General features: G+C 42.9%; 1 protein-coding gene across 1 annotated transcript; it reads left to right on the top strand.

The window, feature by feature from the left end:
* Positions 1 to 12720: 12720 nt before the first annotated feature.
* Positions 12721 to 23741, top strand: LOC137422112 (brevican core protein-like). The gene is made up of 6 exons (XM_068108872.2): positions 12721 to 12825; positions 13449 to 13841; positions 14089 to 14263; positions 17622 to 17749; positions 19808 to 20101; positions 23084 to 23741. The coding sequence occupies exons 1-6, from the start codon at positions 12765 to 12767 to the stop codon at positions 23644 to 23646; spliced, it is 1614 nt and encodes a 537-aa protein (XP_067964973.2). The 5' UTR covers positions 12721 to 12764; the 3' UTR covers positions 23647 to 23741.
* The last annotated feature ends 48348 nt before the right edge of the window (positions 23742 to 72089 follow it).

Below are 72089 nucleotides of genomic sequence, written 5' to 3'. Positions count from 1 at the left end.
TATCTATTTTGGGTTGGTAGTTTTGTAATCTACTTTGGGTTGGTAGTTTTGTATCTATTTTGGGTTGGTAGTTTTGTAAACTACTTTGGGTTGGTAGTTTTGTATATCTACTTTGGGTTGGTAGTTTTGTATACTAATTTGCGTTGGTAGTTTTGTATCTATTTTGGGTTGGTAGTTTTGTATTCTATTTTGGGTTGGTAGTTTTGTATTCTACTTCGGGTTGGTAGTTTTGTGTTATACTTTGGGTTGGTAGTTTTGTATCTATTTTGGGTTGGTAGTTTTGTATTCTATTTTGGGTTGGTAGTTTTGTATTCTACTTCGGGTTGGTAGTTTTGTGTTATACTTTGGGTTGCTAGTTTTGTATACTCATTTGCGTTGGTAGTTTTGTCCTACTTTGGGTTGGTACTTTTGTAATGTACTTTGGGGTTGGTAGTTTTGTGTTATACTTTGCGTTGGTAGTTTTGTATATCTACTTTGGGTTGGTAGTTTTGTATACTAATTTGCGTTGGTAGTTTTGTATCTATTTTGGGTTGGTAGTTTTGTATTCTATTTTGGGTTGGTAGTTTTGTATTCTACACTCGGGTTGGTAGTTTTGTGTTATACTTTGGGTTGGTAGTTTTGTGTTATACTTTGGGTTGGTAGTTTTGTATACTCATTTGCGTTGGTAGTTTTGTCCTACTTTGGGTTGGTACTTTTCTAATGTACTTTGGGGTTGGTAGTTTTGTGTTATACTTTGCGTTGGTAGTTTTGTATTCTACTTTGGGTTGGTAGTTTTGTATACTAATTTGCGTTGGTAGTTTTGTATCTATTTTGGGTTGGTAGTTTTGTATTCTATTTTGGGTTGGTAGTTTTGTATCCTACTTTGGGTTGGTAGTTTTGTATTCTACTTTGGGTTGGTAGTTTTGTATTCTACTTTGGGTTGGTAGTTTTGTATTCTATTTTGGGTTGGTAGTTTTGTATTCTATTTTGGGTTGGTAGTTTTGTATCTATTTTGCGTTGGTAGTTTTGTATATATTTTGGGTTGGTAGTTTTGTATTCTACTTTGGGTTGGTAGTTTTGTAATCTATTTTGGGTTGGTAGTTTTGTATTCTACTTTGGGTTGGTAGTTTTGTATTCTATTTTGGGTTGGTAGTTTTGTAATCTATTTTGGGTTGGTAGTTTTGAAATCTACTTTGGGTTGGTAGTTTTGTATTCTATTTTGGGTTGGTAGTTTTGTATTCTACTTTGGGTTGGTAGTTTTGTAATCTATTTTGGGTTGGTAGTTTTGTATTCTACTTTGGGTTGGTAGTTTTGTATTCTACTTTGGGTTGGTAGTTTTGTATTCTATTTTGGGTTGGTAGTTTTGTAATCTATTTTGGGTTGGTAGTTTTGTAATCTACTTTGGGTTGGTAGTTTTGTATTCTACTTTGGGTTGGTAGTTTTGTATTCTATTTTGGGTTGGTAGTTTTGTAATCTATTTTGGGTTGGTAGTTTTGAAATCTACTTTGGGTTGGTAGTTTTGTAATCTACTTTGGGTTGGTAGTTTTGTAATCTATTTTGGGTTGGTAGTTTTGTATTCTACTTTGGGTTGGTAGTTTTGTATTCTATTTTGGGTTGGTAGTTTTGTATTCTATTTTGGGTTGGTAGTTTTGTAATCTACTTTGGGTTGGTAGTTTTGTATTCTACTTTGGGTTGGTAGTTTTGTATTCTATTTTGGGTTGGTAGTTTTGTAATCTATTTTGGGTTGGTAGTTTTGAATTCTACTTTGGGTTGGTAGTTTTGTAATCTATTTTGGGTTGGTAGTTTTGTAATCTATTTTGGGTTGGTAGTTTTGTATACTACTTTGGGTTGGTAGTTTTGTAATCTACTTTGGGTTGGTAGTTTTGTAATCTACTTTGGGTTGGTAGTTTTGTATCTATTTTGGGTTGGTAGTTTTGTATCTATTTTGGGTTGGTAGTTTTGTATCTATTTTGGGTTGGTAGTTTTGTATCTATTTTGGGTTGGTAGTTTTGTATTCGACTTTGGGTTGGTAGTTTTGTATTCTATTTTGGGTTGGTAGTTTTGTAATCTATTTTGGGTTGGTAGTTTTGTATTCTACTTTGGGTTGGTTGTTTTGTATTCTATTTTGGGTTGGTAGTTTTGTAATCTACTTTGGGTTGGTAGTTTTGTATACTAATTTGCGTTGGTAGTTTTGTATCTATTTTGGGTTGGTAGTTTTGTAAACTACTTTGGGTTGGTAGTTTTGTAATCTATTTTGGGTTGGTAGTTTTGTATCTATTTTGGGTTGGTAGTTTTGTATTCTATTTTGGGTTGGTAGTTTTGTATCTATTTTGGGTTGGTAGTTTTGTATCTATTTTGGGTTGGTAGTTTTGTATCTATTTTGGGTTGGTAGTTTTGTATCTATTTTGGGTTGGTAGTTTTGTATCTATTTTGGGTTGGTAGTTTTGTATCTATTTTGGGTTGGTAGTTTTGTATCGATTTTGGGTTGGTAGTTTTGTATCTATTTTGGGTTGGTAGTTTTGTATCTATTTTGGGTTGGTAGTTTTGTATCTATTTTGGGTTGGTAGTTTTGTATTCTATTTTGGGTTGGTAATTTTGTATTCTATTTTGGGTTGGTAGTTTTGTATCTATTTTGGGTTGGTAGTTTTGTATCTATTTTGGGTTGGTAGTTTTGTATCTATTTTGGGTTGGTAGTTTTGTATCTATTTTGGGTTGGTAGTTTTGTAATCTACTTTGGGTTGGTAGTTTTGTATCTATTTTGGGTTGGTAGTTTTGTATTCTACTTTGGGTTGGTAGTTTTGTATCTATTTTGGGTTGGTAGTTTTGTAATCTACTTTGGGTTGGTAGTTTTGTAGTCTACTTTGGGTTGGTAGTTTTGTAATCTACTTTGGGTTGGTAGTTTTGTAGGCTACTTTGGGTTGGTAGTTTTGTAATCTACTTTGGGTTGGTAGTTTTGTATTCTATTTTGGGTTGGTAGTTTTCTAATCTATTTTGGATTGATAGTTTTGTATACTAATTTGCGTTGGTTGTTTTGTATCTATTTTGGGTTGGTAGTTTTGTAATCTACTTCGGGTTGGTAGTTTTGTGTAATACTTTGGGTTGGTAGTTTTGTGTTATACTTTGGGTTGGTAGTTTTGTATACTCATTTGCGTTGGTAGTTTTGTCCTACTTTGGGTTGGTACTTTTGTAATGTACTTTGGGGTTGGTAGTTTTGTATCTACTTTGGGTTGGTAGTTTTGTATACTAATTTGCGTTGGTAGTTTTGTATCTATTTTGGGTTGGTAGTTTTGTATTCTATTTTGGGTTGGTAGTTTTCTAATCTATTTTGGGTTGGTAGTTTTGTATACTAATTTGCGTTGGTAGTTTTGTAAGCTACTTCGGGTTGGTAGTTTTGTGTTATACCTTGGGTTGGTAGTTTTGTATACTCATTTGCGTTGGTAGTTTTGTGTTATACTTTGGGTTGGTAGTTTTGTATCTACTTTGGGTTGGTAGTTTTGTATCTATTTTGGGTTGGTAGTTTTGTGTTATACTTTGGGTTGGTAGTTTTGTATCTATTTTGGGTTGGTAGTTTTGTGTTATACTTTGGGTTGGTAGTTTTGTAGCTACTTTGGGTTGGTAGTTTTGTATCTATTTTGCGTTGGTAGTTTTCTAATCTATTTTGGGTTGGTAGTTTTGTATACTAATTTGCGTTGGTAGTTTTGTAATCTACTTCGGGTTGGTAGTTTTGTGTTATACTTTGGGTTGGTAGTTTTGTATACTCATTTGCGTTGGTAATTTTGTGTTATACTTTGGATGGGTAGTTTTTACTACTTTTCTGGACTGAAAGTGAATGTTTTAATAGTCAATAAAAAAACAACTTTAATCTGCTTGATGACAAAAGGTCGTTCATGACTGTTACCTGTTTCAGTTAGTTACCTTTACGCATTTAAATTGATTCTCATCTGTCCAAAGAATATATCACGAAATGGTGAAATGTTTATCTCTGAAGGTCCTGGGTTCGATTCCCACGAATCTCTCGTTCCATCCGTTTAGGTTTCTCTGATGAATGGAGAAATCAGGACACCACATCCAAGGTGAGAATGTTTGTTTTGTTGTCGATTCGATTGTAATTTAACACGTAATTTCTAAATACATTTGTTCATCTTTACTTTGAAAAACAAACTGTTTTAATGGCATCGTTGCCTTGGAAAGGAAGGTCGGCTGTGATTTATGACGGGTCCATTTTTATCTGAGAAGCCCCGTGTAGTGAAAAATATAATCATTGGTAAGCAGCACCTGACTGCTGGTTGCATCATTTCTGTGCCACTGAGCAGGAATGTGTGCAAACCCACAGTGACAACAGGGAGTGAGTTCCCCCTCTAAGTACTGGAGCAGAAATTGGTCATTTGGGACTCTGTGGAAATTTATAACCAAAAGACTCCGTTGGATCTTTTTTTTACGCCAACTAATGCTTGTCAACCTGTCGGGAGGCTTCCAGGTACGCACACTCACCTGAAAGCTGTCTCGCCTGGGTTCGATTCTGGACCCGGCTCGAAACTATCATCCCACAGTTTCACAGGCAACATGATTTAACAATGTGTGTGTCCCTCGGATAGACGTTAAACTGGGTTACCTGTCTACAGGCATTAATTGGTGGATGTTAAAGATCCCACAGTGTGCTTCGCGAAGGCGACCTGTTGCCGATACCATGGTCATGGTGCAGTTCGGTTCAGTGTATATATACATACATGAGCAAATCCTCTGCATGGCTGGAGTTGTGATCCAAGAGCCGGCTAATGGTGCTCTGATTTCTGGAGCAAATGAGGCATTTACCTTCTCTCACTACCCCCCCCCCCCCTCCTCCACACTTCTCCTTTCCACCCCACACTCTCCCCCCCGCTTCCTCAACCTTCATTTCCCCAATCCCCAGTGGATACATGAGCTCGGAATTGGCACGCAAAGCAGAGCGCAACCATCCACCACTCATTACGCTCTTCTGCATTCTACACTGGCTTATGAACGTGTTGCTGGGGCTCCCATGAATATTTACTTACTAGCCGAAACCCGTGGAACATCCACGAAAGGGAGGATGTGTATGGATAGAGTGTACCATTATGGATGGCATAGGGGATTTGCTTGTCCGAGTAAGAGTTAGGAAGAAAGATGAGAATGAAGAGTGCGTATATGAACAACGATCGCCGACACCGGCACAAATGCATGCTCTGGATTGTCCACTCAGTGGACGGCTTGCTTTCGCCTTCGCCTGTCCAATCAGCGGACGGCTTGCTTCGCCTTCGCCCAGCAGACGCCAATACGATGGCGTCGTAAGATGGCGTCGTATCGGCAGTTAATCGGATGCTTTTGGGCCCCAACGTGGGCTAATTCAGATTTTTCGAGTATGGCTGTACGTGATAAACAAAGAGCGCGGTTCGTAGATCGTAAATCCATTAGTGCCGTGGGCATCGGGTCACTGGGTGCGGCGTAAAAGGGATAACAAAGTCGAGTCCTTACGCTATTATTATATAGATGAGTTTAGCACCCAAATCACAACTCGATTCAAACAACATGTGATGTGTAATTCCCCAAAGTGCACCGTTCGTATTCACCTCGTTCTTCATTTAGGGTTTCACCCCCTTCTTGCAATCCTTTCCTGCTGCCCCCCCCCCCCCCCCGCCCTCCCCATGATCTTTCATACTCTCTAACCGTACTCCCTTCTTTGGATCCCAGATTATGAAATCACTTCGGGGTTATTTGTACGAGGGTCACTCAAAATGTTTTTCCACCTTTTTTCACAACGAAAAATCTGATTTTTGTTGTAATGTCATCAGGAAACTCACGAAATACTTGAAAGAACGTGATCTTGGCACTGGATGGAAACTACATCGACAGGGACTTGTGCTGGGATTGGCTGGTAGACATCCCTTTTATAACACAACATCCCTTTCTTTTATAAGTCATTTGCATAATATAGTTTTATCGAATCCATTGGCAACAAAGTTGGACAGGGTGACGTTACACATTGGTCTAGAGTCAGGACTCTTCAAAAGATTCCATGCGACATTTAACATCCACAACCTTCTAAATTCCGATGAGACATCCGGTTTAGGTCGTATTATGTTCCCATTTGAAGGACTGCATGTCCTGACACGTGACACACCTTACCGGATTTATTCGACTCTACAGGGATACAAATCCAAAACCTGATAGCTCTCTCAACCTACAACACAGGGACTTCCATGGAGGTAATCCGACTACTAGCTAACCAACGTCGACTTTGCCTAGCTTCCAGAAGCTGACTTCCAGAAGCTGACTTCCAGGAGCTGACTTCCAGGAGCTGCCTTCCAGGAGCTGACTTCCAGGAGCTAACTTCCATGAGCTGACTTCCAGGAGCTGACTTCCAGGAGTTGACTTCCAGGACCTGACTTCCAGGAGCTGACTTCCAGGACCTGACTTCCAGGATCTGACTTCCAGAAGCTGACTTCCAGGAGCTGACTTCCAGGAGCTGACTTCCATGAGCTGACTTCCAGGAGCTGACTTCCAGGAGTTGACTTCCAGAAGCTGACTTCCATGAGCTGACTTCCAGGAGCTGGCTTCCAGGAGCTGACTTCCAGGAGTTGACTTCCAGAATCTGACTTCCAGGAGCTGACTTCCAGAAGCTGACTTCTACAAGGCTGACTTCCAGAAGTTGACTTCCAGGATCTGACTTCCAGAAGTTGACTTCCAGGATCTGACTTCCAAAGATTGACTTCCAGGATCTGACTTCCAGAAGGTGACTTCCAGGAGCTGGCTTCCAGGAGCTGACTTCCAGGAGCTGACTTCCAGGAGTTGACTTCCAGGAGCTGGCTTCCAGGAGCTGGCTTCCAGGAGCTGACTTCCAGGAGCTGACTTCCAGGAGTTGACTTCCAGGAGCTGACTTCCAGGAGTTGACTTCCAGGAGTTGACTTCCAGGAGCTGACTTCCAGGAGCTGACTTTCAGGAGTTGACTTCCAGGAGCATTCAAGTGGAGAAGTTGTAAAGTTTTTTTTTGGAAAAATGCAGTTCTTGATGAAGGAAGATGGTGCCACACGCCACACATCCAGAACCACGTCTGCCTTAAACAGACGGAATAATGGACTGCAGATTCCCATCGAACACGTCTGGGAATGTAAGGATTATCGGGAACTGTGGAAAATGCCATTTCTACCAAGTAATAAGCAAGATCTGCAACCAAATCGACTCCACATTTGGTAAAATCTGGATCTGGCTGTAACACAGGTAATCAATGGATTTCATACCTTCATGGGTTATCACCGTATGATACCAAATGTCAGGCTACCAGATACTAATACATGTAGTCCATTTGATTGTGTCGTATCACAGATTGTTAAGACAAAGCTTGTTTACAATCGGAAAATGTTCGTTTTAATGTGGTAGGGCACTGCAGTATCGGGTAGTCTGGAGGTTTGTCGTTTAACCGTTGTTTATAAGAAGAGAACTAGAACCGCACTCGGTAGAGCGCAAACCTGCGCCAGGCTGAAAAGTTTACGTTTTGTATCCCATTGATTGGATCTGGATCTGGATCTGAACTGAACCAAAATCTAATCGGATTGTTATTGACATCTACCCAACTCATCCGACAAGTTCCATCTGAATCCGTCCACAACTTTTTGAGATAACCTGCTATGTATCGTTTTTGGCCCTATCTCTCAATGATGGAGAATCACTTGGAAATTTATCCTGGTGTTGGCTTAGCGGTTCGGGTGCCGCCTTGGGATCCCAGGATCCTGAGTTCGCAATCCCGGTCGATCGTTGAATTAACGCCGGGGGGTTTGATACCCAGCCTGATCATCCTTCCAAGGTCGGCAAATTGAGTACCAGCTCACTGGTAATTGGGGCACTGCATCAGCGGCACAAACGCGTTTTCAGAAAAATGATGCAACCAGCAGCCACAGGCTGCATATGAAACAACAATAACAACTTAGGAATTAAAAATTCTCAGATCCAGTTCTTCCCCAAAATCGAATCAATTTGTCCTCGTCGCAGATCCAACGTCTCCACCAAGTTTCGTCCATAAACGTTTAATATATCGTGATATATATAATTTTTGGCCCTATCTCTCAATGGTGGAGAATCACTTCGAAATTTTAAATATCTCAGATCCAGATACGGATCTTCACCAAAATTGAATCAATTTGTCCATGTCACACACCCAACCTTTCCACCAAGTTTCGTCCGAATCAGTCCACAACTTTTTGAGATATCCTACTCACAGACAGACAGACAGACAAACAGGGGTGAAAACAACCCCCGTCCACTTTTTGTGGTGGACGAAAAAATAATCTCCACCTGAAAAGTTGATAAAATGTCCGAATTTTTTTCCCCAAAACAACCTTTGTTTAACGTGCATCAAAATACCTTGCTCGGACGACCTTACTTTTCGTCTCCATCTCCATTTTCGGTTTTCACATGTGACGTCATCACCCTCAAATGCGGAGCTTAAAGACTTTCCCCACTTTTATGGAGTCAGTTGATATCAGCTGCAATTTGAGAAGTGTTCCTGTGGAAGAATGAATTGAGATTGAAAAATTCCAACAGAGTTCCACAAACCACCTTTCAGGAGAAACATCATGAGGAAATACCGAATGAACTAGAACGGCACTCGGTGGAGAGCATACCTCCACCTGGTCGGCCATATCACTCAATGGTAAAGATTCACTTAAATAATTATACTACCTGGATCCGGATCCGGATCTTCATCAAAATTGAATCGATTCGTCCTTGTCACACACACAACCTGTCCACCAAGTTTCGTCCAAATCCATCCATAACTTTTTGAGATATCCTGCTATATGTTGGTTTTAGCCCTATCACTCAATGGTGACGAATCACTTAAAAATTAAATAATTCTCATATCCGAATTCATATTCAGATCTTCACTGAAATCTAATCGATTCTTCCTTGTCACACACACACCCGGTCCACCAAGTTTCGTCCAAATCCATGCATAACTTTGAGATATCCTGCTATGTATCGTTTTTAGCCCCATCTCACAATGGTAAAGAATCACAAATAAATTAAATAATTCTCATATCCGAATCCATATTCAGATCTTCACCAAAATGGAATCTATTTGTCCTCGTCACAAACGCAACCGATCCACCAAGTTTCGTCCCAATCCGTCCACAACCTTTTGAGATATCCTGCTACGTATCGTTTTTGGCCGTAACTCCCAATAGTGAAGAATTACTTCGAAAATTAAATAATTGTCATATCCGAATCCATATTCAGATCTTCACCAAAATGGAATCTATTTGTCCTCGTCACAAACGCAACCGGTCCACCAAGTTTCGTCCCAATCCGTCCACAACCTTTTGAGATATCCTGCTATGTATCGTTTTTGGCCCTATCTCCCAATGGTGAAGAATTACTTAGAAAATTAAATAATTCTCATATCCGAATCCATATTCAGATCTTCACCGAAATTTAATCGATTCTTCCTTGTCAGACACACAACCGGTCCACCACGTTTCGTCCAAATCCGTCCATAACTTTTTGAGATATCCTGCTACGTATCGTTTTTAGCCGTAACTCCCAATGGTGAAGAATCACTTAGAAAATTAAATAACTCTCATATCCGAATCCATATTCAGATCTTCACCGAAATTTAATGGATTCTTCCTTGTCAGACACACAACCGGTCCACCACGTTTCGTCCAAATCCGTCCATAACTTTTTGAGATATCCTGATATGTATCGTTTTTAGCCGTAACTCCCAATGGTGAAGAATTACTTAGAAAATTAAATAATTCTCATATCCGAATCCATATTCAGATCTTCACCAAAATGGAATCTATTTGTCCTCGTCACAAACGCAACCGGTCCACCAAGTTTCGTCCCAATCCGTCCACAACCTTTTGAGATATCCTGCTACGTATCGTTTTTGGCCGTAACTCCCAATAGTGAAGAATTACTTCGAAAATTAAATAATTCTCATATCCGAATCCATATTCAGATCTTCACCGAAATCTAATCGATTCTTCCTTGTCACACAGACACCCGGTCCACCAAGTTTCGTCCAAATCCATGCATAACTTTGAGATATCCTGCTTTGTATCGTTTTTAGCCCCATCTCACAATGGTAAAGAATCACAAAGAAATTAAATAATTCTCATATCCGAATCCATATTCAGATCTTCACCAAAATGGAATCTATTTGTCCTCGTCACAAACGCAACCGATCCACCAAGTTTCGTCCCAATCCGTCCACAACCTTTTGAGATATCCTGCTACGTATCGTTTTTGGCCGTAACTCCCAATAGTGAAGAATTACTTCGAAAATTAAATAATTGTCATATCCGAATCCATATTCAGATCTTCACCGAAATTTAATCGATTCTTCCTTGTCAGACACCCAACCTGTCCACCAAGTTTCGTCCCAATCCGTCCACAACCTTTTGAGATATCCTGCTACGTATCGTTTTTGGCCATAACTCCCAATAGTGAAGAATTACTTCGAAAATTAAATAATTGTCATATCCGAATCCATATTCAGATCTTCACCGAAATTTAATCGATTCTTCCTTGTCAGACACCCAACCTGTCCACCAAGTTTCGTCCCAATCCGTCCACAACCTTTTGAGATATCCTGCTATGTATAGTTTTTGGCCCTATCTCCCAATGGTGAAGAATTACTTAGAAAATTAAATAATTCTCATATCCGAATGCATATTCAGATCTTCACCGAAATTTAATCGATTCTTCCTTGTCAGACACACAACCGGTCCACCACGTTTCGTCCAAATCCGTCCATAACTTTTTGAGATATCCTGATATGTATCGTTTTTGGCCCTATCTCCTAATGGTGAAGAATTACTTAGAAAATTAAATAACTCTCATATCCGAATCCATATTCAGATCTTTACCGAAATTTAATCGATTCTTCCTTGTCAGACACACAACCTGTTCACCAAGTTTAGTCCAAATCCGTCCATAACTTTTTGAGATATCCTGATATGTATCGTTTTTGGCCCTATCTCCCAATGGTGAAGAATTACTTAGAAAATTAAATAACTCTCATATCCGAATCCATATTCAGATCTTCACCAAAATGGAATCTATTTGTCCTCGTCACAAACGCAACCGGTCCACCAAGTTTCGTCCCAATCCGTCCACAACCTTTTGAGATATCCTGCTATGTATCGTTTTTGGCCCTATCTCCCAATGGTGAAGAATTACTTAGAAAATTAAATAATTCTCATATCCGAATCCATATTCAGATCTTCACCGAAATTTAATCGATTCTTCCTTGTCAGACACACAACCGGTCCACCACGTTTCGTCCAAATCCGTCCATAACTTTTTGAGATATCCTGCTACGTATCGTTTTTAGCCGTAACTCCCAATGGTGAAGAATCACTTAGAAAATTAAATAACTCTCATATCCGAATCCATATTCAGATCTTCACCGAAATTTAATGGATTCTTCCTTGTCAGACACACAACCGGTCCACCACGTTTCGTCCAAATCCGTCCATAACTTTTTGAGATATCCTGATATGTATCGTTTTTAGCCGTAACTCCCAATGGTGAAGAATTACTTAGAAAATTAAATAACTCTCATATCCGAATCCATATTCAGATCTTCACCAAAATGGAATCTATTTGTCCTCGTCACAAACGCAACCGGTCCACCAAGTTTCGTCCCAATCCGTCCACAACCTTTTGAGATATCCTGCTACGTATCGTTTTTGGCCGTAACTCCCAATAGTGAAGAATTACTTCGAAAATTAAATAATTCTCATATCCGAATCCATATTCAGATCTTCACCGAAATTTAATCGATTCTTCCTTGTCAGACACCCAACCTGTCCACCAAGTTTCGTCCCAATCCGTCCACAACCTTTTGAGATATCCTGCTATGTATAGTTTTTGGCCCTATCTCCCAATGGTGAAGAATTACTTAGAAAATTAAATAATTCTCATATCCGAATCCATATTCAGATCTTCACCGAAATTTAATGGATTCTTCCTTGTCAGACACACAACCTGTTCACCAAGTTTAGTCCAAATCCGTCCATAACTTTTTGAGATATCCTGATATGTATCGTTTTTGGCCGTAACTCCCAATGGTGAAGAATTACTTAGAAAATTAAATAACTCTCATATCCGAATCCATATTCAGATCTTTACCGAAATTTAATCGATTCTTCCTTGTCAGACACCCAACCTGTCGACCAAGTTTGGTCCAATTCCGTCCATAACTTTTGAGATATCCTGATATGTATCGTTTTTGGCCCTATCTCCCAATGGTGAAGTATCACTTAAAAAATTCTACTAGCCGAATCCGAATCCTGATCTTCACCAAAATTTTACCATTTCGTCCTTGTCACATACACTACATGTCTGCAAAATTTCGTCCGAATCCTTCCACAACTTCTTGAGATATTTTGTTTACAGACAAACGGACAGACAAACAGACAGACAGGGTGAAAACATAACCTCCATCCACCTTTGGTGGCGGAGGGAATGAACTTTCCAACCTTAAGTGAAACCTGGCACCACATTCAGTTTGGCTCCTTAAGAGTGGCGACAGTAAGCCTTAATATTTAATGTGAAAGTTTAAAAAAAAAATTCAATAATCGAGAAAACGAAACGCTGAGTTCAAGCCCGGTGATGCGTTCGGTCCAGGAACTCGTGAATCCTGAGGTTTGGAATGTTTGCGAAATTGCAAAGCGCTCCCCTGCGCCTGTTTAGCAATAAAAGTGAAGTGTCCATGTTTCTCAGTGATCCAGGACTGTTTCTCACAGGTCTCATTGAAATTCCCGGCCATGTCCGCTGGACTCGCTCTGCTGCTCGCTGCGCTGGGTCTTTGGGTGTTGACAGCGGCTGGTGAGTTGATGGAACCCAAGGAACTCTCCAGATTAAGCAAACAACCTTCTGGAAGTACTTTGTGCTGTGAGCGATAGTCCAGATGAGAAGGCACATGAAAACGGTCCTGGTAACTCATCCTGATGTGTTAATAAACGAGCCTGTCTGGACAATGAGCTTGAAGGAAAATGATGTTTCTGTGCCGATGTTATGTTTATTTATAATTATGTTTCCCACATCCAAAACCTTCATCTTTTCTACCCCCATTAACTCACCCCAGATCCACTTTTTTGAAATACCGACTTCTTTCCTGGAAGTCCTAGCAGTGTCCATGTGTTTTGTTTTTTTTTTAACCTCCCCCCCCCACCCTTCCCATGTTTCCTCCCCCAAGCCCTCCCCCTCCCACAGATCTCCTGATGTCCCTGCTCTCCATCTTGTTCTCCCGCTCCCTTTATGTTATGTTTTATGTGTCAGTTTGTATTTTTTGTGATCAATGTTAGCTCTTACATGAGCCTCGACCTTGTATACCAAAAAAAAAATTCCCACGAGACTACGAGGATGATGGTAACTCTTGATGTGCCTCACGATATTACACATGGATATTACTCCATAGCTTTGTGGTTATAATTCTGGCATTTTCACAGCTAGTCGGCGCAAGGCCCACATTGGACTGGAGACCGCCGACGCCATGGTTCATGGTCACCTGGGAGCATCAGTGGTACTGCCATGCCGTTTCTCTCTCCGTACCACAAGTTCACCCGCTGAGCTCCAGGACGGCCCTTCCTTGCCTCGCATCAAGTGGGGTCATTGGGACGAGGAAAGCGGACGCTGGGCCACCGTCGTCGTTGCCCTTGGTCCGGCTCGACGACCAGGCCTCGGATTTTATGGCCGCGTCAGGATCCTTGGGAAAAGTCCGTTGGTGGGAGATTGTTCTCTGGAGTTGAGGAAACTGAATTTGGCGGATGCAGGAATTTATCGCTGTGAGGTGCTTGCGGCCTTGGAAGGCTCTCGGTCCATCGTTGAACTTCAAGTGAATGGTACGTGGTCGTGTTTTGTCGTTTACCTGTGTAGTTATGACGTCATTGTCTCACCGTTTTTGAGTAGCAGAGCGAGACGTTATCCTTTCTCCAAGACGTACCGGTAGGCAACCATAGACTCGAATTGTTGAGCTATTTCTTGGAAGGCCCCATGATAAGATTTCAGTTTGGCTTCCAAAAGGAGTGAATTCATTGGATTGGGTCACTTTGAAACGCCATCATAGGTATTTTTGTAACTTTTGTACAGGAGTGGTCTTTCATTACCGAGCCCAAGGGAAACGTTATTCCTTGGATTTTGCGGGCGCACAGCAGGCCTGCGTCCAAAATGGCGGGCGCTTAGCCACGCCCATCGAGCTTGAGGCAGCCTATTGGAGTGGTCTGGAGCAGTGTGATGCAGGCTGGTTGGCTGATCAAACCGTCAGGTAAAGGATACTTCAGATGCTTTCATTATGTGTTTGCCATTACGGATGTCACATGCACCGTCATTTGGCCCATGATCAAAGACTGTGGGCAATCGTATCAGACTCATGATGAGTGATACATCCAATTTTTAATCAGGTATAATGCCCTGTCGATAACACCTTGTTTATTACGAAGGTCGACCTGCACACAGGTGAGGTTAAAATATCCAACAGTCTCTTAAAAAGAAAGTTTTGGGCTTGCTGCCTTGGACAGGTAAACCCTGCCAGTTAAATATGGTATTGATATTAAATCTCTAAAATGATGGAGGTAGGCAAGTTAAAAGGTAGAATAATATAGTTAAATACATTTGGTCAAAAATGTAACTAGAAAACATCATTGTGTGCTTCACCTTCTCTCCCCATCTTGTTTTCCGCTCCCGCTTTTTATACATTTTGTTTGTCTGGTTGATTTGTTTGTGAAGTAAATGTTAGCTCTTTCACGAGCCTCGATTCAGTATACAAAAAAAAAAAAAAAAAAAAAAAATCTGAAAATGCAAAGCCTGTCCACATCCGTTTGTATTCAAATGTGTTCTTCTTCTTCCATATTCTCAAAATAACGAAAACGGGTAAAAAAAAGTAGAGCTTCCAGGGAAGCAGAACTCAACTGAACTGACTGGACAACTTTAAAGTTTGATCAAAAGCCATAAATATTTGTGGACGTTAAAGTCTTAACGTCGTTTCGGAGCTGAAAACAATATAGCGGCCTGTGGCGGCCATTTTGTGACGGATCGGGTTGGAATGCAATAGCAACATACCTTGTGTGGTAATGGTTAAACATTCTAAGTTTGATCAAAATCTGTTAATATTTGTGGACGCTAGAGTGTTAACATCGTTTTCATGACCAAAAACAAAATGGTCGCCTAAGTCCGCCATTTTTCAATGGATCGGGCTGAAATGTAATACCAACCTGGTCCTTGGGGTAAGGATGCTGCCTGTCAAGTTTGATCAGAATCGGTTGATATTTGTGGACGCTGGAGTGTTAACGTCGAAAAGTTAATGGACGACAGACGACAGACGACGGACCCCAGAGGGTTCAGTATGTGATGAACTCAACTGTATGGTAGTCCAGTTGAGTTAAAAACACAAAATGAACATTTTTTTTTTTTCATTTTTTTGATCTAAAAAAACCCCCAAAAACAATCGGCTTGTAGCTTTTGAAAGGTGAACCAATTCAGTGACCCAATATGCAAATTCTAAAATTTCAGGTCAATCAACTGAAAATTGACGATTTTATGTGACGCTGACCTTTGACCTCTTGATATAATTATTAATTTCCATTCTCCATATTATCATAATAAAGTTTTGGTGAAAATTTGATGACAAAACTCAAATGGTGAATTTAAATTTCAGGTCAATTGGATGAAAATTGACAATTTTATGTGACGCTGACCTTTGACCTTTTGATAGAATTATTAATTTGCATTCTCCACATTATCATAATAAAGCTTTGGTGAAAATTTGACAAAACTCAATTGGTGAATTTAAATTTCAGGTCAATTGGATGAAAATTGACAATTTTATGTGACGCTGACCTTTGACCTTTTGATATAATTATTAATTTGCATTCTCCACATTATCATAATAAAGCTTTGGTGAAAATTTGACAAAACTCAAATGGTGAATTTAAATTTCAGGTCAATTGGATGAAAATTGACAATTTTATGTGACGCTGACCTTTGACCTTTTGATATAATTATTAATTTGCATTCTCCATATTATCATAATAAAGCTTTGGTGAAAATTTGACAAAAGTCAAATGGTAAATTTAAATTTCAGGTCAATTGGATGAAAATTGACAATTTTATGTGACGCTGACCTTTGACCTTTTGATATAATTATTAATTTGCATTCTCCACATTATTATAATAAAGCTTTGGTGAAAATTTGACAAAACTCAAATGGTGAATTTAAATTTCAGGTCAATTGGATGAAAATTGACGATTTTATGTGACGCTGACCTTTGACCTTTTGATAGAATTATTAATTTGCATTCTCCACATTATCATAATAAAGCTTTGGTGAAAATTTGACAAAACTCAAATGGTAAATTTAAATTTCAGGTCAATTGGATGAAAATTGACGATTTTATGATGCTGACCTTTGACCTTTTGATAGAATTATTAATTTGCATTCTCCATATTATCATAATAAAGCTTTGGTGAAAATTTGACAAAACTCAAATGATAAATTTAAATTTCAGGTCAATTGGATGAAAATTGACAATTTTATGTGACGCTGACCTTTGACCTTTTGATAGAATTATTAATTTGCATTCTCCACATTATCATAATAAAGCTTTGGTGAAAATTTGACAAAACTCAAATGGTGAATTTAAATTTCAGGTCAATTGGATGAAAATTGACGATTTTATGTGACGCTGACCTTTGACCTTTTGATAGAATTATTAATTTGCATTCTCCACATTATCATAATTAAGCTTTGGTGAAAATTTGACAAAACTCAAATGGTAAATTAAAATTTCAGGTCAATTGGATGAAAATTGACGATTTTATGATGCTGACCTTTGACCTTTTGATAGAATTATTAATTTGCATTCTCCACATTATCATAATAAAGCTTTGGTGAAAATTTGACAAAACTCAAATGGTGAATTTAAATTTCAGGTCAATTGGATGAAAATTGACAATTTTATGTGATGCTGACCTTTGACCTTTTGATAGAATTATTAATTTGCATTCTCCACATTATCATAATTAAGCTTTGGTGAAAATTTGACAAAACTCAAATGGTGAATTTAAATTTCAGGTCAATTGGATGAAAAGTGATGATTTTATGTGACGCTGACCTTTGACCTCTTGATGTAATTATTAATTTGCATTCTCCACATTATCATAATAAAGCTTTGGTGAAAATTTGACAAAACTCAAATGGTGAATTTAAATTTCAGGTCAATTGGATGAAAATTGACAATTTTATGTGACGCTGACCTTTGACCTTTTGATAGAATTATTAATTTGCATTCTCCACATTATCATAATTAAGCTTTGGTGAAAATTTGACAAAACTCAAATGGTGAATTTAAATTTCAGGTCAATTGGATGAAAAGTGATGATTTTATGTGACGCTGACCTTTGACCTCTTGATAGAATTATTAATTTGCATTCTCCACATTATTATAATTAAGCTTTGGCGAAAATTTGACAAAAGTCAAATGGTGAATTTAAATTTCAGGTCAATTGGATGAAAAGTGATGATTTTATGTGACGCTGACCTTTGACCTCTTGATGTAATTATTAATTTGCATTCTCCATATTAGTTATTTTCATTCATTAAATGAGTACGCCTGGCGTTGCGGCAGGTATCCCATGATAAATTCAAGAGTAAACTGCTATGGAGACAAGGGGACTGAGCCAGGTGTGAGATCGTATGGTATCCAACGACCCAGCGACACATACGATACCTACTGCTTTGCTGCACCTGCCAATGGTACGTTAAATAAATGTTGTTGCTTTGAAAACATCTGAAGTCCTCGAGTCGAGTCTGACATTTGGCCAAAAGTAATGGGACAGCACAACAAAAGTTTGGATCAACCCAATGTGTTTGCCATTTTTCCCACAATGCAAAGCGGCATGCGCTTTATATAGATGTGCAGCAGGTATTGAAAACCACTGCGAATCAAGATTCCGTCAGGTGAAGATCTGACTGATCTCCATCTTGGAATGGTTATTGGGAGCTTCCCGGACCTTTACAACATTACCGGCACATCTCACCTTTCAAAGTGAACCGTGGGAATGAGAAATGGAAACACCACAGGTTGTGCTGATGTTCGAGATAGGATGGTCAGGTTTAACTTATTTACAGATTTAATGTGGATGTGTGATGTTAATGTTTTCGTGTATGTATGTGTGTGTGTGTGTGCGTTGTATGTGTGTGTGTGTCATGCGTTGTATATATGTGTCATGCGTTGTATGTGTGTGTGCACGCGCATTGTATGTGTGTATGTGTGTGTGTGTGTGTGTGTGTGTGTGTGCGTGCGCGTTGTATGTGTGTATGTGTGTGTGCGCGTTGTGTGTGTGTGTGTGTGTGTGTGTGTGTGTGTGTGTGTGTGTGTGTGTGTGTGTGTGTCATGCGTTGTGTGTGTGTGTGTGTGTGTGCGCGCGCGCGTGCATTGTATGTGTGTGTGTGTGTGTGTGTGTGCGTTGTATGTGTGTGTGTGTGTGTGTGTGTGTGTGTGTGTGCGTTGTATGTGTGTGTGTGTGTGTGTGTGTGTGTCATGCGTTGTATGTGTGTGTGTTGTATGTGTTTGTGTGTGTGTGTATGTGTGTTATATGTGTGTGTGCGTTGTATACGTGTGTGCGTGCGTCGTGTGTGTGTGTGTGTGTGTGTGTGTGTGTGTGTGTGTGTGTGTGTGTGTGTGTGTGTGTGTGCGCACGCGTGCGTGCGTTGTATGTGTGCGTTGCATGCGTTGTGTGTGTGTGTTTTGTGTGCGTGCGTTGTATGTGTGTTGTATGTGTTTGTGTGTGTGTGTGTGTGCGTTGTATGTGTGTATGTGTGTGCGTGCATTGTATGTGTGTGTGTTTTATGTGTGCGTGTGTTGTATGTGTGCATGTGTTGTATGTGTGCGTTGTATGTATGTGCGTTGTATATGTGCATTGTATGTGTGTGTTGTATGTGTGTGTGTTGTATGTGTGCGGTGTGTGTGTGTTGTATGTGTGTGTTGTATGTGTGTGTGTGTGTGTGCGTGTGCACGTGCATTGCATGTGTGCATTGTATGTGTGCATTGTATGTATGTGTATGTTGTATGTGTGCGTTGTATGTGTGTGTTGTATGTGTATGTTGTATGTGTGCGTTGTATGTGTGTATGTGTGTGTGTGCATTGTATGTGTGTGCATTGTATGTGTGCGTTGTATGTGTATGTTGTATGTGTGCGTTGTATGTGTGTATGTGTGTGTGTGCATTATACGTGTGCGTTGTATGTGTATGTTGTATGTGTGCGTTGTATGTGTGCATGCATGTATGTGCATTGTATGTGAGCGTTATATGTGTGCGTTGTATGTGTGCATTGTATGTGTGCGTTGTATGTGTGCGTTGTATGTGTGTGTTGTATGTGTGTGTTGTATGTGTGCGTTGTATGTGTGTGTCTATGTGTGTGTGTGTGTGCGCATTGTATGTGTGCGTTGTATGTGTGCGTTGTATGTGTGCGTTGTATGTGTGTGTTGTATGTGTGTATCTGTGTGTGTGTGTGTATTGTATGTGTGTGTGTGTGTGTCTATATCTGTGTGTGGTGTGTGTGCGTGTGTGTGTGTGTGTGTGTGTGTGTGTGTGTGTGTGCAAATAAACCTGCTAACTCCTGTGTCCCAATATTTTTATGAATATAATTTACTTTCTTTTGGATCTAGTTTCCAAAACTTTTCATATCACTCGATAGTGATTAAAATGGGGATGTTGAACAAACCTTTTATTGAAGGGAATGTCATTGTATTCATATTTGTAATCCCCAACTTTTAAAAGTAGTTTTGTCTAATCCTTAAACCAACCCTACAGGTACAGTATTCCATGCCACGGCCCCAGGTAAGCTCACCCTGCCCGAAGCCCGAGCTCTTTGCAGTTGCTTGGGTGGGAGTCTGGCACAGGTGGCACAGCTTTATTCTGCTTGGCAGAGGGGCCTGGATCGCTGTGATGCCGGCTGGCTGGCCGATGGAAGTGTGCGCTACCCTGTGGCAAGGCCTCGGTCCAAATGCGGAGGCTCGTCACCCGGTGTGCGCACGGTTTACCTGTATAACGACCAGACTGGATTTCCAGCACCTGACAGTCGCTTTGATGCATACTGCTTCAACGGTAGGGTTTGAATATCCAATTTTTTTTTTTTACTTAAGATCATTTTTCACTTGTTCATACATTTGGCGAATATTATATTTTTCCTTCGATGTGCATTGCATGATGACTCCATCAATTCGTTTCTCTTCAAGAAGGCTTGGTTTGCCATTTCCATTTGTTGAGGCAGCTCAAGCACTCCTACAAACTAGTGCTGAAACCATTTAAGTTGTGAAAATAGGATTAGTAGGAGATCATCTACCTGGTACCTCTCCATGGTGGGCGGAGGAGGAGAGGGTTGAATTCAGGAAGGGCAGGAAAGAGAATGCTGGCTCAGGGTGTTTTGGAGGAGAGAATGGGGAAGGAGGTTTGGAAGAGATGGGACGAAGGCGCGGGAATGGAGGTGGAACACGAGGTCAAGAGCGGCTCAATGTATGTAGATAGTTATCCATTCTTGTGTATTTAATAAATAAATATCCACTCCCAAAATATTTTGTGAAGTTTCACATTTCACGAGCAAGTGGCTTTATTTTGGGAAGAAAATGTGTAAAGTTGCTGAATTGTTCTGAAAGTCATAAACTTAACTCAACATCCGCACATCTCTATCCGTATCTGTCGATATAAATAAATGGATAATGTCTGACCCTTTGCCGTTCTGCTTTCCTATTTCCTTTCTCGTTTGTGGACGAAACTTAGGATGCAATATTAATCTGTCTTACAATTCTGCTTTTGTTATCTAAATTTACCCACAACTCCTCCATTTATTACACATGACACAGTCAAAAGTAACTTTTCTCAAAGTACTCACCATGCCGGGTGACGTCACGACATTCCGATGAGCCTAATCGTCACGGAATTGTTGTTGTTGTTCAAAGGTCCTCTCATCCTTTGAAATCACACACCATCCCATCATGCATCCTTGAGAGGTGTATCTGTCTGATCGTTTATACATGCAAAGCCCGTCCGCGTCCGTTTTTATTTAGACGTCTTCTTCTTCTTCTTCAAATTTCTCAAAATAAGGAAAAGCTTTTTAAAAAATACAAAATAAAAATTGATGATTTTATTGACCTTGACCCTTGACCTTTTGACCTAAAAACAAACAAACAATCGACTCCTACCTTTTGATTAGTGAACCAATTCAATGACCAAATAAGCAAATTCTTTAAATTTCAGGTCAATCAGGTGAAAGTTGGTGATTTTATGCAACCTTGACCTTTGACCTTTTGATCTAAAAAAAAGAAAAAAGAAGCAAGCACCTTCTAGCTTTTGATTGGTGAACCAATTCAGTGACCCAATATGCAAATTGTTAACATTTCAGGTCAATCGGATGAAAATTGACAACTTTATGACACCGACCTTTAACTTTTTGAACTTTTGACCACATTATTAATTTACCTTCTCCGTATTATCACAATAAAGCTTTGGTGAAAATTTGATGACAAAACTCAAATGGTAAAAACGTTACGGCCCGGACACACACACACACACACACACACACACACACACACACGCACGCAAAACCACGTGTCCTGCTGCGCGGGGGACGGGCTAATTAGTAGTCCAACCACGTGCTCAGATACAAGGAATACTATGACCTTGTAATTCGCCCAATAAACCATCATGTCCATATTATTTTGTCTGTACTCCTTGGACAGACATTCGGGCTGATATCACAATCCTTCAGATCACATCCAATATATAACTTGTAGCTGTACTCCAGTGATGCAAACGTTCATTTAACTCTGTCCCTGAGAATGAAATGGCTAATTTTCATTCTCTTGTAAATGTTATCCTTTTGAGTTGTAAAAAAAACCAGTCAAAGTTGGAAAAATACATTTTCAAAAATGAAAGCACCACCATGCGAGCAAGCCGGTCCGGCAATTCCTTGTGAGTGTTTGATATTCAGATTCAATTCGATTTTCAGATTGAATTTCAATTCAGATTCAGAATCATTCAGATCAGAATCAGATCAGATTCAGATGATTCAGAATCAGAATCAGATGATTCAGATTCAGATTCATATCAGATTCAGAATTCATTCAGAATGATTCAATTCAGAATTCAGATTCAATTCAGATTGAATTTCAATTCAGATTCAGATTCAGAATTCAGATCTGATTCAGAATCATTCAGATTCAGATCAGATTCAGATGATTCAGATTCAGAATCAGAATCAGATGATTCAGATTCAGATTCATATCAGATTCAGAATTCATTCAGAATGATTCAATTCAGAATTCAGATTCAATTCAATTTTGATATTCAGATGATATTCAATTCTTCGTGAGTGTTTGATATTCAGTTAGCTCGTTTAAAACTAGTTACCAAAGACAAGTTTGTTGTCATGAGATTCTATAACCACAACTAGAACATCACTCGGTAGATCACAAACCTCCGCCAGGTGGAACAGTTTACATTTTGTATCCAATGATAGACCGGATCTGGATCCGGACCTGAACCAAAATCAAATCACTGCTGATGTGTCACACACCAAACCTGTCCACAAAATTTTGTCCGAATCCGTCCACAACCTTTTGAGATATCCTACTCACAGACAAACAGACAGGGGTGAAAACATAATCTCTGTCCACCTACGGTGGCGGAGGTAAAAAGGCAAGAACCGCGGAGCCAAGAACGCAAAAGCACAACCACCTTGATGGTGTTTAAAAAGGATAAAAAGTCTCAAAGTCCTGGATGCCAAATCTGTGGACTTTGAGTCTCCGTCCCGTTATTACCAAATAAAACCTCGAGTATCTGGTGCTTTCATGTTTTCCACTGTTTCTCGCAATCTACCTGAAACCTGATGATGTTCATCGCGAGATTACAGTCCGTCCATTGAAGCGTACTTTATACAAATGTAGAAAAGTTATTAAATCCTTATAAAGTTATTCAATCAGACATTGTGAACTGTTTAATTGAGGTTCTTTTTCCCTGAATGTTGTAGATTTGTGTAATTGCCCATATTTAATGTAATGGAGGTGAAAAATAACTTAACTCTCCTTGCAGAGTTCAAGAAAAGACCTCCCGAAGATGTGGATAGGACAACGTGCACAAGTTCCATGATGCCCTACTTGGCTGACACACCTGTTGGTAACGTCACCGAGGTTATTGCAAGCAAAACTCCTTCTCGGGATAAAAAAAGCACAACCAAACTTGTTTTCATGGAAGATCATGGTGTCACTGAACAGCAAGCCCAGAGGACATTGAAAGAAGACATGACTTCAAAGATGCAGGCTGACGTCGCATCCACAAATGTTTTAGTGACGGGTGATAAAGAAACGTTGATATCTAAAGCAACACATGGCAACATTGAGATCTCCACTCATCCGATATCTGCACGAACATCACTTTCAGGGGCAAAGAGCATCATGTCGGATTCTGCAAAAGTGATGGTGATGTTGCCAGAGGATACGAGTTTGAGACAGGATTTGGAGTACCATTCACCTCTCCAGGTGGAACACGGAGTGCTGACGACGACGGCAGCGCTGACGAAGCAACTGCATTGGACTCCACCTGGAGTAAGAGAAGGAAGCACTCCAACTGCAGGTACAACATTCTTGTGCCAATAATGCAAATTGCAAGTAAAGGCAAAGAAATACATAATTTTTTTTTTTTTTTTTTTTTGTATACCAGATCGAGGCTCGTGTAAGAGCTAACATGAATGGCAAAAAAAAAAAAAACGGACACATAAGAAGAAATAAAGGGAGCGAGAGACAAGATGGGGAGAGGGGGAAGCACACAAGTACAACATTTGAGAGCAGGGACATCAGGAGATCTGTGGGAGGGAGAGGGCTTGGGGGAAGGAGGTATGGGAAGGGGGAGAGGGGGAGTGGGACAGGTTTAAAAAACACATGGACACTGCGAGGACTTCCAGGAAAGAAGTCGGTATTTCAAAAAAGTGGATCTCGGGTGAAATTAGCGGGGGTAGAAAAGATCAATGTTTTGGATGGGGGAAGATAAGAGATGGTGGTGAACAGCCGTTTTAAATACCTGGAGGGATGAGTGGGATTGAAGAGAGTGAGGGAGTTTGTTCCAGACATGGGGGAAAAGAGGAATAAAAGAGTGAAGGTGAGCAGAGAGTCTTGATTTTGGCAGTTTCACCAGAAGAGGGTTGCAGGCAGATTTTTTTTTTTTTTTTACCAGAAAGAACAGAAAAGTATAACACCTAAAGTTTTTGCAAAAACTTTTGTTTATATTGAGAGAAACCATCACAATTAGAGATTATATTTTCAAGAAGAACGTAAAGAAACAATACAGGTGCATTAAAAGCTGATAAAACCCTAAAGTTATGGAAGGCAGAAATGATGAGGGGATGACGACGTGAAAGCTCAGCCGGTCCTGTACAAGACATTGTGCTGGGATCAAAACAAAACTAACTCGAGGGTTCATAGAATACCTTCCCCTTTAGAAAGTCTTGAGAAAAAGGACATGCGCAGAGTCTTTTCAACTGTCGCTTTGCATTTCCGAGCACGATCAATAGTTCTGTGCACGAGCACATTTCCGAACATGAACCACAATTTTGTCTGAATCTCGATATTCCACTGCCACGAGAGCACAATGGACAAATTTGAATGGTTGAGATGGCATAAAATGGCGTAATATTTTGGCCAAATACTGTTTAACGGAAGGTTGTTTTTGAAGTGCCAATAATTGCATTTCTGTTCTACAATATTCAAGTACTGCATATAATTCAATTGAAACTAGAACAATACTTGGTGGAGCGCATACCTCCGCCAGTCTGAACAATTTACGCTTTGTATCCGACTGATAGGCCACATCTGGATCCGGACAGGAACCAAAATCGAATCGGCTTGTTCTTGTCACCTACCCAACTCATCCACCTAGTTTTATCATGAGTTATCCACAACTTTTGAGATATCGTTTTTTGTTATATCTCTCAAATGGTGAAGAATCATTAAAAATTATATGATCCAGACCAGGATTTGGATCTTCCCCAAAATCTAATCATTTCGGCCTTGTCACACACCCAACCTGTCTACCAAGTTTCATCCGAATCCATCCACAATCCGACCATGAACCAATTAATTCCACATTCCTGTGACAGTGTGACACCTTCAGTCGAACTTCAGGCATGGACAGTCGGTTCGTGAAGGACTTGGGCAAAAACATTACTGCGGCTGAGTGTTTCTACATGTGGTCAATGGCAAAACTGCAAATGCCGAATCCACGAATGTCACGGGTGGAAACTCTCACCTCAGTTTTCTCATTCTCCTTTAAACTCAATCTCTCTATATTTTCATTCCAAACAGCATCATTCCAATCACAAATTAATACTACCAGCAACGGTTCCCACCCTACGGGCGGGGCTTCAATTGGGAGGCCCAAATGAAAAGGCAAAATATCAGAAATTGAAGGCTTTTTTTATTTTAAACGATTTATATAAACATCCGTTAAATCATATCACATGCAAATCATCAAAATCTAAACAGTATTTGTAGAATTTCAATAAAAGCCACATCATTGTTCATATCGGTAAATATTATTATTATTATTATTATCGGTAAATATTATTCCATCATGTTTGGAAAAATTGGAAAATTGGAAAAAAATTGGAAAAACAATATAGCCTATTTTATTCCAGGGGGGTCCCAGGATTACCCACCCAAAATTTCATTGTGATCGGTTCAGCCGTTTTTGCGGTACCTGGGAACAGACAGACAGACAGACATTTGATGAATTATCGTAAGACACCATCAATATAACAAAATACAATGTCACAAACACTTGTGAGGTAAACGAATATGGAAGCCGTTTTCATGTGATAACCAATACAGACGAATCTGCTGATGAGAAAGGGAGGAACTGCCTTTAGAGGCCATTTTTTCCCTGCAGATCAGGGGTTGGTGGCCAGAAAGGGAGGACACGAAATATTTCATACAGATGGAAAATCAAAATCATGATCGTATGAAAATTTTTATGAAACTTCACACCCACCTGAACCATGGATAAAAGCGGCGCCGTTCCGGTGGAAACTCAAAATCACAATTGCATTGAGATATCATAAAACCAGCGAATTTTTCCGCTGAAGCCGTGAATATGTTTACTTCTGGATCGAGAGCAGTTTCATACGGATCAAAACTCAAAATCATAATCCACAGAAGCTTGGTGGGGCGAGCCCAAAAACTATGGAGGGAGTAGTTTAGGGACGGATGGACAGACACTCCTGTTTTATCATTTATATGTTATATTAGTAATTTGTGACTGGTGTTTGTGTCCTTTGTGACATCGTAAAAAACAGTGTTTCCTGTTTGGTATGATTTTTTATTTTGATTGATTGCCAGACAGATTAAAAAAAATTACCTTATTATTCTATGCACATGCACACTCAGGACGAGATTCCGTACAATTTGCCAAAATCAAAGCCAAAGTACTGCTAAACTACAGGTTCGTTTTCCGATTAATGTTGCAATACCTGTTCAAAATATACCATTCAATTGAAATTAAGTAGTTCCGAGATCATTGATTGACATCTGTATACAGACAGACAGACAGAGTGAACCAACTATTGTCTCACCCCGCTTTGTGCTATGCAAGCGGGGTAAAACAAAGACTGATCTTGTACAGGCAGATGAAGTTGGGGGAGCTGCATCTTGGAGCAAGCCTTCCTTTTTTTGGAACAGAGTTGAGGCTTGTGGAAGAGCGACAACACAGAATGGATCAGGATGCAACATAACAAAAGAAACAGCCAAAAGAGATGGGGACATACCAACAGCAGGGCCGAGGGAAAGAACAAGCGGAGACTGACAGCAAGGGATGTGCCGGTGAGATTGAGGGTTATATTAAGGGAGAATTCAGGGGTGGAAAGGATGGCTGCAGAATGCAGACGCAAAATTTGGAAGAGAGGGGGGGGTGATGTAACAGGTGCAGAAAAGATCATGGTTTTGGATGGGGGATGATCTGAGATGGTGTTGAACAGCTGTCGTGAACACCTGGAGGGAATAATGAGATAGAAAAGAATGTGGTAGTTGATTCCACAGATGGGGAAAAGAGGAATGAATGACTGGGGTTGAGCAGTGATTATGGATTTTGGGAGTTTTACGAGGAAGGGGTTGATGGTGGAACACACAAGGTACCATATGTGCTCTGCAGATACTTTGGTTGAGGAGGGGGTGGGGGTGAGGGGGAGCATAGAGGATGCAAGACCAGAAAGGAGGTGGGAGAATACAGACAGACCACCGACCTGCCTGTGATGGCAAAGTGATACTCCCATCAACACAGCTTCATAGCCGGAGATTCCAATGATCTTGGAGACTGAAGTAAAGCCAGCTTCAAACTTTAAAGGGGATGTGTTTAAGTGTAGACATGAAAGATCGCATGGTATCAAAAGAAAAGAGAAGGCCATTTTGTGCATTTACCCTGCCAAACTGATGCACCGAAAACAGAAATGAAATGGCAATGCACAATGATTGAAGCAAATTGCAAAAATATGATGAGACCAGGATGAAAGGTAAATTGGAAGTTGAAGGAAATAAGATGCAGAGAAAGAACAGACCAGGCCAATCGCTGAATCCCTTTTTGAGGGTTCCTCAAATATGCTTGAATTTAAAATGTATTTTTTCAAACCTACTTATTCTTTGCAAAAGTTAATTCTCTGCCAAAACAAATATGAAAAATAAATATATATACACTGCCAAAAATAAAATCAATGTTCAAAGTGTGATAAAAATGAAGGTGTGACATTTGAGAAACAGTGAAACAACATTAACAAATATAAATTCCCAACAGCCCCAAATGAAGAACAAACAGCAACATTGACCGACACAGTGCTTCCAGGAGTTCACCTCACAAGAAACAACAACAAAATCCCTCAACATTCACCTTCTTCAGCTGAAACTTGGACACCTAACATTACAGTCGGAACTCAAAATGTCTTCAGAAGCTCACACTTGCTTATGGAGATGGACACAGCAATAAACCAAGAAGAGGCTGTTGCAGCCAACTTATCATCCACAATACTTCCAAGGCCAACAGTAAAATTGACGACAGAACAAACTCGGATCCCACCAATTTCATTCGCTCCCTATGAAAGAACCTCCATCACTCCAGCTATTGAAACTGATATTTCCAGCAGAAAACCAACAGCCGCTGATGTTTTGGATACTTCCCCATCAGCTGATGTCACCTTTCCCGAAACAACATTTTCTACTCTCACAGTCGGCACTTTGTCACCTGAAGCATCTTCCCAGCTGCAGACAATTTCTCCCGGAACATCTCCGACCAAAATTCCTTTCATTTCATCATCCACTGAAGAACTTGGGATGACACCATCCCCAACTTCAGTGATGAACATCTCCACAACTGAAACCACAATTTCTGCAACATCTTTGTCAACAGAGGAAGTTTCTTCTCCTTCAATGCCTGCCGACGCTACATTTTCTGAAAGGACCACTACAAAATCGACACAGGAACCCACATTGAGTCTTATCCACACAGTTCTTCCAGCAGTTCTTCTCACAACAAACTACACCAAAATTCCTGAGTATTCGCCTTCTTCAACTGAACCTTCCACACATCCCACAACTGCAGTAAAAACACTACATGGCATTCCAACCTCAGAAGTACTTCCTGATACTGCCACGGCAACAAGCCGAGACAAGGTCTTTGAAACCAAACGGGCATCAACAATACTTCCAAGGCCAACAGTAAAACTGACGACAGAACAAACTCGGATCCCACCAATTTCATTCGCTACCGATGAAAGAACCTCCATCACTCCAGCTATTGAAACTGATATTTCCAGCAGAAAACCAACAGCCGCTGATGTTTTGGATACTTCCCCATCGGCTGAGGTCACCTTTTCCGAAACAACATTTTCTACTCCCACAGTCGGCACTTTGTCACCTGAAGCATCCTCCGAGCTGCAGACAATTTCTCCCGGAACATCTCCGACCGAAATTCCTTTCATTTCATCATCCATTGAAGAACTTAGGATGACACCATTCCCAACTTCAGTGATGAACATCTCTTCAACTGAAACCACAATTTCTGCAACATCTTTGTCAACAGAGGAAGATGCTTCTCCTTCAATGCCTGCTGACGCTACATTTTCTGAAACGACCACCACAAAATCGACAGAGGAACCCACATTGAGTCTTATCCACACAGTTCTTCCAGCAGTCCTTCTCACAACAAACTACACCAAAATTCCCGAGTATTCGCCTTCTTCAACTGAACCTTCCACACATCCCACAACTGCAGTAAAAACACCACATGTCGTTCCAACCTCAGAATTACTTCCTGATACTGCCACGGCAACAAGCCGAGACGAGGTCTTTGAAACCAAACTAGCATCAACAATACTTCCAACGCCAACAGTAAAATTGACGACAGAACAAACTCAGATCCCACCAATTTCATTCGCTCCCTATGAAAGAACCTCCATCACTCCAGCTGTTGAAACTGATATTTCCAGCAGAAAACCAACAGCCGCTGATGTTTTGGATACTTCCCCATCGGCTGAGGTCACCTTTTCCGAAACAACATTTTCTACTCCCACAGTCGGCACTTTGTCACCTGAAGCATCTTCCGAGCTGCAGACAATTTCTCCCGGAACATCTCCGACCGAAATTCCTTTCATTTCATCATCCACTGAAGAACTTAGGATGACACCATCCCCAACTTCATTGATGAACATCTCTACAACTGAAACCACGATTTCTGCAACATCTTTGTCAACAGAGGAAGTTGCTTCTCCTTCAATGCCTGCTGATGCTACATTTTCTGAAATGACCACTCCAAAATCGACACAGGAACCCACATTGAGTCTTATACACACAGTTCTTCCAGCAGTCCTTCTCAAAACAAACTACACCAAAATTCCCGAGTATTCGCCTTCTTCAACTGAACCTTCCACACCTCCCACAACTGCAGCAAAAACACCACATGTCGTTCCAACCTCAGAATTACTTCCTGATACTGCCACGGCAACAAGCCGAGACGAGGTCTTTGAAACCAAACTAGCATCAACAATACTTCCAAGGCCAACAGTAAAATTTACGACAGAACAAACTCGGATCCCACCAATTTCATTCGTTCCCGATGAAAGAACCTCCATCACTCCAGCTGTTGAAATTGATATTTCCAGCAGAAAACCAACAGCCACTGATGTTTTGGAGACTTCCCCATCGGCTGAGGTCACCTTTTCCGAAACAACATTTTCTACTCCCACAGTCGGCACTTTGTCACCTGAAGCATCTTCCGAGCTGCAGACAATTTCTCCCGGAACATCTCCGACCGAAATTCCTTTCATTTCATCATCCACTGAAGAACTTAGGATGACACCATCCCCAACTTCATTGATGAACATCTCTACAACTGAAACCACGATTTCTGCAACATCTTTGTCAACAGAGGAAGTTGCTTCTCCTTCAATGCCTGCTGATGCTACATTTTCTGAAACGACCACTACAAAATCGACAGAGGAACCCACATTGAGTCCTATCCACACAGTTCTTCCAGCAGTCCTTCTCACAACAAACTACACCAAAATTCCCGAGTATTCGCCTTCTTCAACTGAACCTTCCACACCTCCCACAACTGCAGTAAAAACACCACATGTCGTTCCAACCTCAGAATTACTTCCTGATACTGCCACGGCAACAAGCCGAGACGAGGTCTTTGAAACCAAACTAGCATCAACAATACTTCCAAGGCCAACAGTAAAATTGACGACAGAACAAACTCGGATCCCACCAATTTCATTCGCTCCCGATGAAAGAACCTCCATCACTCCATCTATTGAAACTGATATTTCCAGCAGAAAACCAACAGCTGCTGATGTTTTGGATACTTCCCCATCGGCTGAGGTCACCTTTTCCGAAACAACATTTTCTACTCCCACAGTCGGCACTTTGTCACCAGAAGCATCTTCCGAGCTGCAGACAATATCTCACGGAACACCTCCGACCGAAATTCCTTTCATTTCATCATCCACTGAAGAACTTAGGACGACACCATCCCCAACTTCAGTGATGAACATCTCTTCAACTGAAACCACAATTTCTGCAACATCTTTGTCAACAGAGGAAGTTGCTTCTCCTTCAATGCCTGCTGACGCTACATTTTCTGAAACGACCACTACAAAATCGACAGAGGAACCCACATTGAGTCTTATCCACACAGTTCTTCCAGCAGTCCTTCTCACAACAAACTACACCAAAATTCCCGAGTATTCACCTTCTTCAACTGAACCTTCCACACCTCCCACAACTGCAGTAAAAACACCACATGTCGTTCCAACCTCAGAATTACTTCCTGATACTGCCACGGCAACAAGCCGAGACGAGGTCTTTGAAACCAAACTAGCATCAACAATACTTCCAAGGCCAACAGTAAAATTTACGACAGAACAAACTCGGATCCCACCAATTTCATTCGTTCCCGATGAAAGAACCTCCATCACTCCAGCTGTTGAAACTGATATTTCCAGCAGAAAACCAACAGCCACTGATGTTTTGGAGACTTCCCCATCGGCTGAGGTCACCTTTTCCGAAACAACATTTTCTACTCCCACAGTCGGCACTTTGTCACCTGAAGCATCTTCCGAGCTGCAGACAATTTCTCCCGGAACATCTCCGACCGAAATTCCCTTAATTTCATCATCCACTGAAGAACTTAGGACGACACCATCCCCAACTTCAGTGATGAACATCTCTACAACTGAAACCACAATTTCTGCAACATCTTTGTCAACAGAGGAAGTTGCTTCTCCTTCAATGCCTGCTGATGCTACATTTTCTGAAACGACCACTACAAAATCGACAGAGGAACCCACATTGAGTCCTATCCACACAGTTCTTCCAGCAGTCCTTCTCACAACAAACTACACCAAAATTCCCGAGTATTCGCCTTCTTCAACTGAACCTTCCACACCTCCCACAACTGCAGTAAAAACGCCACATGTCGTTCCAACTTCAGAATTACTTCCTGATACTGCCACGGCAACAAGCCAGGACGAGGTCTTTGAAACCAAACTAGCATCAACAATACTTCCAAGGCCAACAGTAAAATTGACGACAGAAAAAACTCGGATCCCACCAATTTCATTCGTTCCCGATGAAAGAACCTCCATCACTCCAGCTGTTGAAACTGATATTTCCAGCAGAAAACCAACAGCCGCTGATGTTTTGGATACTTCCCCATCGGCTGAGGTCACCTTTTCCGAAATAACATTTTCTACTCCCACAGTCGGCACTTTGTCACCTGAAGCATCTTCCGAGCTGCAGACAATTTCTCCCGGAACATCTCCGACCGAAATTCCCTTAATTTCATCATCCACTGAAGAACTTAGGATGACACCATCCCCAACTTCATTGATGAACATCTCTACAACTGAAAGCACAATTTCTGCAACATCTTTGTCAACAGAGGAAGTTGCTTCTCCTTCAATGCCTGCTGATGCTACATTTTCTGAAATGACCACTCCAAAATCGACACAGGAACCCACATTGAGTCTTATCCACACAGTTCTTCCAGCAGTTCTTCTCCCAACAAACTACACCAAAATTCCCGAGTATTCGCCTTCTTCAACTGAACCTTCCACACATCCCACAATTGCAGCAAAAACGCCACATGTTGTTCCAACCTCAGAATTACTTCCTGATACTGCCACGGCAACAAGCCGAGATGAGGTCTTTGAAACCAAACTGGCATCAACAATACTTCCAAGGCCAACAGTAAAATTGACGACAGAACAAACTCGGATCCCACCAATTTCATTCGCTCCCGATGAAAGAACCTCCATCACTCCATCTGTTGAAATTGATATTTCCAGCAGAAAACCAACAGCCGCTGATGTTTTGGATACTTCCTCATTGGCTGAGGTCACCTTTTCCGAAACAACATTTTCTACTCCCACAGTCGGCACTTTGTCACCTGAAGCATCTTCCGAGCTGCAGACAATTTCTCCCGGAACATCTCCGACCGAAATTCCTTTAATTTTATCATCCACTGAAGAACTTAGGATGACACCATCCCCAACTTCTTTGATGAACATCTCAACAACTGAAACCACAATTTCTGCAACATCTTTGTCAACAGAGGAAGTTGCTTCTCCTTCAATGCCTGCTGACGCTACATTTGCTGAAACGACCACTACAAAATCGACAGAGGAACCCACATTGAGTCCTATCCACACAGTTCTTCGAGCAGTCCTTCTCCCAAAAAACTACACCAAAATTCCCGAGTATTCGACTTCTTCAACTGAACCTTCCACACCTCCCACAACTGCAGTAAAAACACCACATGTCGTTCCAACCTCAGAATTACTTCCTGATACTGCCACGGCAACAAGCCGAGACGAGGTCTTTGAAACCAAACTAGCATCAACAATACTTCCAAGGCCAACAGTAAAATTGACGACAGAACAAACCCGGATCCCACCAATTTCATTCGTTCCCGATGAAAGAACCTCCATCACTCCAGCTGTTGAAACTGATATTTCCAGCAGAAAACCAACAGCCGCTGATGTTTTGGATACTTCCCCATCAACTGAGGTCACCTTTTCGGAAACAACATTTTCTACTCCCACAGTCGGCACTTTGTCACCGGAAGCATCTTCCGAGCTGCAAACAATTTCTCCCGGCACATCTCCGACCGAAATTCCTTTCATTTCATCAGCCACTGAAGAACTTAGGATGACACCATCCCCAACTTCAGTGATGAACGTCTCTACAACTGAAACCATGATTTCTGCAACATCTTTGTCAACAGAGGAAGTTGCTTCTCCTTCAATGCCTGCTGATGCCACATTTTCTGAAATGACCACTCCAAAATCGACACAGGAACCCACATTGAGTTTTATCCACACAGTTCTTCCAGCAGTCCTTCTCACAACAAACTACACCAAAATTCCCGAGTATTCGCCTTCTTCAACTGAACCTTCCACACCTCCCACAACTGCAGCAAAAACACCACATGTTGTTCCAACCTCAGAATTACTTTCTGATACTGCCACGGCAACAAGCCGAGATGAGGTCTTTGAAACCAAACTGGCATCAACAATACTTCCAAGGCCAACAGTAAAATTGACGACAGAACAAACTCGGATCCCACCAATTTCATTCGCTCCCGATGAAAGAACCTCCATCACTCCATCTATTGAAACTGATATTTCCAGCAGAAAACCAACAGCCGCTGATGTTTTGGATACTTCCCCATCGGCTGAGGTCACCTTTTCCGAAAAAACATTTTCTACTCCCACAGTCGGCACTTTGTCACCTGAAGCATCTTCCGAGCTGCAGACAATTTCTCCCGGAACATCTCCGACTGAAATTCCCTTAATATCATCATCCACTGAAGAACTTAGGATGACACCATCCCCAACTTCATTGATGAACATCTCTACAACTGAAAGCACAATTTCTGCAACATCTTTGTCAACACAGGAAGTTGCTTCTCCTTCAATGCCTGCTGACGCTACATTTTCTGAAATGACCACTCCAAAATCGACACAGGAACCCACATTGAGTCCTATCCACACAGTTATTCCAGCAGTTCTTCTCACAACAAACTACACCAAAATTCCCGAGTATTCGCCTTCTTCAACTGAACTTTCCACACATCCCACAATTGCAGCAATAACACCACATGTTGTTCCAACCTCAGAATTACTTCCTGATACTGCCACGGCAACAAGCCGCGATGAGGTCTTTGAAACCAAACTAGCATCAACAATACTTCCAACGCCAACAGTAAAATTGACGACAGAACAAACTCGGATCCCACCAATTTCATTCGCTCCCGATGAAAGAACCTCCATCACTCCATCTATTGAAACTGATATTTCCAGCAGAAAACCAACAGCCGCTGATGTTTTGGAGACTTCCTCATTGGCTGAGGTCACCTTTTCCGAAACAACATTTTCTACTCCCACAGTCGGCACTTTGTCACCTGAAGCATCTTCCGAGCTGCAGACAATTTCTCCCGGAACATCTCCGACCGAAATTCCCTTAATATCATCATCCACTGAAGAACTTAGGATGACACCATCCCCAACTTCATTGGTGAACATCTCTACAACTGAAAGCACAATTTCTGCAACATCTTTGTCAACACAGGAAGTTGCTTCTCCTTCAATGCCTGCTGATGCCACATTTTCTGAAATGACCACTCCAAAATCGACACAGGAACCCACATTGAGTCTTATCCACACAGTTGTTCCAGCAGTTCTTCTCACAACAAACTACACCAAAATTCCCGAGTATTCGCCTTCTTCAACTGAACCTTCCACACATCCCACAATTGCAGCAAAAACACCACATGTTGTTCCAACCTCAGAATTACTTCCTGATACTGCCACGGCAACAAGCCGAGATGAGGTCTTTGAAACCAAACTAGCATCAACAATACTTCCAAGGCCAACAGTAAAATTGACGACAGAACAAACTCGGATCCCACCAATTTCATTCGTTCCCGATGAAAGAACCTCCATCACTCCAGCTGTTGAAAATGATATTTCCAGCAGAAAACCAACAGCCGCTGATGTTTTGGATACCTCCCCATCGGCTGAGGTCACCTTTTCCGAAACAACATTTTCTACTCCCACAGTCGGCACTTTGTCACCTGAAGCATCTTCCGAGCTGCAGACAATTTCTCCCGGAACATCTCCGACCGAAATTCCCTTAATTTCATCATCCACTGAAGAACTTAGGATGACACCATCCCCAACTTCATTGATGAACATCTCTACAACTGAAACCACACTTTCTACAACATCTTTGTCAACAGAGGAAGTTGCTTCTCCTTCAATGCCTGCTGATGCTACATTTTCTGAAACGACCACCACAAAATCGACAGAGGAACCCACATTGAGTCTTATCCACACAGTTCTTCCAGTAGTCCTTCTCACAACAAACTACACCAAAATTCCCGAGTATTCGCCTTCTTCAACTGAACCTTCCACACCTCCCACAGCTGCAGTAAAAACGCCACATGTCATTCCAACTTCAGAATTACTTCCTGATACTGCCACGGCAACAAGCCGTGACGAGGTCTTTGAAACCAAACTAGCATCAACAATACTTCCAAGGCCAACAGTAAAATTGACGACAGAACAAACTCGGATCCCACCAATTTCATTCGCTCCCGATGAAAGAACCTCCATCACTCCATCTATTGAAACTGATATTTCCAGCAGAAAACCAACAGCCGCTGATGTTTTGGATACTTCCCCATCGGCTGAGGTCACCTTTTCCGAAACAACATTTTCTACTCCCACAGTCGGCACTTTGTCACCTGAACCATCTTCCGAGCTGCAGACAATTTCTCCCGGAACATCTCCGACCGAAATTCCCTTAATTTCATCATCCACTGAAGAACTTAGGATGACACCATCCCCAACTTCATTGATGAACATCTCTACAACTGAAACCACAATTTCTGCAACATCTTTGTCAACAGAGGAAGTTGCTTCTCCTGCAATGCCTGCTGATGCTACATTTTCTGAAACAACCACTACAAAATCGACAGAGGAACCCACATTGAGTCTTATCCACACAGTTCTTCCAGCAGTCCTTCTCACAACAAACTACACCAAAATTCCCGAGTATTCGCCTTCTTCAACTGAACCTTCCACACCTCCCACAACTGCAGTAAAAACGCCACATGTCGTTCCAACCTCAGCATTAATTCCTGATACTGCCACGGCAACAAGCCGAGACGAGGTCTTTGAAACCAAACGAGCATCAACAATACTTCCAACGCCAACAGTAAAATTGACGACAGAACAAACTCGGATCCCACCAATTTCATTCGTTCCCGATGAAAGAACCTCCATCACTCCAGCTGTTGAAACTGATATTTCCAGCAGAAAACCAACAGCCGCTGATGTTTTGGATACTTCCCCATCGGCTGAGGTCACCTTTTCCGAAACAACATTTTCTACTCCCACAGTCGGCACTTTGTCACCTGAAGCATCTTCCGAGCTGCAGACAATTTCTCACGGAACATTTCCGACCGAAATTCCCTTAATTTCATCATCCACTGAAGAACTTAGGATGACACCATCCCCAACTTCAGTGATGAACATCTCTACAACTGAAACCACAATTTCTGCAACATCTTTGTCAACAGAGGAAGTTGCTTCTCCTTCAATGCCTGCTGACGCTACATTTTCTGAAACGACCACTACAAAATCGACAGAGGAACCCACATTGAGTCTTATCCACACAGTTCTTCCAGCAGTCCTTCTCACAACAAACTACACCAAAATTCCCGAGTATTCGCCTTCTTCAACTGAACCTTCCACACCTCCCACAACTGCAGTAAAAACACCACATGTCGTTCCAACCTCAGAATTACTTCCTGATACTGCCACGGCAACAAGCCGAGATGAGGTCTTTGAAACCAAACTAGCACCAACAATACTTCCAAGGCCAACAGTAAAATTGACGACAGAACAAACTCGGCTCCCACCAATTTCACTCGCTCCCGATGAAAGAACATCCATCACTCCAGCTGTTGAAACTGATATTTCCAGCAGAAAACCAACAGCCGCTGATGTTTTGGATACTTCCCCATCGGCTGAGGTCACCTTTTCCGAAACAACATTTTCTACTCCCACAGTTGGCACTTTGTCACCTGATGCATCTTCCGAGCTGCAGACAATTTCTCCCGGAACATCTCCGACCGAAATTCCATTAATTTCATCATCCACTGAAGAACTTAGGATGACACCATCCCCAACTTCATTGATGAACATCTCTACAACTGAAACCACACTTTCTACAACATCTTTGTCAACAGAGGAAGTTGCTTCTCCTTCAATGCCTGCTGATGCTACATTTTCTGAAACGACCACCACAAAATCGACAGAGGAACCCACATTGAGTCTTATCCACACAGTTCTTCCAGTAGTCCTTCTCACAACAAACTACACCAAAATTCCCGAGTATTCGCCTTCTTCAACTGAACCTTCCACACCTCCCACAGCTGCAGTAAAAACGCCACATGTCATTCCAACTTCAGAATTACTTCCTGATACTGCCACGGCAACAAGCCGTGACGAGGTCTTTGAAACCAAACTAGCATCAACAATACTTCCAAGGCCAACAGTAAAATTGACGACAGAACAAACTCGGATCCCACCAATTTCATTCGCTCCCGATGAAAGAACCTCCATCACTCCATCTATTGAAACTGATATTTCCAGCAGAAAACCAACAGCCGCTGATGTTTTGGATACTTCCCCATCGGCTGAGGTCACCTTTTCCGAAACAACATTTTCTACTCCCACAGTCGGCACTTTGTCACCTGAACCATCTTCCGAGCTGCAGACAATTTCTCCCGGAACATCTCCGACCGAAATTCCCTTAATTTCATCATCCACTGAAGAACTTAGGATGACACCATCCCCAACTTCATTGATGAACATCTCTACAACTGAAACCACAATTTCTGCAACATCTTTGTCAACAGAGGAAGTTGCTTCTCCTTCAATGCCTGCTGATGCTACATTTTCTGAAACGACCACCACAAAATCGACAGAGGAACCCACATTGAGTCTTATCCACACAGTTCTTCCAGTAGTCCTTCTCACAACAAACTACACCAAAATTCCCGAGTATTCGCCTTCTTCAACTGAACCTTCCACACCTCCCACAGCTGCAGTAAAAACGCCACATGTCATTCCAACTTCAGAATTACTTCCTGATACTGCCACGGCAACAAGCCGTGACGAGGTCTTTGAAACCAAACTAGCATCAACAATACTTCCAAGGCCAACAGTAAAATTGACGACAGAACAAACTCGGATCCCACCAATTTCATTCGCTCCCGATGAAAGAACCTCCATCACTCCATCTATTGAAACTGATATTTCCAGCAGAAAACCAACAGCCGCTGATGTTTTGGATACTTCCCCATCGGCTGAGGTCACCTTTTCCGAAACAACATTTTCTACTCCCACAGTCGGCACTTTGTCACCTGAACCATCTTCCGAGCTGCAGACAATTTCTCCCGGAACATCTCCGACCGAAATTCCCTTAATTTCATCATCCACTGAAGAACTTAGGATGACACCATCCCCAACTTCATTGATGAACATCTCTACAACTGAAACCACAATTTCTGCAACATCTTTGTCAACAGAGGAAGTTGCTTCTCCTGCAATGCCTGCTGATGCTACATTTTCTGAAACAACCACTACAAAATCGACAGAGGAACCCACATTGAGTCTTATCCACACAGTTCTTCCAGCAGTCCTTCTCACAACAAACTACACCAAAATTCCTGAGTATTCGCCTTCTTCAACTGAACCTTCCACACCTCCCACAACTGCAGTAAAAACACCACATGTCGTTCCAACCTCAGAATTACTTCCTGATACTGCCACGGCAACAAGCCGAGATGAGGTCTTTGAAACCAAACTAGCACCAACAATACTTCCAAGGCCAACAGTAAAATTGACGACAGAACAAACTCGGCTCCCACCAATTTCATTCGCTCCCGATGAAAGAACATCCATCACTCCAGCTGTTGAAACTGATATTTCCAGCAGAAAACCAACAGCCGCTGATGTTTTGGATACTTCCCCATCGGCTGAGGTCACCTTTTCCGAAACAACATTTTCTACTCCCACAGTTGGCACTTTGTCACCTGATGCATCTTCCGAGCTGCAGACAATTTCTCCCGGAACATCTCCGACCGAAATTCCATTAATTTCATCACACACTGAAGAACTTAGGATGACACCATCCCCAACTTCATTGATGAACATCTCAACAACTGAAACCACAATTTCTGCAACATCTTTGTCAACAGAGGAAGTTGCTTCTCCTTCAATGCCTGCTGACGCTACATTTTCTGAAACTACCACTACAAAATCGACAGAGGAACCCACATTGAGTCTTATCCACACAGTTCTTCCAGCAGTTCTTCTCACAACAAACTACACCAAAATTCCCGAGTATTCGCCTTCTTCAACTGAACGTTCCACACCTCCCACAACTGCAGCAAAAACACCACATCTTGTTCCAACCTCAGAATTACTTCCTGATACTGCCACGGCAACAAGCCGAGATGAGGTCTTTGAAACCAAACTAGCATCAACAATACTTCCAAGGCCAACAGTAAAATCGACGACAGAACAAACTCGGATCCCACCAATTTCATTCGCTCCCGATGAAAGAACCTCCATCACTCCAGCTATTGAAACTGATATTTCCAGCAGAAAACCAACAGCCGCTGATGTTTTGGATACTTCCCCATCGGCTGAGGTCACCTTTTCCGAAACAACATTTTCTACTCCCACAGTCGGCACTTTGTCACCTGAAGCATCTTCCGAGCTGCAGACAATTTCTCCCGGAACACCTCCGACCGAAATTCCCTTAATTTCATCAGCCACTGAAGAACTTAGGACGACACCATCCCCAACTTCAGTGATGAACATCTCTACAACTGAAACCACAATTTCTGCAACATCTTTGTCAACAGAGGAAGTTGCTTCTCCTTCAATGCCTGCTGACGCTACATTTTCTGAAACGACCACTACAAAATCGACAGAGGAACCCACATTGAGTCTTATCCACACAGTTCTTCCAGCAGTCCTTCTCACAACAAACTACACCAAAATTCCCGAGTATTCGCCTTCTTCAACTGAACCTTCCACACCTCCCACCACTGCAGTAAAAACACCACATGTCGTTCCAACCTCAGAATTACTTCCTGATACTGCCACGGCAACAAGCCGAGACGAGGTCTTTGAAACCAAACTAGCATCAACAATACTTCCAAGGCCAACAGTAAAATTGACGACAGAACAAACTTGGATCCCACCAATTTCATTCGTTCCCGATGAAAGAACCTCCATCACTACAGCTGTTGAAACTGATATTTCCAGCAGAAAACCAACAGCCGTTGATGTTTTGGATACCTCCCCATCGGCTGAGGTCACCTTTTCCGAAACAACATTTTCTACTCCCACAGTCGGCACTTTGTCACCTGAAGCATCTTCCGAGCTGCAGACAATATCTCACGGAACATCTCCGACCGAAATTCCTTTCATTTCATCATCCACTGAAGAACTTACGACGACACCATCCCCAACTTCAGTGATGAACATCTCTACAACTGAAACCACAATTTCTGCAACATCTTTGTCAACAGAGGAAGTTGCTTCTCCTTCAATGCCTGCTGATGCTACATTTTCTGAAACGACCACGACAAAATCGACAGAGGAACCCACATTGAGTCTTATCCACACAGTTCTTCCAGTAGTCCTTCTCACAACAAACTACACCAAAATTCCCGAGTATTCGCCTTCTTCAACTGAACCTTCCACACCTCCCACAACTGCAGCAAAAACACCACATGTTGTTCCAACCTCAGAATTACTTCCTGATACTGCCATGGCAACAAGCCGTGACGAGGTCTTTGAAACCAAACTAGCATCAACAATACTTCCAAGGCCAACAGTAAAATTGACGACAGAACAAACTCGGATCCCACCAATTTCATTCGCTCCCGATGAAAGAACCTCCATCACTCCATCTATTGAAACTGATATTTCCAGCAGAAAACCAACAGCCGCTGATGTTTTGGAGACTTCCCCATCGGCTGAGGTCACCTTTTCCGAAACAACATTTTCTACTCCCACAGTCGGCACTTTGTCACCTGAACCATCTTCCGAGCTGCAGACAATTTCTCCCGGAACATCTCCGACTGAAATTCCCTTTATTTCATCATCCACTGAAGAACTTAGGACGACACCATCCCCAACTTCAGTGATGAACATCTCTACAACTGAAACCACAATTTCTGCAACATCTTTGTCAACAGAGGAAGTTGCTTCTCCTTCAATGCCTGCTGACGCTACATTTTCTGAAACGACCACTACAAAATCGACAGAGGAACCCACATTGAGTCTTATCCACACAGTTCTTCCAGTAGTCCTTCTCACAACAAACTACACCAAAATTCCCGAGTATTCGCCTTCTTCAACTGAACCTTCCACACCTCCCACAACTGCAGCAAAAACACCACATGTTGTTCCAACCTCAGAATTACTTCCTGGTACTGCCACGGCAACAAGCCGAGATGAGGTCTTTGAAACCAAACTAGCATCAACAATACTTCCAAGGCCAACAGTAAAATTTACGACAGAACAAACTTGGATCCCACCAATTTCATTCGTTCCCGATGAAAGAACCTCCATCACTCCAGCTGTTGAAACTGATATTTCCAGCAGAAAACCAACAGCCACTGATGTTTTGGAGACTTCCCCATCGGCTGAGGTCACCTTTTCCGAAACAACATTTTCTACTCCCACAGTCGGCACTTTGTCACCTGAAGCATCTTCCGAGCTGCAGACAATTTCTCCCGGAACATCTCCGACCGAAATTCCCTTAATTTCATCATCCACTGAAGAATTTAGGACGACACCATCCCCAACTTCAGTGATGAACATCTCTACAGCTGAAACCACAATTTCTGCAACATCTTTGTCAACAGAGGAAGTTGCTTCTCCTTCAATGCCTGCTGATGCTACATTTTCTGAAACGACCACTACAAAATCGACAGAGGAACCCACATTGAGTCCTATCCACACAGTTCTTCCAGCAGTCCTTCTCACAACAAACTACACCAAAATTCCCGAGTATTCGCCTTCTTCAACTGAACCTTCCACACCTCCCACAACTGCAGTAAAAACACCACATGTCGTTCCAACCTCAGAATTACTTCCTGATACTGCCACGGCAACAAGCCGAGACGAGGTCTTTGAAACCAAACTAGCATCAACAATACTTCCAAGGCCAACAGTAAAATTGACGACAGAACAAACTTGGATCCCACCAATTTCATTCGCTCCCGATGAAAGAACCTCCATCACTCCATCTATTGAAACTGATATTTCCAGCAGAAAACCAACAGCCACTGATGTTTTGGAGACTTCCCCATCGGCTGAGGTCACCTTTTCCGAAACAACATTTTCTACTCCCACAGTCGGCACTTTGTCACCAGAAGCATCTTCCGAGCTGCAGACAATATCTCACGGAACATCTCCGACCGAAATTCCTTTCATTTCATCATCCACTGAAGAACTTAGGACGACACCATCCCCAACTTCAGTGATGAACATCTCTTCAACTGAAACCACAATTTCTGCAACATCTTTGTCAACAGAGGAAGTTGCTTCTCCTTCAATGCCTGCTGATGCTACATTTTCTGAAACGACCACGACAAAATCGACAGAGGAACCGACATTGAGTCTTATGCACACAGTTCTTCCAGCAGTCCTTCTCACAACAAACTACACCAAAATTCCCGAGTATTCGCCTTCTTCAACTGAACCTTCCACACCTCCCACAACTGCAGCAAAAACACCACATGTTGTTCCAACCTCAGAATTACTTCCTGATACTGCCACGGCAACAAGCCGAGATGAGGTCTTTGAAACCAAACTAGCATCAACAATACTTCCAAGGCCAACAGTAAAATTGACGACAGAACAAACTCGGATCCCACCAATTTCATTCGTTCCCGATGAAAGAACCTCCATCACTCCAGCTGTTGAAACTGATATTTCCAGCAGAAAACCAACAGCCACTGATGTTTTGGAGACTTCCCCATCGGCTGAGGTCACCTTTTCCGAAACAACATTTTCTACTCCCACAGTCGGCACTTTGTCACCTGAAGCATCTTCCGAGCTGCAGACAATTTCTGCCGGAACATCTCCGACTGAAATTCCCTTTATTTCATCATCCACTGAAGAACTTAAGACGACACCATCCCCAACTTCAGTGATGAACATCTCTACAACTGAAACCACAATTGCTGCAACATCTTTGTCAACAGAGGAAGTTGCCTCTCCTTCAATGCCTGCTGATGCTACATTTTCTGAAACGACCACTACAAAATCGACAGAGGAACCCACATTGAGTCTTATCCACACAGTTCTTCCAGCAGTTCTTCTCACAACAAACTACACCAAAATTCCCGAGTATTCGCCTTCTTCAACTGAACCTTCCACACCTCCCACAACTGCAGCAAAAACACCACATGTTGTTCCAACCTCAGAATTACTTCCTGGTACTGCCACGGCAACAAGCCGAGATGAGGTCTTTGAAACCAAACTAGCATCAACAATACTTCCAAGGCCAACAGTAAAATTGACGACAGAACAAACTTGGATCCCACCAATTTCATTCGCTCCCGATGAAAGAACCTCCATTACTCCATCTATTGAAACTGATATTTCCAGCAGAAAACCAACAGCCGCTGATGTTTTGGATACTTCCCCATCGGCTGAGGTCACCTTTTCCGAAATAACATTTTCTACTCCCACAGTCGGCACTTTGTCACCTGAAGCATCTTCCGAGCTGCAGACAATATCTCACGGAACATCTCCGACCGAAATTCCTTTCATTTCATCATCCACTGAAGAACTTAGGATGACACCACCCCCAACTTCAGTGATGAACATCTCTACAACTGAAACCACAATTTCTGCAACATCTTTGTCAACGGAGGAAGTTGCTTCTCCTTCAATGCCTGCTGACGCTACATTTTCTGAAACGACCACTACAAAATCGACAGAGGAACCCACATTGAGTCTTATCCACACAGTTCTTCCAGCAGTCCTTCTCACAACAATCTACACCAAAATTCCCGAGTATTCGCCTTCTTCAACTGAACCTTCCACACCTCCCACAACTGCAGTAAAAACACCACATGTCGTTCCAACCTCAGAATTACTTCCTGATACTGCCACGGCAACAAGCCGAGACAAGGTCTTTGAAACCAAACTAGCATCAACAATACTTCCAACGCCAACAGTAAAATTGACGACAGAACAAACTCGGATCCCACCAATTTCATTCGCTCCCTATGAAAGAACCTCCATCACTCCAGCTATTGAAACTGATATTTCCAGCAGAAAACCAACAGCCGCTGATGTTTTGGTAACTTCCCCATCGGCTGAGGTCACCTTTTCCGAAACAACATTTTCTACTCCCACAGTCGGCACTTTGTCACCTGAAGCATCTTCCGAGCTGCAGACAATTTCTCCCGGAACATCTCCGACCGAAATTCCCTTAATTTCATCAGCCACTGAAGAACTTAGGATGACACCATCGCCAACTTCATTGATGAACATCTCTACAACTGAAACCACAATTTCTGCAACATCTTTGTCAACAGAGGAAGTTGCTTCTCCTTCAATGCCTGCTGATGCTACATTTTCTGAAACGACCACTACAAAATCGACAGAGGAACCCACATTGAGTCTTATACACACAGTTCTTCCAGCAGTTCTTCTCACAACAAGCTACACCAAAATTCCCGAGTATTCGCCTTCTTCAACTGAACCTTCCACACCTCCCACAACTGCAGTAAAAACACCACATGTCGTTCCAACCTCAGAATTACTTCCTGATACTGCAACGGCAACAAGCCGAGACGAGGTCTTTGAAACCAAACTAGCATCAACAATACTTCCAAGGCCAACAGTAAAATTGACGACAGAACAAACTCGGATCCCACCAATTTCATTCGCTCCCTATGAAAGAACCTCCATCACTCCAGCTGTTGAAACTGATATTTCCAGCAGAAAACCAACAGCCACTGATGTTTTGGAGACTTCCCCATCGGCTGAGGTCACCTTTTCCGAAACAACATTTTCTACTCCCACAGTCGGCACTTTGTCACCTGAAGCATCTTCTGAGCTGCAGACAATTGCTCCCGGAACATCTCCGACCGAAATTCCCTTAATTTCATCATCCACTGAAGAACTTAGGACGACACCATCCCCAACTTCAGTGATGAACATCTCTACAACTGAAACCACAATTTCTGCAACATCTTTGTCAACAGAGGAAGTTGCTTCTCCTTCAATGCCTGCTGACGCTACATTTTCTGAAACGACCACTACAAAATCGACAGAGGAACCCACATTGAGTCTTATCCACACAGTTCTTCCAGCAGTCCTTCTCACAACAATCTACACCAAAATTCCCGAGTATTCGCTTTCTTCAACTGAACCTTCCACACCTCCCACAACTGCAGCAAAAACACCACATGTTGTTCCAACCTCAGAATTACTTCCTGGTACTGCCACGGCAACAAGCCGAGATGCGGTCTTTGAAAGCAAACTAGCATCAACAATACTTCCAAGGCCAACAGTAAAATTGACGACAGAACAAACTTGGATCCCACCAATTTCATTCGCTCCCGATGAAAGAACCTCCATCACTCCATCTATTGAAACTGATATTTCCAGCAGAAAACCAACAGCCGCTGATGTTTTGGAGACTTCCCCATCGGCTGAGGTCACCTTTTCCGAAACAACATTTTCTACTCCCACAGTCGGCACTTTGTCACCTGAACCATCTTCCGAGCTGCAGACAATTTCTCCCGGAACATCTCCGACTGAAATTCCCTTTATTTCATCATCCACTGAAGAACTTAGGACGACACCATCCCCAACTTCAGTGATGAACATCTCTACAACTGAAACCACAATTTCTGCAACATCTTTGTCAACAGAGGAAGTTGCTTCTCCTTCAATGCCTGCTGACGCTACATTTTCTGAAACGACCACTACAAAATCGACAGCGGAACCCACATTGAGTCTTATCCACACAGTTCTTCCAGTAGTCCTTCTCACAACAAACTACACCAAAATTCCCGAGTATTCGCCTTCTTCAACTGAACCTTCCACACCTCCCACAACTGCAGCAAAAACACCACATGTTGTTCCAACCTCAGAATTACTTTCTGGTACTGCCACGGCAACAAGCCGAGATGAGGTCTTTGAAACCAAACTAGCATCAACAATACTTCCAAGGCCAACAGTAAAATTGACGACAGAACAAACTTGGATCCCACCAATTTCATTCGCTCCCGATGAAAGAACCTCCATCACTCCATCTATTGAAACTGATATTTCCAGCAGAAAACCAACAGCCGCTGATGTTTTGGATACTTCCTCATCGGCTGAGGTCACCTTTTCCGAAACAACATTTTCTACTCCCACAGTCGGCACTTTGTCACCTGAAGCATCTTCCGAGCTGCAGACAATTTCTCCCGGAACATCTCCGACCGAAATTCCCTTAATTTCATCATCCTCTGAAGAATTTAGGACGACACCATCCCCAACTTCAGTGATGAACATCTCTACAACTGAAACCACAATTTCTGCAACATCTTTGTCAACAGAGGAAGTTGCTTCTCCTTCAATGCCTGCTGATGCTACATTTTCTGAAACGACCACTACAAAATCGACAGAGGAACCCACATTGAGTCCTATCCACACAGTTCTTCCAGCAGTCCTTCTCACAACAAACTACACCAAAATTCCCGAGTATTCGCCTTCTTCAACTGAACCTTCCACACCTCCCACAACTGCAGTAAAAACACCACATGTCGTTCCAACCTCAGAATTACTTCCTGATACTGCCACGGTAACAAGCCGAGACGAGGTCTTTGAAACCAAACTAGCATCAACAATACTTCCAAGGCCAACAGTAAAATTGACGACAGAACAAACTTGGATCCCACCAATTTCATTCGCTCCCGATGAAAGAACCTCCATCACTCCATCTATTGAAACTGATATTTCCAGCAGAAAACCAACAGCTGCTGATGTTTTGGATACTTCCCCATCGGCTGAGGTCACCTTTTCCGAAACAACATTTTCTACTCCCACAGTCGGCACTTTGTCACCAGAAGCATCTTCCGAGCTGCAGACAATATCTCACGGAACATCTCCGACCGAAATTCCTTTCATTTCATCATCCACTGAAGAACTTAGGACGACACCATCCCCAACTTCAGTGATGAACATCTCTTCAACTGAAACCACAATTTCTGCAACATCTTTGTCAACAGAGGAAGTTGCTTCTCCTTCAATGCCTGCTGATGCTACATTTTCTGAAACGACCACGACAAAATCGACAGAGGAACCCACATTGAGTCTTATGCACACAGTTCTTCCAGCAGTCCTTCTCACAACAAACTACACCAAAATTCCCGAGTATTCGCCTTCTTCAACTGAACCTTCCACACCTCCCACAACTGCAGCAAAAACACCACATGTCGTTCCAACCTCAGAATTACTTCCTGATACTGCAACGGCAACAAGCCGAGACGAGGTCTTTGAAACCAAACTAGCATCAACAATACTTCCAAGGCCAACAGTAAAATTGACGACAGAACAAACTTGGATCCCACCAATTTCATTCGCTCCCGATGAAAGAACCTCCATCACTCCATCTATTGAAACTGATATTTCCAGCAGAAAACCAACAGCCGCTGATGTTTTGGAGACTTCCCCATCGGCTGAGGTCACCTTTTCCGAAACAACATTTTCTACTCCCACAGTCGGCACTTTGTCACCTGAACCATCTTCCGAGCTGCAGACAATTTCTCCCGGAACATCTCCGACTGAAATTCCCTTCATTTCATCATCCACTGAAGAACTTAGGACGACACCATCCCCAACTTCAGTGATGAACATCTCTACAACTGAAACCACAATTTCTGCAACATCTTTGTCAACAGAGGAAGTTGCTTCTCCTTCAATGCCTGCTGACGCTACATTTTCTGAAACGACCACTACAAAATCGACAGCGGAACCCACATTGAGTCTTATCCACACAGTTCTTCCAGTAGTCCTTCTCACAACAAACTACACCAAAATTCCCGAGTATTCGCCTTCTTCAACTGAACCTTCCACACCTCCCACAACTGCAGCAAAAACACCACATGTTGTTCCAACCTCAGAATTACTTTCTGGTACTGCCACGGCAACAAGCCGAGATGAGGTCTTTGAAACCAAACTAGCATCAACAATACTTCCAAGGCCAACAGTAAAATTGACGACAGAACAAACTTGGATCCCACCAATTTCATTCGCTCCCGATGAAAGAACCTCCATCACTCCATCTATTGAAACTGATATTTCCAGCAGAAAACCAACAGCCGCTGATGTTTTGGATACTTCCTCATCGGCTGAGGTCACCTTTTCCGAAACAACATTTTCTACTCCCACAGTCGGCACTTTGTCACCTGAAGCATCTTCCGAGCTGCAGACAATTTCTCCCGGAACATCTCCGACCGAAATTCCCTTAATTTCATCATCCTCTGAAGAATTTAGGACGACACCATCCCCAACTTCAGTGATGAACATCTCTACAACTGAAACCACAATTGCTGCAACATCTTTGTCAACAGAGGAAGTTGCTCCTCCTTCAATGCCTGCTGATGCTACATTTTCTGAAACGACCACTACAAAATCGACAGAGGAACCCACATTGAGTCTTATCCACACAGTTCTTCCAGCAGTTCTTCTCACAACAAACTACACCAAAATTCCCGAGTATTCGCCTTCTTCAACTGAACCTTCCACACCTCCCACAACTGCAGCAAAAACACCACATGTTGTTCCAACCTCAGAATTACTTCCTGGTACTGCCACGGCAACAAGCCGAGATGAGGTCTTTGAAACCAAACTAGCATCAACAATACTTCCAAGGCCAACAGTAAAATTGACGACAGAACAAACTTGGATCCCACCAATTTCATTCGCTCCCGATGAAAGAACCTCCATTACTCCATCTATTGAAACTGATATTTCCAGCAGAAAACCAACAGCCGCTGATGTTTTGGATACTTCCCCATCGGCTGAGGTCACCTTTTCCAAAACAACATTTTCTACTCCCACAGTCGGCACTTTGTCACCTGAAGCATCTTCCGAGCTGCAGACAATATCTCACGGAACATCTCCGACCGAAATTCCTTTCATTTCATCATCCACTGAAGAACTTAGGATGACACCACCCCCAACTTCAGTGATGAACATCTCTACAACTGAAACCACAATTTCTGCAACATCTTTGTCAACGGAGGAAGTTGCTTCTCCTTCAATGCCTGCTGACGCTACATTTTCTGAAACGACCACTACAAAATCGACAGAGGAACCCACATTGAGTCTTATCCACACAGTTCTTCCAGCAGTCCTTCTCACAACAATCTACACCAAAATTCCCGAGTATTCGCCTTCTTCAACTGAACCTTCCACACCTCCCACAACTGCAGTAAAAACACCACATGTCGTTCCAACCTCAGAATTACTTCCTGATACTGCCACGGCAACAAGCCGAGACAAGGTCTTTGAAACCAAACTAGCATCAACAATACTTCCAACGCCAACAGTAAAATTGACGACAGAACAAACTCGGATCCCACCAATTTCATTCGCTCCCTATGAAAGAACCTCCATCACTCCAGCTATTGAAACTGATATTTCCAGCAGAAAACCAACAGCCGCTGATGTTTTGGAGACTTCCCCATCGGCTGAGGTCACCTTTTCCGAAACAACATTTTCTACTCCCACAGTCGGCACTTTGTCACCTGAAGCATCTTCCGAGCTGCAGACAATTTCTCCCGGAACATCTCCGACCGAAATTCCCTTAATTTCATCAGCCACTGAAGAACTTAGGATGACATCATCGCCAACTTCATTGATGAACATCTCTACAACTGAAACCACAATTTCTGCAACATCTTTGTCAACAGAGGAAGTTGCTTCTCCTTCACTGCCTGCTGACACTACATTTTCTGAAACGACCACTACAAAATCGACAGAGGAACCCACATTGAGTCTTATACACACAGTTCTTCCAGCAGTTCTTCTCACAACAAGCTACACCAAAATTCCCGAGTATTCGCCTTCTTCAACTGAACCTTCCACACCTCCCACAACTGCAGTAAAAACACCACATGTCGTTCCAACCTCAGAATTACTTCCTGATACTGCAACGGCAACAAGCCGAGACGAGGTATTTGAAACCAAACTAGCATCAACAATACTTCCAAGGCCAACAGTAAAATTGACGACAGAACAAACTCCGATCCCACCAATTTCATTCGCTCCCTATGAAAGAACCTCCATCACTCCAGCTGTTGAAACTGATATTTCCAGCAGAAAACCAACAGCCACTGATGTTTTGGAGACTTCCCCATCGGCTGAGGTCACCTTTTCCGAAACAACATTTTCTACTCCCACAGTCGGCACTTTGTCACCTGAAGCATCTTCCGAGCTGCAGACAATTTCTCCCGGAACATCTCCGACCGAAATTCCCTTAATTTCATCATCCACTGAAGAACTTAGGACGACACCATCCCCAACTTCAGTGATGAACATCTCTACAACTGAAACCACAATTTCTGCAACATCTTTGTCAACGGAGGAAGTTGCTTCTCCTTCAATGCCTGCTGACGCTACATTTTCTGAAATGACCACTACAAAATCGACAGAGGAACCCACATTGAGTCTTATCCACACAGTTCTTCCAGCAGTCCTTCTCACAACAATCTACACCAAAATTCCCGAGTATTCGCCTTCTTCAACTGAACCTTCCACACCTCCCACAACTGCAGTAAAAACACCACATGTCATTCCAACCTCAGAATTACTTCCTGATACTGCCACGGCAACAAGCCGAGACAAGGTCTTTGAAACCAAACTAGCATCAACAATACTTCCAACGCCAACAGTAAAATTGACGACAGAACAAACTCGGATCCCACCAATTTCATTCGCTCCCTATGAAAGAACCTCCATCACTCCAGCTATTGAAACTGATATTTCCAGCAGAAAACCAACAGCCGCTGATGTTTTGGTTACTTCCCCATCGGCTGAGGTCACCTTTTCCGAAACAACATTTTCTACTCCCACAGTCGGCACTTTGTCACCTGAAGCATCTTCCGAGCTGCAGACAATTTCTCCCGGAACATCTCCGACCGAAATTCCCTTAATTTCATCAGCCACTGAAGAACTTAGGATGACACCATCCCCAACTTCATTGATGAACATCTCTACAACTGAAACCACAATTTCTGCAACATCTTTGTCAACAGAGGAAGTTGCTTCTCCTTCAATGCCTGCTGATGCTACATTTTCTGAAACGACCACTACAAAATCGACAGAGGAACCCACATTGAGTCTTATACACACAGTTCTTCCAGCAGTTCTTCTCACAACAAACTACACCAAAATTCCTGAGTATTCGCCTTCTTCAACTGAACCTTCCACACCTCCCACAACTGCAGTAAAAACACCACATGTCGTTCCAACCTCAGAATTACTTCCTGATACTGCAACGGCAACAAGCCGAGACGAGGTCTTTGAAACCAAACTAGCATCAACAATACTTCCAAGGCCAACAGTAAAATTGACGACAGAACAAACTCGGATCCCACCAATTTCATTCGCTCCCTATGAAAGAACCTCCATCACTCCAGCTATTGAAACAGATATTTCCAGCAGAAAACCAACAGCCACTGATGTTTTGGATACTTCCCCATCGGCTGAGGTCACCTTTTCCGAAACAACATTTTCTACTCCCACAGTCGGCACTTTGTCACTTGAAGCATCTTCCGAGCTGCAGACAATTTCTCCCGGAACATCTCCGACCGAAATTCCCTTAATTTCATCATCCACTGAAGAACTTAGGACGACACCATCCCCAACTTCAGTGATGAACATCTCTACAACTGAAACCACAATTTCTGCAACATCTTTGTCAACAGAGGAAGTTGCTTCTCCTTCAATGCCTGCTGACGCTACATTTTCTGAAACGACCACTACAAAATCGACAGAGGAACCCACATTGAGTCTTATCCACACAGTTCTTCCAGCAGTCCTTCTCACAACAATCTACACCAAAATTCCCGAGTATTCGCCTTCTTCAACTGAATCTTCCACACCTCCCACAACTGCAGTAAAAACACCACATGTCGTTCCAACCTCAGAATTACTTCCTGATACTGCCACGGCAACAAGCCGAGACAAGGTCTTTGAAACCAAACTAGCATCAACAATACTTCCAACGCCAACAGTAAAATTGACGACAGAACAAACTCGGCTCCCACCAATTTCATTCGCTCCCTATGAAAGAACCTCCATCACTCCAGCTATTGAAACTGATATTTCCAGCAGAAAACCAACAGCCGCTGATGTTTTGGATACTTCCCCATCGGCTGAGGTCACCTTTTCTGAAACAACATTTTCTACTCCCACAGTCGGCACTTTGTCACCTGAAGCATCCTCCGAGCTGACAATTTCTCCCGGAACATCTCCGACCGAAATTCCTTTAATTTCATCATCCACTGAAGAACTTAGGACGACACCATCCCCAACTTCAGTGATGAACATCTCTACAACTGAAACCACAATTTCTGCAACATCTTTGTCAACAGAGGAAGTTGCTTCTCCTTCAATGCCTGCTGACGCTACATTTTCTGAAACGACCACTACAAAATCGACAGAGGAACCCACAATGAGTCTTATCCACACAGTTCTTCCAGCAGTCCTTCTCACAACAATCTACATCAAAATTCCCGAGTATTCGCCTTCTTCAACTGAACCTTCCACACCTCCCACAACTGCAGTAAAAACACCACATGTCGTTCCAACCTCAGAATTACTTCCTGATACTGCCACGGCAACAAGCCGAGACAAGGTCTTTGAAACCAAACTAGCATCAACAATACTTCCAAGGCCAACAGTAAAATTGACAACAGAACAAACTCGGATTCCACCAATTTCATTCGCTCCCTATGAAAGAACCTCCATCACTCCAGCTATTGAAACTGATATTTCCAGCAGAAAACCAACAGCCGCTGATGTTTTGGATACTTCCCCATCGGCTGAGGTCACCTTTTCCGAAACAACATTTTCTACTCCCACAGTCGGCACTTTGTCACCTGAAGCATCTTCCGAGCTGCAGACAATTTCTCCCGGAACATCTCCGACCGAAATTCCCTTAATTTCATCATCCACTGAAGAACTTAGGACGACACCATCCCCAACTTCAGTGATGAACATCTCTACAACTGAAACCACAATTTCTGCAACATCTTTGTCAACGGAGGAAGTTGCTTCTCCTTCAATGCCTGCTGACGCTACATTTTCTGAAATGACCACTACAAAATCGACAGAGGAACCCACATTGAGTCTTATCCACACAGTTCTTCCAGCAGTCCTTCTCACAACAATCTACACCAAAATTCCCGAGTATTCGCCTTCTTCAACTGAACCTTCCACACCTCCCACAACTGCAGTAAAAACACCACATGTCATTCCAACCTCAGAATTACTTCCTGATACTGCCACGGCAACAAGCCGAGACAAGGTCTTTGAAACCAAACTAGCATCAACAATACTTCCAACGCCAACAGTAAAATTGACGACAGAACAAACTCGGATCCCACCAATTTCATTCGCTCCCTATGAAAGAACCTCCATCACTCCAGCTATTGAAACTGATATTTCCAGCAGAAAACCAACAGCCGCTGATGTTTTGGTTACTTCCCCATCGGCTGAGGTCACCTTTTCCGAAACAACATTTTCTACTCCCACAGTCGGCACTTTGTCACCTGAAGCATCTTCCAAGCTGCAGACAATTTCTCCCGGAACATCTCCGACCGAAATTCCCTTAATTTCATCAGCCACTGAAGAACTTAGGATGACACCATCCCCAACTTCATTGATGAACATCTCTACAACTGAAACCACAATTTCTGCAACATCTTTGTCAACAGAGGAAGTTGCTTCTCCTTCAATGCCTGCTGATGCTACATTTTCTGAAACGACCACTACAAAATCGACAGAGGAACCCACATTGAGTCTTATACACACAGTTCTTCCAGCAGTTCTTCTCACAACAAACTACACCAAAATTCCTGAGTATTCGCCTTCTTCAACTGAACCTTCCACACCTCCCACAACTGCAGTAAAAACACCACATGTCGTTCCAACCTCAGAATTACTTCCTGATACTGCAACGGCAACAAGCCGAGACGAGGTCTTTGAAACCAAACTAGCATCAACAATACTTCCAAGGCCAACAGTAAAATTGACGACAGAACAAACTCGGATCCCACCAATTTCATTCGCTCCCTATGAAAGAACCTCCATCACTCCAGCTATTGAAACAGACATTTCCAGCAGAAAACCAACAGCCACTGATGTTTTGGATACTTCCCCATCGGCTGAGGTCACCTTTTCCGAAACAACATTTTCTACTCCCACAGTCGGCACTTTGGCACTTGAAGCATCTTCCGAGCTGCAGACAATTTCTCCCGGAACATCTCCGACCGAAATTCCCTTAATTTCATCAGCCACTGAAGAACTTAGGACGACACCATCCCCAACTTCAGTGATGAACATCTCTACAACTGAAACCACAATTTCTGCAACATCTTTGTCAACAGAGGAAGTTGCTTCTCCTTCAATGCCTGCTGACGCTACATTTTCTGAAACGACCACTACAAAATCTACAGAGGAACCCACATTGAGTCTTATCCACACAGTTCTTCCAGCAGTCCTTCTCACAACAAACTACACCAAAATTCCCGAGTATTCGCCTTCTTCAACTGAACCTTCCACACCTCCCACAACTGCAGTAAAAACACCACATGTCGATCCAACCTCAGAATTACTTCCTGATACTGCCACGGCAACAAGCCGAGACGAGGTCTTTGAAACCAAAGTAGCATCAACAATACTTCCAAGGCCAACAGTAAAATTGACGACAGAACAAACTCGGCTCCCACCAATTTCATTCGTTCCCGATGAAAGAACCTCCATCACTCCAGCTGTTGAAACTGATATTTCCAGCAGAAAACCAACAGCCACTGATGTTTTGGAGACTTCCCCATCGGCTGAGGTCACCTTTTCCGAAACAACATTTTCTACTCCCACAGTCGGCACTTTGTCACTTGAAGCATCTTCCGAGCTGCAGACAATTTCTCCCGGAACATCTCCGACCGAAATTCCCTTAATTTCATCATCCACTGAAGAACTTAGGACGACACCATCCCCAACTTCAGTGATGAACATCTCTACAACTGAAACCACAATTTCTGCAACATCTTTGTCAACAGAGGAAGTTGCTTCTCCTTCAATGCCTGCTGACGCTACATTTTCTGAAACGACCACTACAAAATCGACAGAGGAACCCACATTGAGTCTTATCCACACAGTTCTTCCAGCAGTCCTTCTCACAACAATCTACACCAAAATTCCCGAGTATTCGCCTTCTTCAACTGAATCTTCCACACCTCCCACAACTGCAGTAAAAACACCACATGTCGTTCCAACCTCAGAATTACTTCCTGATACTGCCACGGCAACAAGCCGAGACAAGGTCTTTGAAACCAAACTAGCATCAACAATACTTCCAACGCCAACAGTAAAATTGACGACAGAACAAACTCGGCTCCCACCAATTTCATTCGCTCCCTATGAAAGAACCTCCATCACTCCAGCTATTGAAACTGATATTTCCAGCAGAAAACCAACAGCCGCTGATGTTTTGGATACTTCCCCATCGGCTGAGGTCACCTTTTCTGAAACAACATTTTCTACTCCCACAGTCGGCACTTTGTCACCTGAAGCATCCTCCGAGCTGACAATTTCTCCCGGAACATCTCCGACCGAAATTCCTTTAATTTCATCATCCACTGAAGAACTTAGGACGACACCATCCCCAACTTCAGTGATGAACATCTCTACAACTGAAACCACAATTTCTGCAACATCTTTGTCAACAGAGGAAGTTGCTTCTTCTTCAATGCCTGCTGACGCTACATTTTCTGAAACGACCACTACAAAATCGACAGAGGAACCCACAATGAGTCTTATCCACACAGTTCTTCCAGCAGTCCTTCTCACAACAATCTACATCAAAATTCCCGAGTATTCGCCTTCTTCAACTGAACCTTCCACACCTCCCACAACTGCAGTAAAAACACCACATGTCGTTCCAACCTCAGAATTACTTCCTGATACTGCCACGGCAACAAGCCGAGACAAGGTCTTTGAAACCAAACTAGCATCAACAATACTTCCAAGGCCAACAGTAAAATTGACAACAGAACAAACTCGGATTCCACCAATTTCATTCGCTCCCTATGAAAGAACCTCCATCACTCCAGCTATTGAAACTGATATTTCCAGCAGAAAACCAACAGCCGCTGATGTTTTGGATACTTCCCCATCGGCTGAGGTCACCTTTTCCGAAACAACATTTTCTACTCCCACAGTCGGCACTTTGTCACCTGAAGCATCTTCCGAGCTGCAGACAATTTCTCCCGGAACATCTCCGACCGAAATTCCCTTAATTTCATCATCCACTGAAGAACTTAGGACGACACCATCCCCAACTTCAGTGATGAACATCTCTACAACTGAAACCACAATTTCTGCAACATCTTTGTCAACGGAGGAAGTTGCTTCTCCTTCAATGCCTGCTGACGCTACATTTTCTGAAATGACCACTACAAAATCGACAGAGGAACCCACATTGAGTCTTATCCACACAGTTCTTCCAGCAGTCCTTCTCACAACAATCTACACCAAAATTCCCGAGTATTCGCCTTCTTCAACTGAACCTTCCACACCTCCCACAACTGCAGTAAAAACACCACATGTCATTCCAACCTCAGAATTACTTCCTGATACTGCCACGGCAACAAGCCGAGACAAGGTCTTTGAAACCAAACTAGCATCAACAATACTTCCAACGCCAACAGTAAAATTGACGACAGAACAAACTCGGATCCCACCAATTTCATTCGCTCCCTATGAAAGAACCTCCATCACTCCAGCTATTGAAACTGATATTTCCAGCAGAAAACCAACAGCCGCTGATGTTTTGGTTACTTCCCCATCGGCTGAGGTCACCTTTTCCGAAACAACATTTTCTACTCCCACAGTCGGCACTTTGTCACCTGAAGCATCTTCCGAGCTGCAGACAATTTCTCCCGGAACATCTCCGACCGAAATTCCCTTAATTTCATCAGCCACTGAAGAACTTAGGATGACACCATCCCCAACTTCATTGATGAACATCTCTACAACTGAAACCACAATTTCTGCAACATCTTTGTCAACAGAGGAAGTTGCTTCTCCTTCAATGCCTGCTGATGCTACATTTTCTGAAACGACCACTACAAAATCGACAGAGGAACCCACATTGAGTCTTATACACACAGTTCTTCCAGCAGTTCTTCTCACAACAAACTACACCAAAATTCCTGAGTATTCGCCTTCTTCAACTGAACCTTCCACACCTCCCACAACTGCAGTAAAAACACCACATGTCGTTCCAACCTCAGAATTACTTCCTGATACTGCAACGGCAACAAGCCGAGACGAGGTCTTTGAAACCAAACTAGCATCAACAATACTTCCAAGGCCAACAGTAAAATTGACGACAGAACAAACTCGGATCCCACCAATTTCATTCGCTCCCTATGAAAGAACCTCCATCACTCCAGCTATTGAAACAGACATTTCCAGCAGAAAACCAACAGCCACTGATGTTTTGGATACTTCCCCATCGGCTGAGGTCACCTTTTCCGAAACAACATTTTCTACTCCCACAGTCGGCACTTTGGCACTTGAAGCATCTTCCGAGCTGCAGACAATTTCTCCCGGAACATCTCCGACCGAAATTCCCTTAATTTCATCAGCCACTGAAGAACTTAGGACGACACCATCCCCAACTTCAGTGATGAACATCTCTACAACTGAAACCACAATTTCTGCAACATCTTTGTCAACAGAGGAAGTTGCTTCTCCTTCAATGCCTGCTGACGCTACATTTTCTGAAACGACCACTACAAAATCTACAGAGGAACCCACATTGAGTCTTATCCACACAGTTCTTCCAGCAGTCCTTCTCACAACAAACTACACCAAAATTCCCGAGTATTCGCCTTCTTCAACTGAACCTTCCACACCTCCCACAACTGCAGTAAAAACACCACATGTCGATCCAACCTCAGAATTACTTCCTGATACTGCCACGGCAACAAGCCGAGACGAGGTCTTTGAAACCAAAGTAGCATCAACAATACTTCCAAGGCCAACAGTAAAATTGACGACAGAACAAACTCGGCTCCCACCAATTTCATTCGCTCCCTATGAAAGAACCTCCATCACTCCAGCTATTGAAACTGATATTTCCAGCAGAAAACCAACAGCCGCTGATGTTTTGGATACTTCCCCATCGGCTGAGGTCACCTTTTCTGAAACAACATTTTCTACTCCCACAGTCGGCACTTTGTCACCTGAAGCATCCTCCGAGCTGACAATTTCTCCCGGAACATCTCCGACCGAAATTCCCTTAATTTCATCATCCACTGAAGAACTTAGGACGACACCATCCCCAACTTCAGTGATGAACATCTCTACAACTGAAACCACAATTTCTGCAACATCTTTGTCAACAGAGGAAGTTGCTTCTCCTTCAATGCCTGCTGACGCTACATTTTCTGAAACGACCACTACAAAATCGACAGAGGAACCCACATTGAGTCTTATCCACACAGTTCTTCCAGCAGTCCTTCACACAACAATCTACACCAAAATTCCCGAGCATTCGCCTTCTTCAACTGAATCTTCCACACCTCCCACAACTGCAGTAAAAACACCACATGTCGTTCCAACCTCAGAATTACTTCCTGATACTGCCACGGCAACAAGCCGAGACAAGGTCTTTGAAACCAAACTAGCATCAACAATACTTCCAACGCCAACAGTAAAATTGACGACAGAACAAACTCGGCTCCCACCAATTTCATTCGCTCCCTATGAAAGAACCTCCATCACTCCAGCTATTGAAACTGATATTTCCAGCAGAAAACCAACAGCCGCTGATGTTTTGGATACTTCCCCATCGGCTGAGGTCACCTTTTCTGAAACAACATTTTCTACTCCCACAGTCGGCACTTTGTCACCTGAAGCATCCTCCGAGCTGACAATTTCTCCCGGAACATCTCCGACCGAAATTCCTTTAATTTCATCATCCACTGAAGAACTTAGGACGACACCATCCCCAACTTCAGTGATGAACATCTCTACAACTGAAACCACAATTTCTGCAACATCTTTGTCAACAGAGGAAGTTGCTTCTCCTTCAATGCCTGCTGACGCTACATTTTCTGAAACGACCACTACAAAATCGACAGAGGAACCCACAATGAGTCTTATCCACACAGTTCTTCCAGCAGTCCTTCTCACAACAATCTACATCAAAATTCCCGAGTATTCGCCTTCTTCAACTGAACCTTCCACACCTCCCACAACTGCAGTAAAAACACCACATGTCGTTCCAACCTCAGAATTACTTCCTGATACTGCCACGGCAACAAGCCGAGACAAGGTCTTTGAAACCAAACTAGCATCAACAATACTTCCAAGGCCAACAGTAAAATTGACAACAGAACAAACTCGGATTCCACCAATTTCATTCGCTCCCTATGAAAGAACCTCCATCACTCCAGCTATTGAAACTGATATTTCCAGCAGAAAACCAACAGCCGCTGATGTTTTGGATACTTCCCCATCGGCTGAGGTCACCTTTTCCGAAACAACATTTTCTACTCCCACAGTCGGCACTTTGTCACCTGAAGCATCTTCCGAGCTGCAGACAATTTCTCCCGGAACATCTCCGACCGAAATTCCCTTAATTTCATCATCCACTGAAGAACTTAGGACGACACCATCCCCAACTTCAGTGATGAACATCTCTACAACTGAAACCACAATTTCTGCAACATCTTTGTCAACGGAGGAAGTTGCTTCTCCTTCAATGCCTGCTGACGCTACATTTTCTGAAATGACCACTACAAAATCGACAGAGGAACCCACATTGAGTCTTATCCACACAGTTCTTCCAGCAGTCCTTCTCACAACAATCTACACCAAAATTCCCGAGTATTCGCCTTCTTCAACTGAACCTTCCACACCTCCCACAACTGCAGTAAAAACACCACATGTCATTCCAACCTCAGAATTACTTCCTGATACTGCCACGGCAACAAGCCGAGACAAGGTCTTTGAAACCAAACTAGCATCAACAATACTTCCAACGCCAACAGTAAAATTGACGACAGAACAAACTCGGATCCCACCAATTTCATTCGCTCCCTATGAAAGAACCTCCATCACTCCAGCTATTGAAACTGATATTTCCAGCAGAAAACCAACAGCCGCTGATGTTTTGGTTACTTCCCCATCGGCTGAGGTCACCTTTTCCGAAACAACATTTTCTACTCCCACAGTCGGCACTTTGTCACCTGAAGCATCTTCCGAGCTGCAGACAATTTCTCCCGGAACATCTCCGACCGAAATTCCCTTAATTTCATCAGCCACTGAAGAACTTAGGATGACACCATCCCCAACTTCATTGATGAACATCTCTACAACTGAAACCACAATTTCTGCAACATCTTTGTCAACAGAGGAAGTTGCTTCTCCTTCAATGCCTGCTGATGCTACATTTTCTGAAACGACCACTACAAAATCGACAGAGGAACCCACATTGAGTCTTATCCACACAGTTCTTCCAGCAGTCCTTCTCACAACAAACTACACCAAAATTCCCGAGTATTCGCCTTCTTCAACTGAACCTTCCACACCTCCCACAACTGCAGTAAAAACACCACATGTCGTTCCAACCTCAGAATTACTTCCTGATACTGCCACGGCAACAAGCCGAGACGAGGTCTTTGAAACCAAACTAGCATCAACAATACTTCCAAGGCCAACAGTAAAATTGACGACAGAACAAACTCGGATCCCACCAATTTCATTCGTTCCCGATGAAAGAACCTCCATCACTCCAGCTGTTGAAACTGATATTTCCAGCAGAAAACCAACAGCCACTGATGTTTTGGATACTTCCCCATCGGCTGAGGTCACCTTTTCCGAAACAACATTTTCTACTCCCACAGTTGGCACTTTGTCACCTGAAGCATCTTCTGAGCTGCAGACAATTTCTCCCGGAACATCTCCGACCGAAATTCCCTTAATTTCATCATCCACTGAAGAACTTAGGATGACACCATCCCCAACTTCATTGATGAACATCTCTACAACTGAAACCACAATTTCTGCAACATCTTTGTCAACAGAGGAAGTTGCTTCTCCTTCAATGCCTGCTGACGCTACATTTTCTGAAACGACCACTACAAAATCGACAGAGGAACCCACAATGAGTCTTATCCACACAGTTCTTCCAGCAGTCCTTCTCACAACAATCTACATCAAAATTCCCGAGTATTCGCCTTCTTCAACTGAACCTTCCACACCTCCCACAACTGCAGTAAAAACACCACATGTCGTTCCAACCTCAGAATTACTTCCTGATACTGCCACGGCAACAAGCCGAGACAAGGTCTTTGAAACCAAACTAGCATCAACAATACTTCCAAGGCCAACAGTAAAATTGACAACAGAACAAACTCGGATTCCACCAATTTCATTCGCTCCCTATGAAAGAACCTCCATCACTCCAGCTATTGAAACTGATATTTCCAGCAGAAAACCAACAGCCGCTGATGTTTTGGTTACCTCCCCATCGGCTGAGGTCACCTTTTCCGAAACAACATTTTCTACTCCCACAGTCGGCACTTTGTCACCTGAAGCATCTTCCGAGCTGCAGACAATTTCTCCCGGAACATCTCCGACCGAAATTCCCTTAATTTCATCAGCCACTGAAGAACTTAGGATGACACCATCCCCAACTTCATTGATGAACATCTCTACAACTGAAACCACAATTTCTGCAACATCTTTGTCAACAGAGGAAGTTGCCTCTCCTTCAATGCCTGCTGATGCTACATTTTCTGAAACGACCACTACAAAATCAACAGAGGAACCCACATTGAGTCTTATCCACACAGTTCTTCCAGCAGTCCTTCTCACAACAAACTACACCAAAATTCCCGAGTATTCGCCTTCTTCAACTGAACCTTCCACAACTCCCACAACTGCAGTAAAAACACCACATGTCGATCCAACCTCAGAATTACTTCCTGATACTGCCACGGCAACAAGCCGAGACGAGGTCTTTGAAACCAAACTAGCATCAACAATACTTCCAAGGCCAACAGTAAAATTGACGACAGAACAAACTCGGCTCCCACCAATTTCATTCGTTCCCGATGAAAGAACCTCCATCACTCCAGCTGTTGAAACTGATATTTCCAGCAGAAAACCAACAGCCACTGATGTTTTGGAGACTTCCCCATCGGCTGAGGTCACCTTTTCCGAAACAACATTTTCTACTCCCACAGTCGGCACTTTGTCACCTGAAGCATCTTCCGAGCTGCAGACAATTTCTCCCGGAACATCTCCGACCGAAATTCCCTTAATTTCATCATCCACTGAAGAACTTAGGACGACACCATCCCCAACTTCAGTGATGAACATCTCTACAACTGAAACCACAATTTCTGCAACATCTTTGTCAACAGAGGAAGTTGCTTCTCCTTCAATGCCTGCTGACGCTACATTTTCTGAAACGACCACTACAAAATCGACAGAGGAACCCACATTGAGTCTTATCCACACAGTTCTTCCAGCAGTCCTTCTCACAACAATCTACACCAAAATTCCCGAGTATTCGCCTTCTTCAACTGAATCTTCCACACCTCCCACAACTGCAGTAAAAACACCACATGTCGTTCCAACCTCAGAATTACTTCCTGATACTGCCACGGCAACAAGCCGAGACAAGGTCTTTGAAACCAAACTAGCATCAACAATACTTCCAACGCCAACAGTAAAATTGACGACAGAACAAACTCGGCTCCCACCAATTTCATTCGCTCCCTATGAAAGAACCTCCATCACTCCAGCTATTGAAACTGATATTTCCAGCAGAAAACCAACAGCCGCTGATGTTTTGGATACTTCCCCATCGGCTGAGGTCACCTTTTCTGAAACAACATTTTCTACTCCCACAGTCGGCACTTTGTCACCTGAAGCATCCTCCGAGCTGACAATTTCTCCCGGAACATCTCCGACCGAAATTCCTTTAATTTCATCATCCACTGAAGAACTTAGGACGACACCATCCCCAACTTCAGTGATGAACATCTCTACAACTGAAACCACAATTTCTGCAACATCTTTGTCAACAGAGGAAGTTGCTTCTCCTTCAATGCCTGCTGACGCTACATTTTCTGAAACGACCACTACAAAATCGACAGAGGAACCCACAATGAGTCTTATCCACACAGTTCTTCCAGCAGTCCTTCTCACAACAATCTACATCAAAATTCCCGAGTATTCGCCTTCTTCAACTGAACCTTCCACACCTCCCACAACTGCAGTAAAAACACCACATGTCGTTCCAACCTCAGAATTACTTCCTGATACTGCCACGGCAACAAGCCGAGACAAGGTCTTTGAAACCAAACTAGCATCAACAATACTTCCAAGGCCAACAGTAAAATTGACAACAGAACAAACTCGGATTCCACCAATTTCATTCGCTCCCTATGAAAGAACCTCCATCACTCCAGCTATTGAAACTGATATTTCCAGCAGAAAACCAACAGCCGCTGATGTTTTGGATACTTCCCCATCAGCTGAGGTCACCTTTTCCGAAACAACATTTTCTACTCCCACAGTCGGCACTTTGTCACCTGAAGCATCCTCCGAGCTGCAGACAATTTCTCCCGGAACATCTCCGACCGAAATTCCCTTAATTTCATCAGCCACTGAAGAACCTAGGATGACACCATCCCCAACTTCATTGATGAACATCTCTACAACTGAAACCACAATTTCTGCAACATCTTTGTCAACAGAGGAAGTTGCTTCTCCTTCAATGCCTGCTGATGCTACATTTTCTGAAACGACCACTACAAAATCGACAGAGGAACCCACATTGAGTCTTATCCACACAGTTCTTCCAGCAGTCCTTCTCACAACAAACTACACCAAAATTCCCGAATATTCGCCTTCTTCAACTGAACCTTCCACACCTCCCACAACTGCAGTAAAAACACCACATGTCGTTCCAACCTCAGAATTACTTCCTGATACTGCCACGGCAACAAGCCGAGACGAGGTCTTTGAAACCAAACTAGCATCAACAATACTTCCAAGGCCAACAGTAAAATTGACGACAGAACAAACTCGGATCCCACCAATTTCATTCGTTCCCGATGAAAGAACCTCCATCACTCCAGCTGTTGAAACTGATATTTCCAGCAGAAAACCAACAGCCACTGATGTTTTGGATACTTCCCCATCGGCTGAGGTCACCTTTTCCGAAACAACATTTTCTACTCCCACAGTTGGCACTTTGTCACCTGAAGCATCTTCTGAGCTGCAGACAATTTCTCCCGGAACATCTCCGACCGAAATTCCCTTAATTTCATCATCCACTGAAGAACTTAGGATGACACCATCCCCAACTTCATTGATGAACATCTCTACAACTGAAACCACAATTTCTGCAACATCTTTGTCAACAGAGGAAGTTGCTTCTCCTTCAATGCCTGCTGATGCTACATTTTCTGAAACGACCACTACAAAATCGACAGAGGAACCCACATTGAGTCTTATCCACACAGTTCTTCCAGCAGTTTTTCTCACAACAAACTACACCAAAATTCCCGAGTATTCGCCTTCTTCAACTGAACCTTCCACACCTCCCACAACTGCAGTAAAAACACCACATGATGTTCCAACCTCAGAATTACTTCCTGGTACTGCCACGGCAACAAGCCGAGATGAGGTCTTTGAAACCAAACTAGCATCAACAATACTTCCAAGGCCAACAGTAAAATTGACGACAGAACAAACTTGGATCCCACCAATTTCATTCGCTCCCTATGAAAGAACCTCCATCACTCCAGCTATTGAAACTGATATTTCCAGCAGAAAACCAACAGCCGCTGATGTTTTGGTTACCTCCCCATCGGCTGAGGTCACCTTTTCCGAAACAACATTTTCTACTCCCACAGTCGGCACTTTGTCACCTGAAGCATCTTCCGAGCTGCAGACAATTTCTCCCGGAACATCTCCGACCGAAATTCCCTTAATTTCATCAGCCACTGAAGAACTTAGGATGACACCATCCCCAACTTCATTGATGAACATCTCTACAACTGAAACCACAATTTCTGCAACATCTTTGTCAACAGAGGAAGTTGCTTCTCCTTCAATGCCTGCTGATGCTACATTTTCTGAAACGACCACTACAAAATCAACAGAAGAACCCACATTGAGTCTTATCCACACAGTTCTTCCAGCAGTTCTTCTCACAACAAACTACACCAAAATTCCCGAGTATTCGCCTTCTTCAACTGAACCTTCCACACCTCCCACAACTGCAGTAAAAACACCACATGTCGATCCAACCTCAGAATTACTTCCTGATACTGCCACGGCAACAAGCCGAGACGAGGTCTTTGAAACCAAAGTAGCATCAACAATACTTCCAAGGCCAACAGTAAAATTGACGACAGAACAAACTCGGATCCCACCAATTTCATTCGTTCCCGATGAAAGAACCTCCATCACTCCAGCTGTTGAAACTGATATTTCCAGCAGAAAACCAACAGCCGCTGATGTTTTGGAGACTTCCCCATCGGCTGAGGTCACCTTTTCCGAAACAACATTTTCTACTCCCACAGTCGGCACTTTGTCACCTGAAGCATCTTCCGAGCTGCAGAAAATTTCTCCCGGAACATCTCCGACCGAAATTCCCTTAATTTCATCATCCACTGAAGAACTTAGGACGACACCATCCCCAACTTCAGTGATGAACATCTCTACAACTGAAACTACAATTTCTGCAACATCTTTGTCAACAGAGGAAGTTGCTTCTCCTTCAATGCCTGCTGACGCTACATTTTCTGAAACGACCACTACAAAATCGACAGAGGAACCCACATTGAGTCTTATCCACACAGTTCTTCCAGCAGTCCTTCTCACAACAAACTACACCAAAATTCCCGAGTATTCACCTTCTTCAACTGAACCTTCCACACCTCCCACAACTGCAGTAAAAACACCACATGTCGTTCCAACCTCAGAATTACTTCCTGATACTGCCACGGCAACAAGCCGAGACGAGGTCTTTGAAACCAAACTAGCATCAACAATACTTCCAAGGCCAACAGTAAAATTTACGACAGAACAAACTCGGATCCCACCAATTTCATTCGTTCCCGATGAAAGAACCTCCATCAATCCAGCTGTTGAAACTGATATTTCCAGCAGAAAACCAACAGCCACTGATGTTTTGGAGACTTCCCCATCGGCTGAGGTCACCTTTTCCGAAACAACATTTTCTCCTCCCACAGTCGACACTTTGTCACCTGAAGCATCTTCCGAGCTGCAGACAATTTCTCCCGGAACATCTCCGACCGAAATTCCCTTAATTTCATCATCCACTGAAGAACTTAGGACGACACCATCCCCAACTTCAGTGATGAACATCTCTACAACTGAAACCACAATTTCTGCAACATCTTTGTCAACAGAGGAAGTTGCTTCTCCTTCAATGCCTGCTGATGCTACATTTTCTGAAACGACCACTACAAAATCGACAGAGGAACCCACATTGAGTCCTATCCACACAGTTCTTCCAGCAGTTCTTCTCACAACAAGCTACACCAAAATTCCCGAGTATTCGCCTTCTTCAACTGAACCTTCCACACCTCCCACAACTGCAGTAAAAACACCACATGTCGTTCCAACCTCAGAATTACTTCCTGATACTGCCACGGCAACAAGCCGAGATGAGGTCTTTGAAACCAAACTAGCATCAACAATACTTCCAAGGCCAACAGTAAAATTGACGACAGAACAAACTTGGATCCCACCAATTTCATTCGCTCCCGATGAAAGAACCTCCATCACTCCATCTATTGAAACTGATATTTCCAGCAGAAAACCAACAGCTGCTGATGTTTTGGATACTTCCCCATCGGCTGAGGTCACCTTTTCCGAAACAACATTTTCTACTCCCACAGTCGGCACTTTGTCACCAGAAGCATCTTCCGAGCTGCAGACAATATCTCACGGAACATCTCCGACCGAAATTCCTTTCATTTCATCATCCACTGAAGAACTTAGGACGACACCATCCCCAACTTCAGTGATGAACATCTCTTCAACTGAAACCACAATTTCTGCAACATCTTTGTCAACAGAGGAAGTTGCTTCTCCTTCAATACCTGCTGATGCTACATTTTCTGAAACGACCACGACAAAATCGACAGAGGAACCCACATTGAGTCTTATCCACACAGTTCTTCCAGCAGTCCTTCTCACAACAAACTACACCAAAATTCCCGAGTATTCGCCTTCTTCAACTGAACCTTCCACACCTCCCACAACTGCAGCAAAAACACCACATGTTGTTCCAACCTCAGAATTACTTCCTGATACTGCCACGGCAACAAGCCGAGATGAGGTCTTTGAAACCAAACTAGCATCAACAATACTTCCAAGGCCAACAGTAAAATTGACGACAGAACAAACTCGGATCCCACCAATTTCATTTGTTCCCGATGAAAGAACCTCCATCACTCCAGCTGTTGAAACTGATATTTCCAGCAGAAAACCAACAGCCACTGATGTTTTGGAGACTTCCCCATCGGCTGAGGTCACCTTTTCCGAAACAACATTTTCTACTCCCACAGTCGGCACTTTGTCACCTGAAGCATCTTCCGAGCTGCAGACAATATCACACGGAACATCTCCGACCGAAATTCCTTTCATTTCATCATCCACTGAAGAACTTAGGATGACACCACCCCCAACTTCAGTGATGAACATCTCTACAACTGAAACCACAATTTCTGCAACATCTTTGTCAACGGAGGAAGTTGCTTCTCCTTCAATGCCTGCTGAAGCTACATTTTCTGAAACGACCACTACAAAATCGACAGAGGAACCCACATTGAGTCTTATACACACAGTTCTTCCAGCAGTTCTTCTCACAACAAGCTACACCAAAATTCCCGAGTATTCGCCTTCTTCAACTGAACCTTCCACACCTCCCACAACTGCAGTAAAAACACCACATGTTGTTCCAACCTCAGAATTACTTCCTGATACTGCAACGGCAACAAGCCGAGACGAGGTCTTTGAAACCAAACTAGCATCAACAATACTTCCAAGGCCAACAGTAAAATTGACGACAGAACAAACTCGGATCCCACCAATTTCATTCGCTCCCTATGAAAGAACCTCCATCACTCCAGCTATTGAAACAGACATTTCCAGCAGAAAACCAACAGCCACTGATGTTTTGGATACTTCCCCATCGGCTGAGGTCACCTTTTCCGAAACAACATTTTCTACTCCCACAGTCGGCACTTTGTCACCTGAAGCATCTTCCGAGCTGCAGACAATTTCTCCCGGAACATCTCCGACCGAAATTCCCTTAATTTCATCAGCCACTGAAGAACTTAGGACGACACCTTCCCCAACTTCAGTGATGAACATCTCTACAACTGAAACCACAATTTCTGCAACATCTTTGTCAACAGAGGAAGTTGCTTCTCCTTCAATGCCTGCTGACGCTACATTTTCTGAAACGACCACTACAAAATCGACAGAGGAACCCACATTGAGTCTTATCCACACAGTTCTTCCAGCTGTCCTTCTCACAACAAACTACACCAAAATTCCCGAGTATTCGCCTTCTTCAACTGAACCTTCCACACCTCCCACAACTGCAGTAAAAACACCACATGTCGATCCAACCTCAGAATTACTTCCTGATACTGCCACGGCAACAAGCCGAGACGAGGTCTTTGAAACCAAACTAGCATCAACAATACTTCCAAGGCCAACAGTAAAATTGACGACAGAACAAACTCGGATCCCACCAATTTCATTCGTTCCCGATGAAAGAACCTCCATCACTCCAGCTGTTGAAACTGATATTTCCAGCAGAAAACCAACAGCCACTGATGTTTTGGAGACTTCCCCATCGGCTGAGGTCACCTTTTCCGAAACAACATTTTCTACTCCCACAGTCGGCACTTTGTCACCTGAAGCATCTTCCGAGCTGCAGACAATTTCTCCCGGAACATCTCCGACCGAAATTCCCTTAATTTCATCATCCACTGAAGAACTTAGGACGACACCATCCCCAACTTCAGTGATGAACATCTCTACAACTGAAACCACAATTTCTGCAACATCTTTGTCAACAGAGGAAGTTGCTTCTCCTTCAATGCCTGCTGACGCTACATTTTCTGAAACGACCACTACAAAGTCGACAGAGGAACCCACATTGAGTCTTATCCACACAGTTCTTCCAGCAGTCCTTCTCACAACAATCTACACCAAAATTCCCGAGTATTCGCCTTCTTCAACTGAACCTTCCACACCTCCCACAACTGCAGCAAAAACACCACATGTTGTTCCAACCTCAGAATTACTTCCTGGTACTGCCACGGCAACAAGCCGAGATGAGGTCTTTGAAACCAAACTCGCATCAACAATACTTCCAAGGCCAACAGTAAAATTGACGACAGAACAAACTTGGATCCCACCAATTTCATTCGCTCCCGATGAAAGAACCTCCATTACTCCATCTATTGAAACTGATATTTCCAGCAGAAAACCAACAGCCGCTGATGTTTTGGATACTTCCCCATCGGCTGAAGTCACCTTTTCCGAAACAACATTTTCTACTCCCACAGTCGGCACTTTGTCACCTGAAGCATCTTCCGAGCTGCAGACAATATCTCACGGAACATCTCAGACCGAAATTCCTTTCATTTCATCATCCACTGAAGAACTTAGGACGACACCACCCCCAACTTCAGTGATGAACATCTCTACAACTGAAACCACAATTTCTGCAACATCTTTGTCAACGGAGGAAGTTGCTTCTCCTTCAATGCCTGCTGACGCTACATTTTCTGAAATGACCACTACAAAATCGACAGAGGAACCCACATTGAGTCTTATCCACACAGTTCTTCCAGCAGTCCTTCTCACAACAATCTACACCAAAATTCCCGAGTATTCGCCTTCTTCGACTGAACCTTCCACACCTCCCACAACTGCAGTAAAAACACCACATGTCGTTCCAACCTCAGAATTACTTCCTGATACTGCCACGGCAACAAGCCGAGACAAGGTCTTTGAAACCAAACTAGCATCAACAATACTTCCAACGCCAACAGTAAAATTGACAACAGAACAAACTCGGATCCCACCAATTTCATTCGCTCCCTATGAAAGAACCTCCATCACTCCAGCTATTGAAACTGATATTTCCAGAAGAAAACCAACAGCCGCTGATGTTTTGGATACTTCCCCATCGGCTGAGGTCACCTTTTCTGAAACAACATTTTCTACTCCCACAGTCGGCACTTTGTCACCTGAAGCATCCTCCGAGCTGACAATTTCTCCCGGAACATCTCCGACCGAAATTCCCTTAATTTCATCATCCACTGAAGAACTTAGGACGACACCATCCCCAACTTCAGTGATGAACATCTCTACAACTGAAACCACAATTTCTGCAACATCTTTGTCAACAGAGGAAGTTGCTTCTCCTTCAATGCCTGCTGACGCTACATTTTCTGAAACGACCACTACAAAATTGAGAGAGGAACCAACAATGAGTCTTATCCACACAGTTCTTCCAGCAGTCCTTCTCACAACAATCTACATCAAAATTCCCGAGTATTCGCCTTCTTCAACTGAACCTTCCACACCTCCCACACCTCCCACAACTGCAGTAAAAACACCACATGTCGTTCCAACCTCAGAATTACTTCCTGATACTGCCACGGCAACAAGCCGAGACAAGGTCTTTGAAACCAAACTAGCATCAACAATACTTCCAACGCCAACAGTAAAATTGACAACAGAACAAACTCGGATCCCACCAATTTCATTCGCTCCCTATGAAAGAACCTCCATCACTCCAGCTATTGAAACTGATATTTCCAGCAGAAAACCAACAGCCGCTGATGTTTTGGATACTTCCCCATCGGCTGAGGTCACCTTTTCCGAAACAACATTTTCTACTCCCACAGTCGGCACTTTGTCACCTGAAGCATCCTCCGAGCTGCAGACAATTTCTCCCGGAACATCTCCGACCGGAATTCCCTTAATTTCATCAGCCACTGAAGAACCTAGGATGACACCATCCCCAACTTCATTGATGAACATCTCTACAACTGAAGCCACAATTTCTGCAAC

This window comes from Myxine glutinosa, chromosome 2 (genome assembly GCF_964187855.1).
Source record: "Myxine glutinosa chromosome 2, kmMyxGlut1.1, whole genome shotgun sequence".
NCBI classification, from domain to species: domain Eukaryota; kingdom Metazoa; phylum Chordata; class Myxini; order Myxiniformes; family Myxinidae; genus Myxine; species Myxine glutinosa.
The sequence above is the reverse complement of the archived record's forward strand: the minus strand, read 5'-3'. Positions and strand labels throughout refer to the sequence as shown.

Bases quoted from the DNA above. Each gene is read 5' to 3' on its own strand.
- LOC137422112 (XM_068108872.2), top strand. From the start codon at position 12,765: ATGTCCGCTGGACTCGCTCTGCTGCTCGCTGCGCTGGGTCTTTGGGTG. The intron at 13,842-14,088 runs GTACGTGGTCGT...ACTTTTGTACAG, and splicing joins CGTTGAACTTCAAGTGAATG to GAGTGGTCTTTCATTACCGA. The intron at 14,264-17,621 runs GTAAAGGATACT...GCGTTGCGGCAG, and splicing joins TTGGCTGATCAAACCGTCAG to GTATCCCATGATAAATTCAA.